The sequence below is a fragment of the Dromaius novaehollandiae genome, chromosome 3 (genome assembly GCF_036370855.1).
Source record: "Dromaius novaehollandiae isolate bDroNov1 chromosome 3, bDroNov1.hap1, whole genome shotgun sequence".
NCBI lineage: Eukaryota > Metazoa > Chordata > Aves > Casuariiformes > Dromaiidae > Dromaius > Dromaius novaehollandiae.
In genome coordinates, this window is record NC_088100.1 from 120,839,142 (window position 1) to 120,911,230 (window position 72,089).

The 72,089-nt window shown below is 42.2% G+C and overlaps 1 long non-coding RNA gene across 1 annotated transcript; it reads right to left on the reverse strand.

Annotated features, from left to right (window-relative positions):
* Nucleotides 1–42,376: 42,376 nt before the first annotated feature.
* LOC135327959 (uncharacterized) lies at nucleotides 42,377–44,651 on the reverse strand. Its single transcript, XR_010388645.1, has 2 exons — nucleotides 44,539–44,651; nucleotides 42,377–44,236 (listed from the first exon to the last, which is right to left on the reverse strand). It is a non-coding gene; the product is annotated as an uncharacterized LOC135327959 (long non-coding RNA).
* Nucleotides 44,652–72,089: the final 27,438 nt, after the last annotated feature.

A 72,089-nucleotide genomic window follows, 5' to 3' on the forward strand; every position in this document is an offset into this window, starting at 1 on the left:
GTGAGTGTGTCATGAATTATCTTTATGTTAATATTGTTTACAAATGATGGGCGTAAATCCAAATCCAATGGAGAACGTTTCCGTTTGCTCACATTTCAGTACGGGGGCAGAATTATCTCCTTGGAAGGAACTGTCTCCTACCATTGGTAGGTGGAAAAAAATTGAAACGTACTAATGTCTGCCACACCACAGCACATAAAGATGCTACTTTTAATTAGTTAAATTGAAGGCTTTTCAGAAGTTCTCTTGCCCTCCTAATGAGGATGACTGTGAGGTGTCTTTGAACTAGTTAGACTTAAAGGTTTCAGTAAACAAGGATTCTTTATACCATTCCTGGTAAGAGCTTGTCCTGATGGATGCCTTCCTCCTCCTGAGGTTTACACCACAGTTTGATTTTTTTTTTTTTTTTTTTTTAATCTCTGAAGCATTTCGTAACATGATGGGTAAGAACCCAGAAGTACTTACCTTGACTGGGCTTTGGAACTGCAGACAGCACAGATTCTTGAAAAAAATCGCTGCTGTTCTCAAAGCCGACACTGCTGGGTCCTTAGGTCTTAATCATTACAGCATACATTTTTAAGAGGCCCTGTCCAACAGCCCTGGTGCATACAGACCTTGACTTCTGTAAGAGCTCCCATCTGGCTACTGAGATATCCATGCAAGCTGCCAGAGCTCTCCCAGGACAAACCAGCTTGCCCATACTGCTGTTTCAGTGAAGGAGTCATGTGCAGAAGTAGGGAGGAAAAGAGAGAAGTAGTGGGGAAAGGAAAGAAGTAGGGGTTAGTATGACAACAGTATATAAAATGCCAGCTGTCACTCACATGTAATGAAGAGGGAACCTATTCCTCAAAAATTTCCATCGAGACATATAAAACACTGAATACTTTCAGATCTGGCAGTGATAGTCCAGCAAGGGACCCTGGGTCACAACTCACATATAGACTTATTTATCTCTTACAGTGCTCTGTTCTCTGCTTTTACAGTTAATTGCCAAAGGTACCTAAGTTGTAACAGCAAGACCTCTGTAACTGTGCTTGCTCTTGTTTAGCTCAGAGCATGGACCCCTGTCCGTTCCTCAGGCTTCAGAAACGATCGCAGCCTTCGTGCTCTCCTGATAACTGCCTACTTCCAGCCCTCTTCACATCTGCTGATTACCTGTCAGATCTTCCAATGTACGTGGCATGGCAGGACAGGGATGTCCAAGAGGCACATTGTCTGTTTGAGATACTGTAGTACCTCTGAGAAAAAGGTTGAGTGATATTGTACCTATGAAGGTGCAAGACTGTTCACCCTGAAGACTTTAAACCCTTTCGATTACATCGAGCCCATTAGCCTCTAGCCAATTTAGCTCACTGTGAAGCTGGAAAGGGCATTTCCATGGGTCAGGAGTTGGTCCAGTCTCCATCAAAGCTGTAAAGAGACACTTGTCTTGGGCTGATACCACTCTCCTGGTCAGTAGAGGCTTGCACATATCCATCCATCAGCAAGGGGTGTCTTTGACACCACACCAACCTGGGACTGATTTGAGTGGACCATTTACACTGTGTTTGCATTGCCGCTGAAGTCCGCAGCTGAATCCCCAATTTTAACACAGCAACTGTACCCAGATGCTGCAGACGGAGGTCTGCTAACAGCAACGTGGTCCAGCCTCTCCGCTCTTCCCCAGGGAGGCAGGCTGCAGACGCGGGCATAGCCACAGAGACCAGCCGGGGCCTGGCCCAAGACCTGCGTTGGTCACACCACGTAAACATACCTTCGGAGGGAGGAGGTTCCCGGACAATTGTTTTAAAGAAACCTCGTTACAGTCTTCCCTGTTCTGGTTAATGCTTGATAGGGTTAAGTTAAAGGGAGGTTTCGTTGGTGCAGAGTAGTGGTTTGCCAGGAAACTTTACAAAACAAAACAAATATCCAAAAAGTCATTCTACAATTTAGGGAAGTTCAGTTTCAAAAAGCCAAAGAAAAATTAAGATATACATATTGATGTGAAAAAGCAAGTAACAGAACACCAATACTTAATAATAAACTTCAGTGGTTTTCTCAATGTTGTATTTCTAGTGGGAGAAGGAAAGAAACATACAGCCGCTCATTCCAAATCAAGCCTGTATGTAGTAATTAAAGAAGAATATATCACATCAGATAGCCTGCACAAAAATATCAGTGTCTTATTTCTCAACATATATCTGATAAAAGCCTTTTGGCCACTAATATCGACATTTTTGTGCCTATTACCTCATCCGAGACTCACCTATGCTAAAAAAAATTGTTGCTTTAAAGCACCAAATCCTCTTGTACTGTGACCAGAGTTCTACTACTATGTATTGAGGCAGACTGAGGCAGCTTATTTTCACTCAGAAAATTGAATAAGCTATGCCAGTACAAGAACCCTCTGCAGCAACAGACCTACAGCTGCGGTAACGTTAGTGCCAGTGTAATTAGAGAGGTCAGGAATCAGGTAACACCACCAACATAACTTCCCTGGTGTTAGATGAAGCAAAGTACATGCCTTTAAAAAGTTAAAGCTGCTAGGGCTGATGCGCTAGTTATTGTTCTTACTGTTTATATTAGTGCTGTGCTCTTCCACCTTCTGCCAGGTGTTGTGTGAACACAGAGGAAACAGTGATTTCTGCCTGAAATTTGTGAATATTTAGTTATGGGCAGCTTTAAGCACCAAACTGAATGGGGACATAATACATGTTGGTATAATTAGTTGGAATAAAGTGGTCTACTGGAGAACAATATTTTGAAAGATTGTAAATGTTTGGGGAAAGAGCTGGCAAAGCCTGCGATCCATCTCACTGTTCCCATCATGGGGTAACCTATCAAATACTGGCTTCTAAAACAAAATCTGGCATATTCGAAGTTTACCACATTATGTCTCCCAATCTGCTTTCTTAGCCTTTTTCTTCCTCAAGTGTTGAGGCTGCATTGCATTTTCTCTACTATTCTAGGAAAACAGAACACTTTGCCAACACACTCCTTACTTTGGGTTATTTTTAAATCTCTGCAAAAGCTCACACTTTCTTCTGTAGCCAATGCCTATTGTTTGTGGAAGCAGTTCCAATTTACTTTCTATAAGAAAAAAATTAATCCACTGCCTCGAAAGCGCTGCGAGTATTTGTATTGTTCTCTCACATTGTTTTGCTTACAAAAAGGAATTCTTTGGAACCACAGAGGCATTGAGCCTCCCGCGCTTGCTCACTCTTTCCCCCCGCTCCCTGGCTTTCAAATAGTGGCTTTCAAGCAGTGACCTTTCTTTGTGGAGGCCAGCGTGTTATTTTGGGTTGTATTTCCCTGCCGATTGTTCTGCGCTTCCTCCGGCGCAGCCCCGCAGCGAGCCCGCTGCCAGCGCCCCAGGCAGGGCGGCCACCCCGCTTTCGCAACCCCACCGGCACGAAGCCCGGGCGCGCTCGCGGATAGCCGCGCGTAGCCACGGGAAGGGTCAAGTCGCCGTCTGCAGCACGGCACGAACGGCCAGGAAAGCGGCAGTTGCTTATGAGAGGCACAAATCATAAGAACCTGGCAAAAACAGTTGTTAGGCACCTTATACAGGGTGCGTAGCTGTCACTCAGATGCTAAGAAATGCAAGACCAGCTTTCCAGAGGTGCTCTCCACTCTCAGAGTGTAGTGAGACCCATACAAAAACCTCATCTTTACTTGTGTGGCCGAACAGCTGATGCACTTTTCTGAAAAATCTACCTGATTGGAATAAATATTTATCATCAGATGCAAGCTCTTTCCCTATTACCAAGACTTTTTCTAAATATTACTCACCTTCTGGAAGGACACACAGCATAAGTCTTTTTTTCTCACAGTATCTCTGCAGGACCTGAGCTAGTTTGTGTCACTGTACAATAATGAACCTTCACAAGCAGCAAAAGCATGAGAGACATCTAGATTCCAGTGCGAGTCTTGCAATTAATCAAAAAATTCTGTCTTTAGAGAAGCAAAGTTATTTGATTTTAAGTGGAAAGGAGCAAAGTCCAGCCACTCTAGGACAGGTGAAGTAGCATTTTCTGAGAAAGCAAAGTTAAACTGCAAACTACTGATTTACATTGCTGAATGAGCCCATCATCTTGAATTCTATGTTGTCACTGAACGTGGCAATGAATTCTATCAAAAAATAAACTGGTACATCTCAAATGCATTTAACAGCAAAACATTTACATTTTGATTCCTTGAGGACTGCAGCAGGCCTAGGAATCTGGAGCTCCCAGGAAACATACTTTGTTTTAGAAGCAACACATTCTGGTGTATCAATAATAAAATATTCTTAGAATTTTCAGTTCACAGGGAACATGAAAGCTATTCATTTTAGCCTGACTCAGGATGTAACCCAACTGTGAAAAGACAAGGTTGCTCGTGAACTTGAAACCCTGCTTTTCAGCCAGAGCCTGACAAGACCCTGCTCTCAACTCGCATGTCCAAGGCACAGAGATAATTAGTGAAGTATTTTAAGGAATCATTGCATTTCGAAGTAGTTTATATTTCAGAGTTCAAACTGGGACGAAGTATATTCTTTTCCCCAAAATATTCCTAAAGTTTGCCACTTTGTGTTTCTTTAGTCATTTCCATCTGCCATTGAACACCAGAGAAAACTCAATGCCCAAATTTTAAGAAATGCCTACCTTTTGTTCATGCTATATTTACATCCATTTTGTAATTTTGCAAGGTTCACAGAATAGGTAAATGAAAGAGGCCAATTCAAATATGACCATTTAATTGCTGCGTACTTACTTCATGGCGAGTTGTGTTAGGAGCATGAGAGCCTCTGTTGGTCAAAGCCTGAACGCAGTCTACTATCTGCATAGGTGAAGCTTTAAATAATTGTGAAGTGCAAAAAGAGAAAATGAAAAACCCCAGAATCCTCCAATTTTGGCATACTTTCTACTGTATTCAGAAGCAGAGTGTAAGACAGAAGGAAGGTGACAAAAAAAGAAGAAAAACAACATCTGAAATTTCAAAACATTTTCTAAAAATTGAAACGCAATGAAAAATTAAATTCAAGGGAAATGTTTTGCAGCAGTAAATACTTTTTATATAAAAGTCTATTTTGCAGGAGAAATGTTTAAGACAAATGTTGGCCATCTGTAACTGCTAGCAGCAGTGAGCTAGGCAGCAAGATGGAAAAGGTGTTGTGGCAAAATGCCTTTTCTCCATCTCTAGAGTATAGCTTTTAAATGAGCTGGCCCATGTCCCAGAAGCAGCAATGCCATATTTGTGTTTTGAAAAATGCAATGTGCTTCGCCTAAGAAAAGTGGCTCCTCAGCACAGCCATCCTGTTTCTTGTGTCCACGCTAGCTGTTCCAGAACTACTTCAATAACATACTTCATTGCGGCTGGAGTGAAAAATTTCCTTGTCTTTTTATTTATGCCTATAGCGAAATCATTTTTTGCTCCTAGCAAGTAATTTGGGCTAGAAATATGGGAAGATGTTAGCTAGGAGTAAAAAGGTAAATGAATACTTGTAAGCTGTTCTCATGCAATTATATACACGCTATTTGTGTGCGCTTGTATACATCTGCATGCAACAGAGTATAAAGACATATTTATGTCTCTAACAAAAGGTATGCCTGTGAACGCTTAGTGGGCTCAATTTCCGCACAGCTATATACTCAGATGTTCATTATATGAAAAACGTATGGTTATTACTTTAAAATTTTCTTTACCAAGTTTCTAAAATCATAAAAGCACCTGCCTCACTTAAGCATCTGTCATGAGAAATCCTCTCTGAACTCGTTTTATCTGGAAGTGTGTATATGCAGAATGTATGTAACACTGTCCACGTGAGACACTGTTATCCAAAAGTACTTCAAAGTTTATTCTAAACTATCTGAAAAAGTATTAACTTCTCCCTTCATCCCCTCTTTCAACCAGTCCTTGACACGTCTTCCCACCCTCTCATTGATCCCTCTCCCTGGCATACTTCTATTCCTCTCACTAATGAAGGGCAAATTGATTTATATCATTTTCCCTTCAGCTGCCTTACTGACGCAGTGGCAGGGAAGCTCGGTTAGACAAAGCCGATTTACGTATCCTTGAGTACTTCATGCTCAGCTGCAGCCTGAGTTGCAGGGAAGTTGAGGCCACGCTGATTTACAGGAGTTGAGCATCTCTCACCTTAATTAAGGGTTTTTTTCTGAGAGCTAAAGCTAGATGGTAAACTGGTCAGAGCTTCATGGCAACAATAAGTTTGGCATTTACTTGTTGTAAAATGGAAGACTGTCTTTTCAAAATGAGATAATATTATCTAATAAGTGATTGCATGACTAAACACATGGCAAAAGATTAGCATCTTGCATACATACCTTTTGTCCAGGGTTATTCTTATCTGCTTAGGCACCTCTGCTGGTCCACTCTGAGACATGAGCTGTGAGAAATGTAGCTGTTGAATCAAAGGAAAAGGTAAGAAAGTGATTTGGAGGGCACATCTTTCCAGCAGCTCTTTGGGTCTTTCAGTTCAAAGATGGTTCAGACAGTTTTAATGCTGTTTTCTATCAGTCTTTGGTGTCTCTTTCTCCTTTCCCAAGAGCACACATTAAAGGAAATTCTACAAGTCATCAGCCTGTCTCCTGTTTTCCATGATAGTCCAGCTTTACTTGAAGAGATGATATACTTGACAAGTTATAGCTTGGCTCTACCACTCTGAATTTCCCCTCTTTGTCTGCACTTATGGCTTGCAGCGGGCAAATCTCAAAAGACTAGAAGTTTGGCTTGGATAAGCAACTGTATGTTTGAAGTTTACTCTTCAATTTTAAGCGATTAGGTTCACTGCAACAAGCACATGAATTGTGCGCCTCGAGTGCATGGGATTTGAAGGAACGAAGGCTTTGGCATTCCTCAGCCATAGGAACAGCTGACAACTGCATTTCCCAGGAGCAACCAACATAATTGCCATGCTCTAAAATTAAATAGGCAAAGGGAGTTCATCAATTTTCAGGAGCATAAAGAGAAGTGAGAGCTGAGGGTGTCAGCAGTTGTTCTCACAGAGCAGGACTCAAATGCTCAGTCCAATGTAAATCGATGTAAAGTCTCAAATGCTTCCTGCTCTGAATGTTTTGGCCAGCCACGTGGTAGGGGTAGGACTGAAGCACGAGTGCTATAGAGATGGTGACCCTGTATGAATGAAAACGTGCATGCTCCCTGAAGGGACTCGTACCTCAAAGCCACGTATAATGTCCTCTGGGCTGCAGGTGCACTCTTAGCCCACCCTCCCGATCAGACAGTGCTGTTGTTGATGCGATTCCTTAACTGTGACTCTTTACTGACACTTGGCAGCACTTTAAAAACAACTTCCCATACAGGTAGATCAGCTCCAGAAACTGGCCTTGGCTGTATTTGTCTCACTGAGAAAGCAGGTAGGAGATGAATATCAAAGTTTAATCCTGTTGCCTGCTCCATAAAGCAAAATACAGTGCGTATCTGGGATCTAGCATCTCTCCTTTTATAAATCTACCTATTGTGTGCTTGTATATAACTCTGAGGAGCACACTGCTGCTCTGTTGCCAGATACAACGGAATCACAGAAAACAGTTCTGATGAACAAAACAAATCTCTACTTTTCATGTAAAATTTAATGCTAGCCAATAACATGGGTTATTTCTCACTCCAAAAGTCTTGTGGTTTTGAGAAAGCTTTGCTTTGTCAGAAAAAATTCTCACTGGGGGCCCCAGAGGGTCCCTCCGGGTTACAAGCAGAAGAGCAGTTTACGGGGGGTTGGGCCTTGAACGTGCACACCAGCAGAAGCTCAGGACGGGCCTGGGCGGGGGCTGTACAGACCTCAGGGTGTCAAAAGTGGCAACCTCGATACCGCAGTTCACGCATGCAAAGAGAGCAAGTTCTTTTGTGCAAGCAGCCGGGGTCCGGAGCTCTTTGGAGCATCTGGGCTGTACGAGTGATACAGCAAAAAATTCCTTCCTCAAGTGGGTGGTACGAGGCTTCGGGAACGAATGTTTGTAGAGCGCTCAGACCCTGGTATGAAAAGGTGCTGTAAGAGTTCAAAGTATTGTTGTTACGGCATACTCACCCGGCGAGGCAGGGAAGCATCAAAGGCTTTCCCCTCCCGGCTGGCTCAGCCTTATCTCGAGGAAGGGCTGGTGGGTGGCGATTGCTCCCGGGGCCTGGTGACGACGGAGACGTGGAGGCACCAACCCCGCCGGCGGAGCCGCGCTCGGGGCACCCTCGGGGAGCAGCCGCGGCCTCGGCTCCTCCTCGGCGCTTTTCCGCGCGCACGTCGTGTTCCCAGTGGGAAGCCCAAAATGAAAACAGCCCCGACACCTGGCTGACGGGGTCACTCGGGAAGGGCTCTGGCTTGCGACTGGTGCGTTGGGAAACGATCGATACGAATTGCCTCAGACGCTCGAGGCTTCCGGTCCTCCTTCCCAGGGGCTATTTTTAGGCCCAATTAGGTAGATAAAATGGCACGGGAATTAATTTTTGTACGCTCTAATGTTTGGTCTGCTGTTTTTCTTCTTTCAAAGGCTTTTTATCTAGATATATGATAAATGACTAAATTACAAAAAGCAGATAAAGGATTTTTTATTTTTTAACCTTTAATGAGAGATGTTCAAGCAGTAGAAGACTTTCTCACTGCAAAACCACTTATGGCTGATTGCAGGGGAATTTTCTCTCACCACATTAAACCCAAAGCAAATAACAGCATATGAAATAACACATTTTCTTGGCATCAGACTACATGAGAGTTCCCCTGGGTCTGCTGCAATGCAAAGGCTGGTAACCCACCCATCAGAAGGAGATAAAATACAATTAACTAATTTATTATATAAATATTTTGGGTGGGGAGATATGAATCAGCTTATCTTTATTATCATTATTATTAGCTGTTTGCTAAAACTGAGTTTTTCAAAGCTGTCTTTCACATTAAGAAGTCCAAATCCCCTTGATAAATCCCACCCTAAATTTCATGTTGATTGCTTTTGCAAGCTACTGGGGAACTAAAGCAGAGAGAGCAGTAAAACTGGCTGTATGATATTATTCATGGCTGTTATTACTAGAATTTATGGACAGCCTATTCCCATGCTATTTGGGCATAATTCATACATTTGGACTAAAGGGGAACCACAAATGTTCTCCAGTAAAACACCCTACCTTTGCAACACTTTCTAAAATAAGTAGCTATTGTGACTGCAATGGAAAATGCAGAAACACTGAAGTGACTGCTGGCCTCCACGGCTATTGCACTGCCACAAAGTCTTGAAAAATCTTCAAGCTCCCAATTTCTCAGGGCTGAGGAAATCAAGCTGCATCTTCTGCAGACATCTGCCCCCAGGCTTGCAGGCTGAGAGGGGCGAAACATTGGCTGTAGCAAAGCCAGCAGGAGTTTTGCCACTGCCTTTGGTGGGGGCAGCGCTTTGCCTTTGCAGTAGATGCCAATGGAAAGCTCTGCTTTGCAATCAGATTCCCATGGCTTAACCAGTAAGTGCAGGCTGGCTGAGCTGTGGGGACTGCTCCTGTGTGTGTATACATAGATATGTATCCTCAGCCTAGAGGACATGCCAGTAATGGCACCTACCTTACCCCAAAAGGAAAAAGAGGTAAATAAGCAGCTATTTTGCACTTACCATTTTAGACATCAGCTGCCACAAGGTGCAATAGCTTGACTGTGACCAGGAGCCTCCAATAACCTGAATCCAAGGCTTCACAGTGGATGGTAACAAAACAGCCTGTCTGTGAAAACCAGGAGACAACCAAGGTTTTGTCCCCTGTGGGTAAATGCTATGACTTTGGAGCTGCCAGGACTTTGGGCTGCACCTGGTGTCCCCCAACGCCCCATCCCTGAGCTGCGACAGCCTGCACGAAGGGCCTGTCCTGGGCAGTGCTTGCCGGGAAAAAAAAGGATTGAACAGGACTTAAAACAAAGGGAGGTTAGGGAGGGCTGGTGGTGCCCAGCATGAGTATCCTAGCACTGTGAAACAAATGCTTCATTTCTGGATGCAAAGACATCACCAGTTCATAGTCAAACACGAGCCACAAGCACTCCTTATTCCAATGCCTTATGTCACAGGCCAAACATTTCACTATGTATCCTCACTTTGAGTCCACTATTTCGAGTCTGACTACAGTACACCTTCAAGTAAACCAAACTTTAAAAAGCCTCTGACACTTAGAAAAAGAATCTGAAATAGGTCAACAGGAATGAAAAGCTTTTCTTTTTCTGTGGTAGCTGTGGTGGTACCTGCTTCTCCCTTAATTCTTCAGTAATGGCAGCACGTACACAAACTTTGGATCTGAATTTCTTCAGCTCATGCACTCCTCTATCTCCTAAGCCTGTCACAACACTAGAAAGGCTGATGGCAGGTCTTCCCAGTAATGAATTACAAATCTGAGGCATAAAAAAAAAAAATCAGAACATCACCAGATGTTCACTATTACTAACACCGAGGTGCATGTATTTTAGACAAGCAGGAATTAATGCTACAAACTTACTTTAAAATATTGGGTCATAACAACTACTTACTTAAGGTCACAATCCACTGAAAAGGTCTGTTAAAGTCTAGTCTTTACACCCAAAGACTTCATGATGTATTTGCAACATTTCCCCTTCAAAAAAGATTCATAGTTATGGTGAACAACTGCCTCACTACCTACTTCTTTGAATTACCTCTAAGCACCACACTGGGTGTTAGGTCTCTGCCTGTATCAAACTCTGCTTTGCAGTAAAACTTACTGAGCCATTTCTTTCTTCATCCCTACTTAAAGGTGCAGTGACCCACTAACACAAAGATCTTATGCTCATAGACTTCTGCCTGAAAAAACAAAAGGACAGAAATAATATTTAGTATAATAATATTATTTCCTACCCAGGGAAATATTGAACTTCCAAGGCAGCCAAAAAGACTCAAAGATAATTTCACAGTCACAACATTGGAGCAGGTCCTTCATCCATTTTCCTAGGATCCATGGGAGGCTACGTCTGGGTGACACTGTAAAGCCATAGTTGTTTGCTAACAGCAAGTATAACAGTAGGCAAAATCAACATTTCACTACTAACATCCCCCAAGCATGTCCTGGTGTAGAAGAAAGATGCTTCAGGGAATGGGTACCTTTAGCAAAAAACGGTATAAATATAATCAATAAGATGACTAAATACTCTGAGGAACTACACAGCTTCCATATTCACATCTGAGAAAGAGAAACAAACAGCTTTGATTATTTTTCCCCATCCTCGCTTTCATCTACAGATACTTATTTCTTTCTTAACTCCTAAAACATAATTAGAGCAGGGACTGTGCATAAGGGACTTTCTTACTAAAAAGCTGCTGAGAAGAAGATTTCACTCCTAAAACATAATTAGAGCAGGGACTGTGCATAAGGGACTTTCTTACTAAAAAGCTGCTGAGAAGAAGATTTCTGCAGAAGACAGTGGCAGGTTGAAGACCCTGCAGCTCGCCGCGTGCCTATGAGTGCCCCAAGCACCCAGCATCTGCCAAGCCCTGATGCGTCTGGCAGTCAAGCAGGACCCAGTCACATCAGGTGCTCAGCATGTTCCCTGCCCATTAAGCCCATCTTCTGAAGGGACGGGGTCTCCTTCAAACACTTGCTGGCCTGGAGAGACAATTGAGGGGAGAGGAAAAAGAACAAACTGCTGTATGCATTTGAAATGCTCAAAAATAAAAGAAAGCACTCATTTTTGTATCTGCAATAGCAATGAGTTGACACTATATATTTATGCATGCAAGTTTCCTTGAATTTTCAAATGGGAACAACTCCAAAGGAGCAACATTTCAGTTAGGTCCAATATTGTAATGCCCATAAACATACCAGAGATGAAAGGTACCTGGCTGAATATGGGTAAAAGTAGATGGGATTTGGAAAAGCAGTAAGAAGTGCCTGGGAAAAATGACCTACATATGGTCTTAATCATGCCAGTGGATAACCCCCACATTACCCTTTAAAAGGTCATCTGATAAACATCAGCTTTGGGCTTTTCTCACAAACCCAACACCTACAATTGCTTCAGGCTACTGTAATATGGCTTGAGAAGTTAAATTAGAAGCATATATTTGGTAATAGCACCTCTGAGAGGGAGTCTTCAAAAGCCCATGCCCCCATTAAAGGATTAGAAGACTAGCATACATATCAGCAACTATACTCCATCCGAAAAGAAACAGAACAGGGGAAAGAAAACAGCACTTTGTTCTGATTAGCTGCTTTGATTGATATAAATTTCTTTATTACTTTTTTACAGCTTGAAAAAAAGAAAAAACAACATTGGGGAATACTATAAAAATACCACTATGAAGTACTACTTCCAAGCCTTCCCCTATCTATCTTGGGTCCAGTGGCGATCTTTCCAGAATACACAATGGTGAGTAAGGCACACAAAACAAGCACTCTCCAAGGAGTTGGTGGCCTGTCCAATTGTTTTCAGGAGTGCCCAGAATGCAAGTTATGGACCTAGAGATAAAACCATTCAAGAATAAGAATGGGGTAGTTACATATTTCTGGAAATTTGATAATTCGGTGTGAAACAATGGAAAACATTTAAAAAAGAAACAGGGTAATTAAAGTTAGTATATTACACAAACACTTTTTTTATTTTAGCATCTTCCCTTCTTGAAGCAAATCCATCTGATTTTCCTGAGTGCTAATATTTTGAGGTTATCTGCCCCAAAGGCAGGCAGAAATAGGTTGGATTGTCTAAGAAATAAGGACGAAGGCAAAGGGCACATCCTAAGGATTAATGACTGCTGAGAAACTGGAGGACTCAAGGTGCAAGAAATTTTCCGTATCAAGGTCATTGTTGAGGTTAAGATACATTAAACTAGGGGGTGGAGGGGATACTAACCAACTGTTTTGCAACTTTTTCTAGTGCCTGATTCAAAACAGGAAAATTCAGCAAGTTTCTCCACTAATCTAAACAGAGGTTGGAATTATGCTAGAGCTCATAGGTTTTATGAGGAGCTAGATGGAAATGGGAAATCATTCTCATTTTGATAGCCTCCTGCAGCTCATTAGAAAATTGTCCACAAAAAGGTTTTCATGGGATTTCCTATATTATTTTATCCCTACCTCATATCTTTCCAGCTCACAGATCAGAAGATGTGATTTCCTCAGTGCTGGCTCTACAAATCCTGCCCGAGCACAGAAGATGAGGCTGTGCTCCTGCTGCCTCAGACCTCACTCCCACCATGGAGGAATCAGGGGTGCAGGCTTAATTACAGAATCTGTTAAAGGTGAGCAGGGCAGAAGCAGCCTTGTTCTTCCATAGACATAGCAGCTCTAACTCCTCCTCTGATGCCCTAAATAACCCTCATGGGTTTTCTTTCATGGCCTCATGAGAGAGGTAGAGTAGTTCAATTAAGTTTTCTCTCCCAGCTTCCAGTGAAAATGAAATGTTTCTGAACTCATTTCTCTCAGTGTCCCTGTATGACGTGGGTCCTGCCCCCACCGACTCCTATCTTAAGAGCGCGCGAGCAGGAGTAGGCTGCTGCAACAAGAATCCAGAAGCTGGAGCTCTCGAACCTAGTCGCATACCAAGGGGGAGGTATAGATACCAAGGGGTCTCACAAAAGAATGGGTGTTTGCTATATTTTTGGCAGGGATGGTTGCTGAAAAGCCTAGAAGGAAGGCTATCAAGACTCAGCTCCCAAGTTTTGATGGATATTTTTCTAGTTGATCAATCTCCATGTCTCTGTGGCTGAACTTACTTCCCACTTCAGGCTTTTGACAGCTGGACAAAGCAAGTTTTGAGCCGTTCCTTACTTTAACTGAGTGTAGAGAGATGTTTTCAGTCTGACCTTGCCAAATTAGTCCCTGGCTTAGGGCGTTTGCTGAGATCCAGGAAAGATTTTCCCACTGAATTCCAAGTGGGAAAAACTAATTCTATCCACAGTGATTTGATGCAGTATTGAGGTGACAAGTATTTAGGGAGATAGGAATCTACCTCATGATCAGCAGAGCCTCTAGCTTTATAAACAAGAATACACATACACATTTTGATTTGGTGGTGGAGCTAGTTAAAAGCTGATTATAAGTATAATTTTCACAGAGACAGAGGGAATGTTTTTTAAACCACACTGTGGTGTGTGCATAGACTTCCAAATTGCATGCACAATTAACCTTCTATCTTAAAAAGATAAGATTTGGCATGAGCAAATGTGGGCTTTGTTTGGCTTCACATTCTTAAGTTCACATATTTTGTCAAAGTACATCAGATAATGAGATGTAAAACTATACACAGGAATATAACATTAGGGAACAGCAGCATAGCCTAGAAGCAGCAAACAGAATATAAATGTATAATCCCAGACAGAAAAAGCAAACCTTCCACACATTGCATTTAAACATTTTTGTGCATTTTTTTCCCTCTTTCATCTATTCATTTATTCTTGCTCTTAAAAATTAAAAAACAATGCAAATCGATAGCAAAAACTCCCATTCAGGAATTTACCCTGGATCTCCATTCTGTATAGCGGTAGGTCCTCTCCCTCGTTTGTTTCTCTGTTCTTTCTTCCCTTTAGACAGACTTTCTGCTGTGCTAAATGTCTAATGTCACTGAACTTTGTAAGATCACTATTGAGAGCTGGGGCTATTCTATGGCATGTATTACTAGGCACATTTTTACTATCATCAGTGTTTTCCTGGGAAAAATTTTTTGTACCAGTATGCTGCATGTTAGGGGTAGCCAAGACTCAACCACCTGCACTCATCTCTCCTCCCAAGCACATCGTATATCCTCCGAGCTGAGCTAAAAGGCATCAGCTAAAAAGCCAGCCATGTAGAGGACAGAGCTAAACATGCCAAAAGACCTGCTCCTGAGCCCCTTTTCACCTAGCAATAACTAATGCTTGGGACTAGAGCAGGGCAAGTATCAGTCATGACCATTCAGTGGGCAAGAAATCATGCAACCTACCATAACCTGCTACTGCTCTGTACCAGTCTGGCTCCGCTTTTCTGTATTTGTTGGTAATGTTCAAGCTGGCGTGACTACAAAGCCTGGAATTAGTAACAGAGGAAAAACAACTCATCCAATGTGCTGTTTAGAGAACTTAATAGAATGTGTAAAGTTAGTTATAGTAGTGATATCCTCACAGATTATTCAGCTTGGGTACCTAAAATGGAAAAAATCTATTAATCAAGTAATTTAATTTTTAAATGCAAGTCTGGCATTAATATAGTAAGGCCCACTTACACTGAATCTGAGTCTGGTCCCTTAGATAAATCCTCAGCTGACATATACCAAAATTTCTCCTAAGTCAGTCAAGCCTTCCTGCTTTACACCAGAGGGAAGTTGCATCCCCCCCCCCGCCCCCATCTCAGCAACTGCACTGCCTGTCAAAGGCCAGGAATCCTGCATTATCACACAGAAGTCAGTTCCCAAACTCCCTAATGGCATGTTAAACAACATCATGTTCAAACAAAACAGCGCAGAACAAAAGCAAAACTACAACTCTTGTTGGCTGAACACACCCTTAAACGCATTTCTACCAGCTCCTGTAAGCAACCTTTTCCAATGCAAGCCTCCCTCATATCTCAGAGAATTGTCTCACACCAACATAACAAACATGGTACTAGGAAGTGTGTTTATTTGCCAGTGTTCTGTTAATCTAGTAAGAAACAGAAGTCATTACCAGGACTTCCTACTACAACAGATAACTGAGATTAATATTCAGTAGCTAGAAACGTGTTCAGAAGAACTGGGTTCTACTCCGAGAGCCGCTGCTGACCTCCCGGGCAACGCTGGGCAAGTCGTTTCATGTCGCCCTATTACAGTTTCTACATCTGTATCGTGGAGATAATGATGTGGAGCTCCTTTTTAAAGTGCTTTGAGATCTACTGCAAGAAAAAGCCTGTAAAAGTCCCAAATACTATTTCATTGATAACTAACTGCAATGATGATAATGCACAAGATATATGCAACTAAAAGCCATCTAAAAAATATGTTTCAGCTTATGGTCACTAGTACTTCCAGAATTAGTGAACTGGAAGCTAAATTCTTACATTTTTCTCTTCTCTAAAAAAACTTCTATGACAACTTTTTGAAGTTAGGACAACTGGAAGTGGGGTAAATAATTGTATCTCACTCCTTCATTTCTAGCAGGGAAGATTAATCACAAGAGCCAGATAATTTGACTGACTTACTCTTCCCTGTGTGGTCAGTAAGCTTAATAGGATGTATTACTGGGAATAACTCACCAATATCAGTTCTGTCTGAATTAGACAAGAAAACAATTCCTTTGTTTCTGGGCTTGATTCTTTTGCTCACTACTTTTAAATATGTAATGGGTTGACCCAGAATCCAGCATGCTGGATTTATTCCTACTGGAGCCAGTTTTCCTACTTGATGACTAATGACTTGGGAGCAGGTCCACCTGGTGCATTGCTCAGCGCAGCTGCTTGGACATTTGGATGGGACAGAGGGAGAACTGTGTGATGGGCTTCTCGGTGGCCTTGAGTTACTCCAGCAAACATGCAGACCTCGACTGTTCTCCATCACTGATTTATATAGAATTTGGCTATGCAGAGGGTGGTTTTCAGCATGCTTTTACGTGTGGCTTGGCGATGTTGAGCATTTCACAGCTTGCTTTTACATGTGGTTTGGCTGTGGTGAGGCTGATTTATTGCGAGTTTTTACATGGAGCTCGGCTATGCTAATACCAGGGTCTGCTTGCTTGGTATGCTGTGCTCCCTGTAGTTAGTGTAGGTCAAGAGACTGAAGGACAGTTTCGATACAGAGCAAGAAGTCAAAAGCAGCCTGGACTTGTTCCCTGCAACACCACAGAAACATACTCAAAGACCACTATGCACCAGCTTCCTCCACAGTGACTAGGGAGCAGCTGCCCCAAGTCCCCATCTGAAGTCATGTTTTCTGCTTTGAATGCAGGGGATTAGATACAGATCCTTATCCTAGCTCCAGAGGTGGGATCCAAATGGCTTCCAGCCATGTCAGCCATTCTACTCTTGCGTGCTTAATGTATAGTAAGTATATTACAAAGAGAATGTGAATTAAACCTTTTCTTAACCAGCCCAAATCACCAAATATAGCTATCTATGGCTAATAATTTCTCCAGACATTTTCAGTTGTGTAAGTCTAAAAATGACAAAACTCACCTTAGAAGCACTATTTTTTCCCAGCTGGACTATAAGTCTTGCAAAAATTATTCTCAACCCATGCAAAACACATTGGCAAACGTTAATGAAAAACTCTTAAGTATAAACATGGAAGTGTTATTTTAATGCTTAGATTTATGTATGCCTTTTGTATAAGATTAGCTCCTTTTGAAGCTTTGTCTATAGATTGACCCATGCTGGCCATAATAACTTTTGTCTCTATTACGTTAATCAAGTTAATCTCCTTTCAAAGCAGTAAAATTATTCACCAGTTGCAGTCTGGCTCTTCTCTCCAGAGCTGTACGTTACCAATTCTCATTGCAGGTGATGAGGATCTCGATACTGGCAATTTTCTCATTCCATGCTTCAAATACAAGAAGGAACAGAAACCTTCCAGACTTCCCATCATTTAACTCCTAGTACTGTTCCAATTGTTTTTTTCTGCCTTTCATATGCAGTAACCTTGATCTGCATGTTCACAGGTTTTGTATCAATTATACCTCACCTTGTCTTTATTTTTCCCTGTTAACTTTGGGGAGAAAGGACAAAAGCCTGTGAAGGAAGGTGAAGGGGGAGTTGCAGCTAAAAATTTTCTTCCAAGAGTCTATCTAGAGACATATTGCTTCCAGATGCCACTGCAGGACATAAGTGACACCTAATGCTCTGTTAAGTTAAAACTTTTAAATCACTTTCCAGTGGCTGAGCTGAAAAAATGATGACCAACAAGAATATAGTAATAAAGTACGGTAAACGCTATTCAGTGTGCAAATTGTCTAGAAACAAACATGTTTAGCAGATGAATGAGAAAAGGCAGAACAAACCCTTTCACCTTGGCTCTCGGTTCTTGAGACGCTAATGTCAGAGTGAGTCACCACAAGAAACAAATACTTTATCTGTGAAAACGCAAAGGAAATACTCCACCCACTGATGCTTCAATACAAAGAGAACATTTCACATTGGCAGTTTTTAAAATGCTCTCCTGTAAAAGTTCCTGGTAATTGCTGCTCTTTGGCCCAAGAGCTGTGCATCCAGTTACGCTGCTGTGACCTGGAGGAGTGCTGAGCTTTCAGAGGAGCTTCTCCAGTGTGACTGAGGGCAGCATCTTCTGGATGATGCTACATTTTGCCTTTTGTGTCTTCCTTTGGCACAGCAAGTTTGCTAATACCTCCCTCTCCTGATCTGGAATTTGATTTGCTGAGTTTCCTTTTCCAGAACTGGGGGACAGATACTAAAAAAATTTTAGAGAAGTTTTTTTTTTTTTTTACTTTAATTCTCAATCTCTTGAAATAAAACTTTTGATGATCTGAAATCCAACAAGACAGAAACCATAAATGTTAAGAACTGAGCCATCTTGTTTCAGTTAGCATTTATAGAGTGATTCACCATTTCAGTTCAGTTTTCATAAATTGATGCAGTGCCATAAGCTGGAAAATGTGTCGTGAAATTGTGATATTCCCTTATTAGAATGGATGCATTTTAGATAACTTCTCTTTCCAAATTTATTTCCTTCAGTAGAGTTCATGACTTACTGTGCAAGAGGGGATACAGGAATTCAACAGCATTAACCGTATTCCATTTATCTTTGCAATCATGCTGTAAACAGCCCATATGAAGACAAACAGGTCATCACATGCACTCGTAAAATAGAGCAAATAAAGCTGGCAAGGAAACCTGCAGTCGTCTTAAACCAAATTCCTGATTAAGCCTCTGAAGATAAGGCCTGAAATAAGCTTCCTCTTATGTTTAAAAAAAACCACATAGCACCACTGAAAGTAAGAAGGCTAGATATTATTCAGGGTCTCAAGCTACGAACTAATGCTCTGCAAACCCTTCCACATTGACTGAAGTGGACTGCGTTTCTTTACCAGAATTACTGTATCAGTTCATATCAGAGCCCAACATCCAAAGAGCAAGGATTCATTTTCAAGTTATGCACATCGTGCATGTTTTTGATCTGAAAGTTTTACTGACACTCCATGTGCTGATCCCTCATAAGACAGGCAGGGAAGTTGTAAGATTTCAAAATAATTTGGAAATTCTCTCCCAGAACTTAGAAGCTTAGAATTGGCTTGTTCAGGTTTCTCTCCCAAACAAGAAACACTAGAAATCTTTTCAGTTTGCTTGTACGCAAACGTTGCAAATTGCTCCTCAAACATAACAGCTACCTACACTTGCAGAAAAAGTGCTGGTTGTTGCAAATTTGTCATAGTCTGGAGAACTGCTAAAAACACCGAGGCTAGGCTTCTTCAGCTTTGCCTGTTTTGTGGGTTCTGGTGTTATCCCTGTGGGTCCTTGAAGATAATGACTAAAAATGTAGATCCTTGCCCACAACGGCAACATGAGCTCAGCTATACTTCTTGACATACCATCTTTGGAGGCTTGCACGTGGCAGAGCAGAGGACATTTTTGCCTTCAAATCCAGTAGGGTCTGATCTTGCCTGCAGTATGCTTGTGTCAGTATTTCCCTGTTACTGCGAGCACCAGGACGTCCCATGCACAGGATGGTGCTGTGCAAACGCCTCGCAGGTACCTGGCGCAAACGGCTTCTCCCCCCAGGATGCTAGTGCTGAGCATTGCTCTTCTGAGGCTGGTTCCCACCCAGCTGGGTGAGCTGTGCTGGAGCAGCAGGCTTCACCACACAGCTGGCTGGGGCTGCTCAAATTATTTAAATTACACCTTCTCCTACCCCTCCCTCCCCAACGCAGCATCACCTGCACAGTCACATTGGCAGTCCTCAGGAGAACGCTAGCACACACTGGCTGCCAGCATTTCTGCTCAGGGCAAATATAGGCAGCTATATAAAAAAAGGCACTGGCAGGTTATGCTGTTTCCCACATCTGCTGTGAGCAGACACCTCTGCAGAATTGCGCAGGCAGGACTGAAACAGAGATTTCCAGACATCTCAGAGGAGGGCAAGACGATGAAAGGTGGAAAGGTCTGAGAATGTTCTGTTGAGAATAATGTTTTCTTCTTGCTTTTTTTCCTTCCCCTCTTTTTCCCTGAAACAAAAAGCTCTAGCTGTCCACTCAGTTACATCATGGAAGACCTCAGGCTGGTGCCAGGGCTCTGCCATCCCCTACCTTTGCTAACAAGACGCAGCAAATGAGTGTACCCCATGCGGTCCTGAATGTCTCAAGAGAAAGCAAGGAAAGAGGAGGATAAAGTGCTTCTAATGCCATATAGATATAGCTTTAGAAATATGTAGCAACTCTGGGAGAGTGGATGCTGCCAACCCCCCCCCCCCAACAGTAATATATGAGGCTAATGCATTTTCCACCCACTGCTGCAATTAATAAAGGCTGCTGGTAGACACACAGGCTACGCTCCCTGCTACAGCATTTCTCCAGGCAGCCACTGCTCTACAAATAACAAGTCTTACCCAGAGTGAGCCAGTTATGGAAGTTTGCCAGAGGCATTAAAAAAACCTTCTGCTGAGCAGTGTCACAACACATTCACATACAAATAGTTATTATTACTAATATAATGTATCACTGAATTTCAGTAAGCTTTCCTAGCATCCACAGTATCAGAAAGGCTTTCAGTTAAAGATTAGCTTGTGCCTGAATGCTGTGAAGGTACCAAGTCTGATGAGCTCCGACACAATACGCAGGAAAGCCATGTCAGTAGGTGGACTCTCCTATTTCTCTACTCATGGGTGACTTTTTTCTCATTGGAAATGACTTCCTTCCTAAGTGCCAAACTCTGCACTGGACCCTGCTGATGAATAACTATGGAAATCTGTCAATAGTCATGTTTTTCACAACTGTTGCTTTGTCTACAGATGCTGGATTTGGTCCCAAGACTACAGCCGCTGTTGAAATGAAGGTCATTACTGTTCTAGGAACTGAATGAGAGTGAAGAAGGCATGTAAAGAGGGTATGTCAGGTCCAGAGACATGCAGCCCAGCACAAATTTCCAAACTACAGCCAGTTGGCCACCAAATAAGATACAACTATTTGAAAAGAGGAAAGAATCAAGGTAGGAGACCCAATATCTTGAGATTCTGGAATAATAATTCCTTCTTTGCTTGAGGTAAGCCACAAACAAGGTCCCTATATCTGTAAAATTTGAATAATAATTCTAAAATTCTCTAGAAAAGATCTGGAGGTCATATTCATACATATCATTAATATTAAAGAAACAGTGACACAAAGACTACATACATAGTTTTCAGGACTGAGTAGGACCCATGCCAGTACAGGTTCATACACACTAAAAAAGGCTCCTGAGCTACAGGGGCAACCACTCACTCTGCCCTTTCCCTTGCTACCTTCAGGCTAATGAGCACTATAAATGGGCAGTTAATGGGATTGTTACTCAAGACTGCAACACCTGGAGAACATTCAATGCGCCATTGGTCAGAGTTTCCAAATGAAATGATGCATCTTGGCTTTATTAGCAAAGAAATTTCACAGGCTCTTGCAGTGCACAGCCCCACTTACCATCAAGGGTGCTTGCAAACCAGCTTGCTTTGTGGGCCTGAAAAAACAAAATGAGTGATTTTAGTGTTCCTGAGATACAAATCAACCAGAACCAAATTCTTTGGTCCCAGACCTGCCTTGGTTCCCTCTAGCAGAATTAGAATGGCAACAATTTGCCACCTTGCCATCCTCACATCTTATCTGGTTTCTCATGTCAGAAATCCAGCAGCATGAATAGAGAGCTTTTTGATTGCTGAAGAAGCTTCTTTCCCAGGACTTATGCTCGTGCACATTCAAATGAGAATGCTGAACACAGTCCATGTTTGAGGTAAAGAGAAAAATGTAAGTGCTTTAAATCAAAGCACAAGTATTCTGTGCTTTGATTTAAAATTCATATATAAATAGATTTTTAATTTGTGAAAGCCCTTGACAAGATGCAACATGACCCTTTGCAAAATTGTTCCTAGACTTCAGTGGTGAAGTTCTGATTATAATAATTCCCATGCCGCATTAAATTTCGGTGCAATTTTGACTGTGGTCTTTCAACAAAATCAGCATCTCAGCACATTATCCAGGAAGTGTAGCTTAGTAAGTCACAGTCAGTACTGACATTAGAGGAAAAAAGGGAAAATTCCTCTCACCAAATAGCAATCGGTGGCCCTTGAAAATGAAATATTCTTCATAAAAATTCCACCAGTTTCTCCTGCGAGTACATTATATTGAGTCTTGCAGATAATTGGATGATTGCTTTAAATAGACTAAGTATTTTTAAAGTTCAATTGAAATTTTAGAGAGCTAAACAGGCTTAGTTTTGATTAACCATAAAATGAAAGAATATATTGCCGACTCCTCCCTTACCTACCCTCCTAGCTCCTTCAGGATATAGTCTTAATACATTGTCCCTCCTACTACTAACACTATTCATGATTAAATTGATTAACAATTGATTAATTTCAAACATTAATCATGCACATAATCCCTATATGGGGAGAACCATCTCCCAAAAAGATTAGGGCTTTACCCTTGTCCTGAAGTGTGGGATTTTCTCACAAGAAGCAGGATAGCTTCTGTGAATAATTCCTGGTTTTGGGAGAGGTGAAGTTGAACAAACATGTAGAGGTTTTAAAATGATTTTTTTGGGGCCATATTTAAGACAGTGAGCCTAGAGCTTTCTGCACACTGCTTCAAGCTATTCTCCAACCATTCCTCATTTCTGACCCATAGGTGGCTGTAACAATCAAGGGTTGAGCAGAAAATACATCTGCATAAATTAGTTTTTGGGTTTTTTTTTTTTTTTTAAACGTTGCTAAGTGTTAGTGCAAAATCCTCTTCACAGCTGAAAAGGCTGCTTCCCTTGGTTAGGCCAAACTCAAAGAAAGTTGGCACTGTAGCCCTTCATGACAAGAGGTTTGGTTTGTGTGACCAAAAATACTGACATGTGGCAAATGGGCTACATGACAGAGAACAGCAAAAAAGTCCAGACACAGGCTAGGTCAAGTGCTAGCCCTCACCACAGAAAAATGGCTTAAAGGAACATGGCAGTAGAAGAAGAAGAAGAGAAGAAATTATTGTAACTTTACAAAAAAGCCCTTATGATTAGTTGCTGCCCTCCAGTCCTTCATTTGGACTTTCTGTTCCCTTTCCCTCAAATGAAAAATATTGATGATCCTTCCCAAGTCCCCACCATGGGTTTCCCTTCAGTAGTGGTGGAAAGCAGGTCATGATACCCTTCTTACACCCTGTGGCCACCTCCCTCCAGGCCTAGAAGCATACATAGAAACCACATGCTCCCCTTTTCCATTTCCATCCTTGAAAAGGCACCAAATTCCCAGCATACCTCAGCATTTAAACATTACTTCTCCTGTAAAATTAAAGCCCCCATCCTTTGACAATTAAAACTGTACAACAGCAGCAGGAAGCTGATATTGCTACTAGGGGTCTCTCCTGCACCCAAGTGGAGTAATATAATTGGGGTTTTTTTGTTTGTTTATTTTTAACAATTTCAAGATAACATGATAAGAGGGGAGGGGGGTTTGCTGGCCTTCAGCCAACCCTGATGTGGCCTACCTCCTCAATGTGGACCAATATCCTTCTGAGCAATGGGGCCAATATCAAGGCTGGAGACAAACAGATGTTCAGAGCAGCTTCAGCACTGCCTGCCAAGGCTTGAGCTTAAATGCATCCCCAGACCAATGGGGAGAGGGTGCACAGGTGGAGGCTCTCAGGCATGGTGAGGATCCCAGGTGGAGGTGCTCAGGGCCATCAAGGCCGTTAATGTACTCAGGGCCCAGATAAGCATTCCCTGTTCCTATGCATTGCCTTGGAAAGGAGGGTGTGTTTGTTGTTGGCAGATAATGCTGCCCAAGTTGTGTCACCAGGAGTGCAGTTTGCTTCTCTTGGAGCCTGACCTGCAGTCCATAGAAGGGCTTCCATAAGCGGAGTTTGGGGCTGGGATCAGGAAACTAATGCTTAAATAAAAATGAGTTTGTTCCACATCTGTCAGAAAATCCATCACGATCCACACACTGATGGGGGGAAAGGATGGCTCATATGTAACTTGTTCTTAGAAAAAGCCTAGGCCTGCATTCACAGGAAGGTGGAAGTAACACTTTTTTTTCTTTCCTCCACTTTTATTCACTGCATATATCCCCCTCTAGATTTATATACACTGTCCATATGTCCTAGAGACCACCTTGGTCTGAGTTACAAGTTCATAATTACTGTTACGGCAAGTATGGGATGAAGTACAAACAGGATCATTACTTACATTGTATGTTCCCAATACACTAAATAAATAAGGCGCTCTTGTTCCCAGCTGAACCAGTCTTATTAATGGGCCCCTTTATATTTACTCTTGTTTTATTAATCAGATAGATCAAGCCACACCAACATAAAGTCACACGTTAAGCACACCCTTTCATCAAATGAATATCTAAAGTCTTTACACACAGCCAACTTCACCTCATTTTACGCATGCCTGATAGGTACAGTCTAACAAGATCTATGATCAGCCAGGTCCATACCATATAAAGCCAGGCGAGGTCTGCGTGTGAGGTCTGTGACCCTTCTCATCGGTTGAGGAGCAGTGCGTGCTTCATAGTCCCCTCTTCTTCCTGGTTATGGCACCATGCATCTCCCTCCTTCCAGTGAGGTGACGGGAAGTGGTGCCATCAGAGCAGTGGCCTTGTCTTCTTCCCACAGCAAGCTAGGCAGACACTTTAGGTCCATGTTCTGGGTTTAGGAAGATTATTATTTCTCCAGAAATTAAATCGCAACTCTGGCTTTGGAAAAAATATTTTAAATGTTGTTATCATGCAAATTACATTTATTAGCACACAAATGTTGTCAAGCATGTTTTTAAAAGGCAGGAGAGCATACTTAGTGCTTATAAATGCATCTGTTCAAACATGAATAGCTCTGGCTTCACCAGGCTGCCTGGCATAGCCACAAGCGGGAATGTTCAACAAAGCCACAACTCCAAAATACCATCTCTTCAGCGTCAACCTCGAAGCAAGCATTTACAGAAAGGCACGACCTTTCTGACATATGTATCTTCATTGGAAGACCTGATAAATTTTGCAAGTCTTTTGCAAGTGGTTTTTGATTGATAATCCCTGCTATCCTGCTCAGAAAGAACAAAGATGTCAGAGAAGACTCACAAATACAGTTGCATACACTTCAGCTGAGACATGGCTGCTCATGTTCTTGCTCACAGGCAAAGGGAATCTTGTTACAATCCACACATTCACAAAGGATGTGTCTTGAAATTGAGATAGTCGGCAACAATGCAGAAAGAAGTTACTGAAACCAGTTCCAGGACACACAAAGCCAGTGTTCAGTACGTATCAAGGCAACTGATACTGGCAGTACTGGTATCAAGGCAAACTACTTTAAAACAAATACAAGTTTGCATTCAGCTGGATCATGTTAGAGAAAAGCAGTTTCCAGCTAAGAGAGATTTTGCCGTCCTGGCAGTTTTCCTGTAAAAAGCAAAGAAAAAGATACTTATTATTTTTTTGTGTCACTAAAATTTTAAATGAAGGTCCATTGTGTGAGCAATTATCATATCTTTCAGGATCTTTCATTTGTAATTTCCTGGAGGAAATAAATTAGGAAAAGAAAAAGGTTGCTCTTCACAAGCAAAGACTAGAAGACACAAAAAGAACAAACAGTGCTAACAAAGTACCGAGGCAAGACTGCCTAACGCCGATGTCCGCAGGCCTGACACTGCGAGTAGGTCTCTATTCTTCCACCACAGAGTTAAAAAGCTGCATTGATAAAGAATTCCAAATACTTGCAGTCAGAGTACAAATGCCAAAAATAAACCCTGGAAACTCCAGGCTCTGGACCTCTATAGAGTCTGGGCCACTGAAAAGATTCACTGCTCATCCCAGATTACATGTAACAGCCACAAACTGGGTCTATTAGCTTGGATCCAGAGCCAACGGTAGAGGCCAGAATTTGTAGGTGGCCTGTTTTGAAGGAAACATTTTCCCCAGCACTGCCACGTTAGCAGTCTGCTGTTGAGTCAGATAGAAAGAAGCCTCCCTCCCTCCCTCCCTGCCTCATCCCATCTCCTGGGCTGAATTTTCTCTCCTGGCATGGTCACTGCATCCTGCATGCCCTGACTTCAGAAATGACTGGCCGCTTCATTCATGCTATAGTTTTGAATTCTCAAAACTGTCTGAAATTAAGTCAAACACTGAAAAGGAGACAATTTTGCTGACTATATGAAGCTTTTATAACTTCAAAAACAACTTAAGTTAGTTTTTTTTTCGTTTCTCCCTCCCTGAACACATGAGCCATTCCAGAACTTGTATCTGAATATTTGGTTCTCACATATATTTATTTAGCCAGCAGTGGCATTCCTATTTTTATAGCTTTGAGTTTTTAACTTTCTTGTTAGCAACATTAACAAGGTTTACGGCATATAAAGTGAGCTGTGGCATTTAAAAAATGTTGGCCTAATGTAACACCAGCTTTTTTTATATACATGTTCAATGGCAAACTCCTACTGACAGGCAGAATGCATTTCTGTGTCTGGGCAAGTTTATAGATGGTGTTCCCACCTCTGGGCCACAAGGTCACAAATTTGTTTCTGATTCTATTAAAGAAACACTCAACAATGGTAAGTTTGTGTGCTTTTTTTTTTTTTTTTTTTTTTTTTTTTTTTTTTTATGAGAGGGGACTGTTTTATGTGATCCAAGATCTTAAAGATACTCCAAGGAATCTCCGTTGAATGCTGGGCTTTTCACCCCCATGCCCTGACCAAATAACACTGGCTGCAGATTTAAGAAGCTTTGTCTGGCGGTTAGATAAAGCAGAAGAGTTCAGGGAAATCTGACATGACTGAAAAAAGTACAGGCAGCATCTCTCTCATTTGCCCATGTGTAGTTACGCTACCTTCAGTGGGGTTTCTCAGGAGTATGATTTGGCTCCACATCAGAAGACGTACAGCAAATAAAGATTCACGAGGCCTGTGCTCAGTTCCTATTTCCATAGCAGATCCTCTGTGTGACCCTGAACACCTCGCCCGGCCCCCTGTGCCTCCGCGTTGGAGGAACAACCTTCCTTCCTTGCCTACATTCGTCTCTTTTGCAGAATTTTAGAGGCAAGACACTGACAAAGCAAGGTACCTACCTCAGTGAAGGCCTTTCTACTCCACACGTTAATAGACTGAATTCATGGCAAGGACAAATAAAAGGATGAATATTCCAGAGATGACACCTATTTGCTTATGAGATACCACCCTTACTCTTTCTCAGGATTAATTTAGCTAGCGATTTTCTCCTTTATGCCCTATGGTGGCTCCAGCTGCAGCTTCCCCGCTGTAACAGCTGACTGGATCATCCCTGGCCCCATTTGAAAGAGGGGAGGCAGCCTCTGGGCTGGCCCCAACCATCACTGACCTGAAATGACTTCATCCTGGAGGACGATGTGCTCTGGGACATCGTGGCTACAAACGTATAGACTATTGGCTTGAGAAACAGGTGAGGGCCAGCAGAAAGACTGAGCTGATGGGGTAAAATTAAGGGTTCAGTTGGGAGAGAACCGGCACTTAACGGAGGAAGTGAGGGAGGGATGGAGGACAAGCTCATCTCTCTGTTGAAGGAGTTTCAGAATCACGTATTACTGTCTGTAAAGCAATCATGAAAACACAGATGGGCAAGGAGCACAGCTCTTTATTTTGTGAGACACTTGGTTACTGTGGGTAGGAGGATTAAGGGTAGGTATCACAGGTCTCTCTACTGAAGGGAAAACAGCCAGAATAAAGCAAGGAGCCAGAATTTCTAGGCTAGGGAAAAAACTGATCATGTTGCAACAAAACACAGGAAAGAGAAGTTGGCTGCAGAGTCTGACAGGAGGCCTTTTAGCTGCACTGGAGGTGCAGGTCTATTCTTTTTCTAATTTCCTTATGCCCCCAAGGAAGCTCTTGGTGGAAATTTGCTTCCTTTATGGGAGGACTGGAAGAACGAGGGCCAGACTGTGACTGAGCATCTGGCGATGAGAAAGAGGGTTCAAAGGAGAGGAAACGGCTCGTGCAAGATTTGAAGTGCTGCTCTGCACTGAAAATTGGCCTGTGCAGTGAGTGTTATTACTGCCACTGCCAGTCGTTACAAGGAGATATTTTTGAGAAGTGCCAGTCCAAGGAACTCTCTCAGGCTCAGGTCCAATACGATGCTCTCTGAAAACCGTCACTGTCACACAGATCCTTGTGGATAAATGAGGTACTAAGTGATCCATTGTGCAGTGCCACCTGCTTCAGATGCTCTCCTCTGTGATACGAATGGGTTTGGACGTCTGCGACTGACTGAGAAGCGACAGCAACTCTGACAACACAAAAAAGGGAGAGGAATCACTCTTGTCTGGACATGCCATAGTCCTGATGGTCAACAGGGCAAGGCCTGTGCAAGGGTCACCCTCAGGTCCAGCTCAGCCCTCTGCATGGAGCAGCCCCGCTCTTGCTGCTCCCTGACACTGTCTACAGGAAATACAACATGTTAATAAGTACCATAGTATGGAAGAGCTTTCTGAAGCGACAACATAATTTAAACCTTACTACAGTATCCATAAATATTATTATAAGCAGGTATTTAAACTTTGTAAATAGCAGCAAGCTTACTGAAAGATCAAATAAAAATGATAATAATTTTGCTGTCTTTTTATGGGGCTTTGGCTACTTAAAGGTAGTATGGCAATAACACATAAAACTATTACTAAATATTGCTGCTCAGAGGAGGCACTTCTTCCTAATATGTTTTTTTGTTTTTCTGTGCTGTATTTGATTACCTCACAGATAATGGTTTATGATCATCATGCAATACCTCTTCTAAAACAGGTTGCAGCCTGTCTTGCTCCTCCTAAGAATGGGAAGTTTTCTTTTAGCTTTGAAAAAGTTTGCAATCAGCTACAGTTTAAGAAAAAATCCTTATATAAACTCATTTAAAATACCATCTACAGGTTATCAGTAGGTATCTCCCTACAAAGCACAGGTAGTTCTCCCCTAAAGCAGTCTACCAACTTACTGTTGTCTCTGTCCATTTGGTTGTTGTTACGCATCACTTGGGCAGTCTACAGCATCAATTCTGTAGGAACAAATGTATTTTTAATGTGTTTGCATATTTATCAGAAAAGAATCCAAAAGGGTCAGGGCAGCTTGTTCACAAGAGACATGATTAATAAACACAGCATGATCAATTGCTTTGCACTATTCTCAAGCTTTCTGCTCTGTTAAATAATACAGATACTTTGATTGTTCTGGAATTGTTGATGATATATGCTCAAGGAAATGGGGAGTCTTTAACTTTTTCAGTATTTGTTGGCATCATGATGCCACAAAAGAAGTTGATCAGAATTTTCTGTATAGAAAGATAGCGGATATTTACTTTCACATTTACCCCTAACTACAAGAGCCTTTTGTGACATGGTTTTCCATAGCTCCTCTATCACATTAGACATGTAGAAGAAAACACTTTAAAACACTTTTGCTCATACTTATCCACTGAGGGGTTTTCCCTCCTGGAATATCATACATGTGTGAAATTACTGCTGAAATAACAAAGGTACAGCAGCAAATAATGAAACTCATTTTGCTTAGCAGGACTCCCTGCAAAGCAGTATTTACGCAACAGCGCTAAAAGACAAGAGCCTGTTCCTGGGAGAGAGAGGGGACAGTACCCCAAACTGCTGTGCACGTCTGGTTTGGTTTGGAGCCGTCCGCCTCCTCAGCACACACTGCAAACACCAGAGAAGTGTCTCTGTTTTCCAAAAGTACAGTAGCAGATCTTGAGCGCATCTTGAGCTAGATCCTTGGTGGGTATAAATCAAAGTAACAGCACTGAAATCAATCCAGCTGCTGCTACTTACACCAGATGAGCCTGTTTCCCTTTGCGCATGTATCATGTCAATATGAGACTCCTGGAGTACCACAATCCTGACTCCAGCATCTTCCTGTGCCTGGCCACCACCGTGCCCCGGTTCATCCAGCCCTCCCCAGAGCTGCCGCTGCCCCTGCCCTTTGGGCCATCCTCTCCCCTCCCTCTGTCCCTCCTTCCCTTCTTTCTTCCCCCAGAACTGGCGTTGTTCAACATTTTGGCTAGGAGACCAGCTCTCCACGCTGAAAACATCAAAGCATATCTCTGGTTAGATCTCATCCCAACCCTCCAAGTTTGTTGACTTGGAAAGTGAATAACTAATAAGGCAGCACACCATTGTTTTCTGTTTATTATAATGGAAATAAATTGTTGGCTCCAAATCAGGCACTGATTGTTCCTTTGATATCACTGCCAGGAAGGAAAATAAAATGACTTTAAAAATCACCTTTCACTGGGAGTGCCACGGGCATTTGAAAGATGAACCTTTTTCCTTGTCAAAGGCTCTACCAGAAGTGCCAAACACACCAGAACAAAACTTCAAATCTTCCCCTATTAAAAAAAAAAGAAAGAAAAAAGAAAAGAAAAAGAAGAAAGCTAGTGAGAGCACGAGAGCAGGATTGCTTGGGCAGGCTGGCTGGCATGACACAGATGTCTCAGGAGCACACGAGCACTTGTGCAGCAGAGCTGGCTCCTCTTTGAGGAGCCCTTCCTGAAGATGACAGAACCCAACCTTTATTTTTGTGTTTTCCAGAAAGCACAGGTGGGCTGAATGAATTACTCTGCCTGCCTGGTAGGTCTGAAGCTGATAATAGGAGACTTTTTTTAAACAAAATGGCAGAGGGGATGCTTTGCCTCAGAGCGTTAACCTCCCATAAATCTTACTTGTGTGTGTTTGTTTTTCTTAAGCTTCATGGAGCAGCAATTTCATATCACCCACTAACGCCTTCTCAGCATTTCAATGTCTTCCCTACAGAAGCGCAGACTTTCAGCTGCTTGAATTTCTCCCAGACTGCTACCACCCCGAGCTAATGAAGGAGTATGTCGCACATCAGCACTGCTGTTACACGTACAGACAGGAGCTTCCTCATTAGGATTTGCAGTTGGATCCAGATCTTAAGCAACCCAGAGCGCAGCGGTGTTTGGATTTCATGACTTGCTGCAGTTTGATTTGGCTCGGAGCAGGGGATGAAGCCGAGTGCCAGATTCAGACCTCAGTCCAAACCCGGATTCTGCATTTCAGCTACCAAACTTCATCACGGTTTGGCATGGTCGTGCTCTCACCTGCTCAAGCCATGTGGAGAACACCTGTGATTTCATGGAAACACAGTAGATTGTGCTGTGAGAAACTCCCGGTTGGAAAGCCAACCTATGAGACACCACTTCAGCTGCCTCCAAATGCTATAGATGATTTTGCACACTACAAGCCCAGAACCACTGAAACATGCTGATGCTAACCAATGGCAAAAAAGGAAAGGAAAGGGAAAGGAAGGAAAGAGAAAGGAAGGAAAGAGAAAAAGCTCTCAAGAGCAGGCTGCAGCTTTATGCCTTTCTTTGTGGTCAGTACTGTTGGAAACAATACAGCCTTTTTATTTGTAAGACTGGGACTCCGGTGCACAGCAGCAGCATGACCTGAGAGTAAATTGGGACAACTACATAACTATATTTCTTTCTACAACAGCCTGCTTTTCAGTCTGTCGTGCTGCCTATAGAGAGAGTTCTTCTATATCCTTTATGGAAGAGCTTGCTTGAAGACCCTTGTTCCAAAAATCAAAACACTACCCCTAGGATGACTGGCAAAAGGTCTGTGTGGCAAACAGCTTGGTCATGCTAAATATTAAAGATGTGTTTGACACAGATCTTATGCTTTTGCTTGGCTCTAAGTGCATCCTTATTCTGCAAAGCAGTTAAGCATATTATTAACTTGAAGGATGTAGCTATGTCCCACTGAAATTAAAATGGGGCAATATAACTGAGACCTCGTAAAGTGCTTATGACATAGGTGCTTTTCTGAATTGAACGGGTTGAAGAGCTCACACCAAAGTGCCCTGAGGTTAAGTAGAGACTTCCCATTGGCTTCAGTGAGCACTCAGTCAGTGTCTAATTATTTTGTACTTATTAAGAGCTTATAATGGGATACTTAGAAAAGGAAGGATTTTTTTCCCCCAGATAATGCCACCTCTTCTAAACTATTTCTGAAAATTAAGAGTGTGATTACTGACTTGTAAGCACTTGATGATCACCCTTTGGTTTGAACTTTTATGAGCATATGTAGGTTTGCTAACTCTAGCACTGCCTAGTCATTTATTTCCCAGCTGGGCTGTGAAAGTCTTCTGGAAGAAGGAAAATAGTGTCTAAAGGCTTGCTGTGCAAACCGATGATTATGCTAGCTGGACTTGTGCATGTACATTTTTGGAAACTGGCAGCTTTTAGAGGAGAGGTAGAATTTACTTTCCTAATGAAAGTAAATCTTTTTCTTTAGCCCAGAAGTAGCGCTTGCTTGCAAACAAGGGTCTACCGTGAAGCTCACCTTAGCAATCTGGCGTGTGCTATGGGACCAGACAGGCTGACTCTTTTGTGCTGTTTGAATCCTAAAGCAGTGTCTTTTGGCTGAGAATTACTGGTGCAGCTGTGAATTGCTTGATGCACATTGATCTGTCCTGTCTAAAGAGACAAAAGTAAACGTCAGACCTGAAAATCCGCAGTCAGGGCTGGTATTCTGGTGTGTAAACTGTTACGTGATATTTACAGGTCCTCCTTGGAGAGCATGGAAATGTTATACTGTGGCTTGCAAAACTAATATTAAACAAAATTTCTGCTTCTACAGCTGATGTGGCCTGTATGCATTCCACCTAGCAAGTTACTGGGAACACATAAATGCAAAGAAAGGTCTTTATCGTTAAGTCTGCTTCTGTTCTTTTTTAAAAACTCGCTCGGGCAATTTCTATGAAACTTTAAGAAACTGATTACCAAGGAATCACTTCCTGGACACAGCACAGTTGAGATCAGTAACTCATGTTAAAGTTATCTTGGTTTAACTTTAGAGCAGCATTTCCCTGAGGATCTCTAGATGCTGGAATGAGCAATGTGTCTCTGCATTCTGTGAGAGTCTGGATTATTTTTAATCTTCTGGACATGTTACAAAGATCAATTTATAGTCTCCTAGAGATGGTAAGGACAAGGTTTTGGGAGCAGGCAAGAAGCGGGTTGGCTGTTGTTGATTAGTGAATGTTGTTACTTCTGAAAAGAAAGAACTTTCCAGGGCAAATTCTTCTATTTTCTGGCCCTGCTTGCTTTATTTTGAAGAAAATGTTGCACTAGCATAAATTGGCACAGATCCACAAACTGCAGTCAACCCTTGTTCCTTTAGACCAGTAGAGATTTTTGATCAGTACATTATGAATTATGCAAATCCTCACAACTCTCTACAGATGCTTTGTATTAAAAAATGCAGAAGATGATGTAAAAAAGCTTCTTTTACTTTCTCCATTTGACAGCTTTAAAGGTATTACGATGAATTATCCCAGTGGCTTTATTCCCAAACTACATTACTGTAAGCTAGAACAGAGCCTGGCCTGTAATCTGGAGAGATACAATTAATTTTCACTTCCAGTATTATGTCAGGGATTTTAAATGACTCCCATTGAAAATAGCAGGAGGACTAGAGTTTGAGCAAAGCCATAGCATGCCCATATGTGCATCCCATAATATCCAGCAATATAAATTTAAAACTCTCTGTTTGTTCAGGTTGCAAACTCATCAGTTAGAATATTTACCAGAAGTCACCACAAAAATATAGCAGTGACATTCACACTGAATCTGTATAAATTTCAAAAGTCAAAAAAAACAGTACGTAGAATTTTTTCTACCGCTACTTAAATCCTACTTAAGCCTTACTTAGGAAAGCACAATTCCTAACACTTACAAGGAACTCAGTACGATTGTTTCCTTAATTCTGGCAGTCGAAAAGCAAAAACCACAGAGTTCTGTATGATTTCCAACCTAAAGAGTCAAATGGCCTACATTTGCCCAAAGTGTCACAAACCCTTTTGCATAATGCCAGTAATATCCAGAATTTAATACTCTTGAATTTAATGCTTTTCCAGGTCTTTGTCTGTTTTATAGAGCCTTTGCCCTGATTACTCTCTTACCTCTGTAAGTTCTGCTGTGATTGATTTTTTTTTTTAGACTAGATTGCTTTCTGGAAATTACAAAGAATTTTAACCATTGGAGCAGAGAAGCTGCCTTTGCTTTGGAAAACATCATCACTGGAAGCCCCTTTCTCTGACCTGCTGCATCTGGTGAGGCACACAGGCTGGGGAGGCGATGGCTGGCATGGGAGATGCTCGACAGGTGGGATGGGAGATGCTCGGCAGCCGGCTCCTGAGGCAGGTCCGCTGCTGCCGTTTCACCCTGCGCAGTACGAAAAGGACTGCATGCACACGCTTTGGTCACGTCCACATTGGCACATACCAAAGCCAAGTAGGAGCAGACTTATAATGCCAAAGAGCCACTGCTGAGGAACCAACTAAACGCATATTTCTGGGGGATTCACTCCGAGGCAGCCCTAGCCCAGGCCTGTGCACCGAGTCCCCATCAGCTGGAGCACGCTGGGCGTGTGTCTGGAGCTGATCTCGCAGCTGAGCTCAGCTGAAAGGAAGCTGGCTCACGCGCTTTGAGAGTGCGCTGCAACGTGAACCCGAATGCAGCAAGCAGGGATGATGGATGAGGAGGTTCACTTCAGAAGATCACACCTCATCTGAACTAAACCTCTTCCACAATCCCATGGAAATGCTAATGGAGGAATGCTTCCTGCTAATCCTTAGCAGGAAGATCTACTGCAAATGCAAGACATGCTAAAGACTTGAGAAAACATATACAAAGAAGAAAAGTGACACATTCGAAACCACAGGAAGAGGCAGGAGCAGAATCAAGATTTACAAACTTCCTCTCCATAGTCTTATCTATACTGCTGCTTCGTGAATTTAATCTTAAATCTTAACAAGTCATAGCCTTTCCCAGACATCTTTTATCCCATGGTTAGCACTCTTTAATGCTAAAGGTTTGGGTATTAAAATAAACATCCACGTTACAGACTGTTATCTGACATCAGGGAAATGGTGAAGTTCCTATTCCCTGAACACCTGTAAAGCCTTCATTTTGCCTCTCCAACAAAACCAACATGACCTTCTCTTCCCCTTCCCCTGGCATTTCTCTTTGTGGGGCCCATGTGGCTTTCTTGGCCTGCCTTAGGCTACTGCTCTCAAATCATAGGACAGATGGATTTTCAATATGAGTTTTATGGTTAGTAGTACCCCCTTCCCAGTAAAATTCTGCAGATTTCTGTGGTAATTTTACTTCCAGAGTTGTCAGAAATATGCAAAAGTCAGGGTTGTTACATTGGGACACAATTTAAATGGATAACAATTCAACAGGGAGTAATTTCTCATAAAGGCAGAGTTTTACTGAGATATGGGTCCAGAATGGGAAAGTCCTACAGATATGTGGGTATTCTCTTGTGGAGGTCAGCATAGTCTTAAGCCACTAAAAGTAATAACCCTCAATCTCCCAGCTCTCTTCAGCTACCACTAGTCACTTTTTAATTCCTTCTCTGCCACCTCCAACAAGAGCACTCAGTGGCTTTGACAGCAATCTGCTCCAGAAAGCTGTTTAAAAAGTTTCTTTATACCTTTCACAGAATGGACACTCCATGGATCTGTGGCAGCAGCCAACAAACAGGTGCCAGCTTGATGTAATCTAACTACTAAGTGAAAAACCTTCTCCATGAGCTGACACATCAGGTCAGAAGCATGCTGTTCCCTGCTGAACAAATCCTTTTCTCCTCCCATTCATCAGAAAAGATGACCATCTTCTACAAGCACAGATGCAGATAGACCCAAACTCCTCTGCCTGCCCTCCAAGTTATGCAGGTGCAAGTCAGTGCCAGCACGCAAATCCCACAGCTGTTTTAGCTCTGTCCTGCACCTGACACCATGGCATATATATTTTGGTACTGTAGGATACAACCCCTAGCTATGTGGTTCCCACAGCAAAACCAACCTGCCACTGGGGGAGCTGGTTGGGAGGAATTTGTCCAAGCAGCATCCTCCTGTCCAGAGGCTTTGCATCAAAGTAGGATGTCCAAGAGGTCAGAGATGATGGCTGGAGCCCAGCCAAACTCAGAAGAGCTGAAGAAACAGATGCAGCCCTTTTGGGGACTGCACAAGAGGAGAATGAGGGTGCTAATAGACCTTTAGTTCCCTGAGCAGCCTCAGCTGAGCCCTCCAGGACATCCAGGGCCATGACTCCATTTCAGCTCAGCCCCAAGCCCATGGGCATCCCCCGGGCTGTGCTCTGAGGGTGCTGCCTGAAACCCTGTCTCCTGTGTGAACCTCAGATCCATGCTGTAGACGTGCTTTTGGCTGCTCCCAGCTGGACCCTGCACCTGCTTTGTCCCTTCACCGTGCCTGGGACTGCTGTGCTCAGATACACTGGGGACCACCTCGGGTCCCAGCTTGGCCCCTGTTACGGGGCAGCCTCTCTGCTGCTGCTCACTGGTAGTGAGGCTCAAGTAGATCATTCCCAAAGGATGTTTCAGATCCTAGTTAAAACAATAACCCTTTTGCCTTCAGTCCTGGCAATGTTGTTGTTGTTGTTCATCACTCTACATGTATGAGTAGCAAAGATGACAGTTTTGTGATTTTCTTTTAAAGCAAACAGGCTTAATTTTACCTCTGACAGCAAGCAATGCAGGGCCAGTAAATAACTGGCAAATGCTTTCTGTATTCATCTCTTCAAGTATTTTGGCTTTTCTTTGCTTTTAATTTGCTGGGAGGCAGACATTTGAGATAATGGCTGTTATGATGATATTATCAGTCATCTGCATATCAGAGGATGCCAGGAAAATGTCTGTGGAGTAGACCTCTTGGGTTTTTGGTTTTCTTTTAACTCTTCTGGGGAGAATTCACTCCTTGGTCAGAGCTCTGTTCAAAACAAGAGAAGAAAATATAATGGAAGTAGTTTCTACCCTCTGCCTATGAATCTGTCCTGCTGGTAAAAAGCACGAGTTTCCCTATTTCATCTTTGATGGTCCTCAAGGATAAGTGTACTAGGGCAGTTCTTTGCCAGACTCTGTCACATCTTTTTTTGCTGGTAAGAAACATCAGGTGCAAGCCAGAACGCATTTACCACCAGGAAATGTCCCTGTGGTTCCCTGGGGAGAGATGGGATTTGCTCCCTGTTGCATAACTGGGGACGTTAGGCCCTGTTAAAACCAATCTTTATCTTCCCATAAAAGACACCACCTAGCTTTCTTGGGTTCAGTTATAAAGCTTGCGGGGAGTTGTTTGCTTACTGAGGTGGAGGGCCCAATGTCACAGCTGATGAATGAGATGATCTAGAACTTTATCTCACAAGGCTGAACCATCTGCAAGAGGGCCAAGTAGATTTATTGATTCCTTAGAGACGATGTCACCAGGAATGCCTTGGATTTAGAATTATTACTCTGTATTCATTTGTTTTTCCAGAAAACCAAGCTGGAAAAACAAAATGTAGCTTTGGAAGCAAATTGGGATGTGCCCCTATTTAATGCTACTTATTGTTGATGATGTAACAGTTCGTCCACAGTTAGTTTAATGAAGCCTAATACCCTTTGCACTAGAGAAACCATAAGCTTATACTTTGATCTAAAACGACCTTTATCTGAGTATCTTGGACTACTTTGCTGGCATTGGGCCTGTGGGAAAATAAGATCAGTTATGCCTATGAGGGAGCCAAAACTGAGAGGAGTGGCTGATACAGCAGAGGGCTGTGCTACCATTCAGAGGGACCCCAACAGGCTGGAGAGACGGGAACCTCATGAAGTTCAGCTTCAACAAAGGGAAGTGCAAAGTCCTGTCCTGGGGAGGGATACCCCCATGCACCAGTATAGGCTGGGGGATGACCAGCTGGACCAGCTGGACCAGCTTCAGAGAAACTGACCAGCTTCTCTGCAGAGAAGGACCTGGGAGTCCTGCTGGACGAGTTGACCACGAGCCAGCAATGTGCCCTTGCAGCAAAGAAGGCCAGTGGTATGCTGGGCTGCATTGGGAAGAGCACTGCCAGCAGGTCAAGGGTTTTTCAGGGTTTTTTAATTAACAGTAACAAGATCACCTCGATCCTTCCCTTCTCCTTAGAACTGGGAAAGCCACACCTGGAGGGCTGTATCCAGCTCTGGGCTCCCCACTGCAAGAAAGACATGGACTTACTAGAGCGACTACTGCAAAGGGCCAAAAAGATGACTGGAGCATTTCTCATTTGAGGAGAGCCTGACGGAGCTAGGACTGTTTAGCCTGGAGAAGAAAAGGCTCAGGAGGAACTTATCAATATATAAATATATAAATATGTGAAAGGCAGGTATAAAGAAGATGGAGCCAGAGTTTTCTCAGTGGTGCCCAGTGACAGGGCAAGAGGCAATGGGCACAAACCAAAACACAGGAAATTCCACTTGAACACAAGAAAACCCCTCTTTACTGTAAGAGTGGTTGAACACTGGAGCAGGTTGCCCAGAGAGGTTGTGGAGTCGCCATCCTCAGAGATATTCAAAACCCATCTGGACACGGTTCTGGGCAACCTGGTCTAGCTGGCCCTGCCTGAGCAAGCAAGTAGGATCAGATGTTCTCCAGAGGTGCCTGTCAACCTCAACTATTCTGTGATTCTGTGAACCATTACTCCAAAGGAGTAATGCAGATATAGGTATTGTGTGTCTACAGTCCTGGTGCACATGAGCACAGAAAATTAAGGATTCTGCATATATATATGTACTGATTTCTAGTAATTTTCTAACATATCTTTTAATCATGCAATAGCAAAGGCTTTTCTCTTCCATTACCTTGCCACTACAGGAAGGTATTTTACTAGAAAATGCACTACTTACTTAAGAAATTAAGAGCTCAATTCTTGGCTGCACCATACATATTCTATGTAACCTTGGGCAAGTCATCCAGCCTACTGTGGTCTATTCCCCACGTGGAAAATGAAAATACTTCCTATGAATGTTGTTAATCATTCAGATACCACAGAGATGGGAGCTCATGCCAATATCTGTGCAGTCGAAGAAATAAACGTGAAAGAGAAAGCTGACCTTGAAGGCAATCCTTGAGCAGAGATCACAAAGGTTAACCATCCAAATAAACTGTTACCAAGCAAACCTTGTGGTTAGTTTCCCAAAGGTAGCTTCAGCTTTGACACACCTCTTTCTAAGTATAGTCGACACATGTAAAAGAGGCAAACATGGAGCCTTTGAAGATGCACAAATTACTCCTTCTACCAGTGCAAACAGCATGTCTTTATCCCTGCTTCCAGTAGGTGTGTGAAACTGATTTTTGTCCATGGTTTTCAAGTGCAGCTGCTTGGAACAATTTAAATTACTAACCGGGAGAATGTTGTTCAGATTCTGAAAAATTTCACTGAGCTCAAAGAAAGTGTTAACAGGGAAGTAAAGCCCCTTCAGAGACAAGAACAACACGCTGCCTGATTAAACAAAGTGGAGGCACCCAGAAAGGTAACCTGCACAACAGACAAGGCTTCTCACTACTTCTGGGTGTTATTAACTTGCTGAGAGCAGCTTTGCCTACATGCTTTCATCACTGCTGATGTGGTAACATAAAGGATTTGTTCAGCAGAGGTGAACTCCCTCTTCCAAATGTCTCCAGGCCTTTGAGCAATTTCAGTCTCAGGAGTTCTGGTGTGTCTGTCTCTCAGTGAGTAAGCTTTGGGAGCTGGAAATATATTTGTGTATTTTGTATGGTGGTGTTGTAGTATTGTTGGGGTAAAATAAGCTGGTTGAGAATTTTTTTTTTTTATTGTTAATGTTTTTATTGTGAATGGCTTTTTCTAGGGAGGCTGAACCAACAACAAAAGCTGAAATACGTCCCGTATTTAAACTGTGGAAGATTGTATTTCCTGTGAAAATCCACAGAGAGGTTTGGTCCATTGGACAAAGTTACATTTCAGAACCATTTTTTAACTAAAATGAACTCTAATTGAAGATTTTATTTCCACTTTTCATGCAAAATCAGAAAATATGTTAAAACTCAGTTTTGATAAGAAGCAATTTTTCATGTAGAAAAGGTAATCTCAAAAATTGTCCAACTCTAGTGCTAAGCAGAAAGAGCAAAAAGACAGCTTTGGGCTGTAAACCGCCGCAGTGGGAAGAAAGTTTTCTTTTGCCCTGCTGAGATTCACAGTATCACCTAGATATATGTTATCAATTGGGTAGGGATGTACCCTCCAGCAAAGCATCAGATACTGACCATTGCTGAGACAAGAGCTCAGTGTTAAGGAACTAATCATCTGATAAGGACATGGTATTCTTGGAGCTGAGCTGCTGGAAAGGTAAAAAGAAATTCACGGTTTCATTACTGTAAAGCTACTGGTTATTGCTTATGGCTTCCTTTGGACACTTTCTCTTTGATATTATAGTATCAAATACCCTCAAAACAATCTTTCGCTATGATGTGGTTAGTCAGGTAGCAAACAGGGCCCTTCTCCAGACTTCTCACCTGCAACAGAGAAAAAGGCCTATGCAAAGTTGCAATGAGGAAGAATGAAACAGACAAACAAGGAAATGTCAATTAAGATTAATAAGATAGTAATTGGAGTGACTGGCCTGGCAGACGTGTTTCCTTTTATATTTTCTGTGTAGTTCGTTTTTGTGAAATCCATATAGTGAGGCTGGTCAAAATGTTTTCTTTGATGGGAGTTGGGGAGGGGGGGAACTGATGAAATGGAATTTTTCATAGAAACTGTCTCTTTCATGTTTTTCAGGTTTTTTTTTTTTAATCAAGAGTAATTTTTTCTTTGTTCATCACAATGTCAGACGCAAGTATCCCACACCCAGCAAAACAAGTTGGCATGAAAATTCAAGCATCTGAGAGGGTCCCTGTTGGCTATGTAGAAGGATTTTCTTGGGGATGGCACCCAGACTCTTTCTCCTGAAGTTTTTGGGCTGTACAGGAGGACAGGGGGGTTCACAGTGACGTGAAAGGAATTGGGGAATGACTCTGGCCACTTGGAGAGGAAAGGCCCTTTCTCCAGAAAAAGGTTACAAATTGCAAACATAACCGTCTTCGGACAAAACCCAGAAACAGTGTGAGAGAAGGAACTGAAACGAGGTCTCTCCTGTATCTCCTTCCCCAGACAGCATCCCTTCTCACCCACGATTACCCTTTGGCTCTGCGCACCTCTTCCAGCAGAGCGGCACAGCTCAGAGGGACCTGGGACAGGTCCTCGCCCACCCACAACCTGGTATGAGATGTGGGGTTGGACCCCTGCGGCAAGGAAGCCACAGGTCCGGCGTTTGCTAACTGCTGGGTTAGTACATATCAAAGGCAGGACTTGTTCCACCACTTTTTCCATAGAAAAAGCAACCCGTCGGAAGAGCTACCTGGGAGACTTGACGAGCACACCCCAACACACAGGCGGGTGGGGGCTAAGCCTTAGCAGCGTAAGACATGTGACGGGTGCCTAAATTCTCCATATGAAAAAGGAAACCGCAGTTTTCTCTCTCATCTGATCTATGATGTGCAACACATCATTTCAATGGGGGTTAGGAAAAACACATTTTAAAGATTGGGCAGCTAGATGCCACTGTTCTGCACACTTAGTTTAGAGCAGATGAGGCACCTCATTTTAATTCTGTGCTAAGCAGTGTGGCAAGTAAGGTGAAAATTGGCTGTTTCAGCTCCTCTTTTCTCTTGTCACTAATTTATATTTAAACTGTGCGGGGGCAGGGGGGGGGGTCCTGCTGTGTGTGGGAAGAGACACAACTGTTTACAGGAGTACAGCTACAAATGTTAAAGAAATAAATCCTCGAGGATCTAGAAGACGGTGAGGGAGCTATGCAGCAGGCCAGTAGCACTAACCAAGAGATCTTACCAGTAGGACAGCAGCCAGAGGAGAGGTTGGCCAAGTGAAATGAAGGGCTTACCATTCAATTAAGTCATGGAGCCAGACATACTACAGCTTTGTTCTGGAAACCTGAGGCAGGGACTGGGAGACAAATGGAGACTATTAATGCCCCACAGACATCAACAGCCTTTCTCAATGAAGGCTAGAGCACCATGACTTTTAACATAGTCCTACAAAATTTAAGTTTGGAGAGCCCTCCTGTACGGGAGGCAGACACCTCAGGTCATTTATCCCAGACACTGGCGCAGATTTTTCCCTTGCGGAGGCGGTGGGGCCCATTCTGGTCCCTTCGAAGGGTGTGTGCTTTGTATATCACTGGCGTGGTGGACCTACACCGGGTAGTCAGAAACAGGTTCAAGAGCTCATGGTGTTACTGGTGCTCACCTTGGGGTCTTGTCAGCCTTGGGGGCAGGATCTGTCAAGGAAGGAATACGTAGCCACTGAGCACTGGTGAATCAAGATGGGGAGAGAGGGAACCTCACTGGGAAAGGTCTTGGCAACACTGTGCTGAGATTTCTGAGGGAAGCTATGGGATGGCTTTCTTTACTTTTTAATTCAGCCTAATTGTCTTTTTTTTTTTTTTTTTTTTTTTTTTTTTTTTTTGCACAGAGAACAGGTAATGCTGGAAAGCCAGGTCACAGGAAGAAGGAGATGCATGCTGGAGCAGCTATCAGCAAGCGATGGAGCCCTGCTACTTGCACCTTGCTGCGAAGAGGCCCTGTGCCTGGCACACTACCCTGCGGTAGTGCTCTGTCCTTCTCACTGCAGTGCAGTACTCAGAGGAAATCCATGTAACCTGTGACCTCTTGTTTTCATTGCCAGAGACCATGTTTTTCAGTCTTACATCTTCTAAAACAGCCCATTATGTTTCAGCCCCTCTTTCTGGAGGCATTGCCTGCAGCGAGCGACCCCACTGCTTGTTTTTGTAGAACACCATGGGGAAGAGGGCCAAGGCTACCTCAGTGTTTACATACCAGGATGCAATGGGCTCATGCTGCCTGCAGATATATTCAAATCGGTGTAAGCCCAAGGTCAGATCTTGTTGATGCGTGGTATTTGAGAGCTCTTGATACACACGCGCACAGACATACTTCCAAACTGTGCAAGACTTGCTGCAAGCTGTTTGCAAGAGATCCAAACCATGGTGAATCAGCACTGACATGCAAGCCCCGCTCTGCTCCCCCTCTTTTTGGCTGATCCTGCTTGGCTGCCTATTCTGTGTGTGGCAGAAACACCACTGGACACAAGGGGTTTCTCTTCAGGGCACTGCTTACTTAGCAAAGCACTTCATGCACATACTCAGTGACAGTGACCTGCGGAGATCCACTCATGCTAGTAGGCTTGAAGACAAACATGTGCTTAAGTGATTTGTTGGAATAGGATCTGCAAGGTTCATCTTGCAAGTTACTATCCATGACTTCATATTGATCTTAATAGTAGGAACACTTGAATAATTAAAAACATAAGGGTACAGTCTGGCATTTTAAACATGTATTTTTTTCTTAAAGTATTTGCTCTGTGAGTGGTAAAATCAGAGCCTCAACACTTGACTTGGAACATATGCCTGAGGCATACAGTGAGGGGCAAAATAAAGAAACTATGCAATGCATGTATTAATTTAAATAAATCAATGTGATAATTTGGGATCAGGTGGGATTCTGTAGCTCAAAGAAAAGGACAAAGGGAGGTCATTAGTTACACTTTTAATAAATCAATTTGTTAATTAGGGATCAGGTGGGATTTTCCAGCAGGAGAGAGAGGACAAAGAAAGCTTATTAGTTATATTTTAAATAAATCAGTGTTTTAATTGGTGTGGAATTCTGCTGCAAATTTAGAGGAGAGCAAAACAGAACAGATATTTAAAATTATCACTTGAAAATAGGCTTGCTGTAGAAATAAGAAATGTTTAATACTTGCTTAATGCTTTTACATTTTCTAGGCACCCCTTAGCACAAAACCAGTGTGGTCAGGCTGGGACTGAAGGCGCAAGTAAATAAAGTGAGAAGACCCATAACCTATTCAAGTAAATAAAGACAAAAGCTTTTTTCAGCTTTTTGTGGCTCACTAGGTGTGGCAAAATGATTTCAAAACATTAAGGCATTCAGAACCACTGACGACTTGGGTCCCAGTCTTTTACCTGATCCTGCCACAGGAGTATAAGTCAACTAAAGTATATGGCAACTTCTGTCAGATCTCCACTACAACAATATTCACTAGGCGCTGAGCTCTTTTCACTTGTGGCATATCAGGACAGCATTTGCATTGTGCAGATCTCCTTGCACAGAGTCCACTTCTCACTCATGCAAGGTCTTGCAACCGTGGTGGTCACACCTGGCTCACAACTGACTCCATGCGGATCCTGATGAGACTGATGTGAATCTAGAGCAAGCGTCATTTGCTGGTGGACTTGCGCTGGTGCACCATCTGAAAGCAAAACATTATCCTAATCAGAAAGGGAGACGGGCTGGTTAAAAAGGGGGATGTTTGAATGACCAAGTCTGGTAACAGTCAGTCTATTTACATACACTTTGATGCTACAATGAATGACAGCAATTCAGAGCCATCAATACATATCAAGGAATGCCAAGCATCATAGGAAGCAGAAGACTTAATAATAATAATCGGTGCTCAGTTGTTCCCTGCTCTGCTGTGCATTAAAAGTAGCTCTTATCAGACAGCTTGAATAAGTAGCTGCTTCTTTTCGCCTTGTTTCAATTTTGCCCTACCTGCACTCCACAGAGTAGACAGGGCTTGCTGCTGATGGAGATCCACCCATCTTGCATGGCTACCGTTTCCTGAGGGCGCATCGCCTTTCCTTTCTCGCGTCGCCTGCCACCTGCACAACGAGATGCACATGATAATTATGTCCCAGGAATGCAATGGCTCATCTGTGTCACTGCCACATCTGCCCGTGGCTAATAGGTGTGCAATATTTGCTCTGCATTTAAAAACTGCCCCCTTTCAAAGGTCAGAAGATCAAAAGTTCAACTCTCATTGGGAATTGCCAAAAGAGCCCATACTGCTGTTCGCTGCCCAGCAAGCTGCTTCTGTGAGACAGCAAGGAAGCAGCAGCAGCTCACTTGCTGCTGCTGTTGTTTCAACAGACATATAAAACCTGAGACCCAGTCAGCTGCAGCAAGAAATAATAAAGATATTAAGTTTACATGCAGTCTTCAAAAAATTTCCTCAAAGGGTCTTCAGTTTATTTTCTCACCTCAGTGTGAGGCTCAGTTTTAACAATATGGCTGCCAAAAGGGTCATTTACCCTATGGATTAGGTGGACCATTGTGGTGGATACTATTTCAGCAAAGAAACAGAGCCTAGAGTTTTAATCAGCTATGTAAACTAATATAACTTTGCTCAAAATATTTTTGACCCTTCCCTTGCAAGCAGATTCTCAATAAAAAATAGAAAAACACATCGCAGGTATGACTTATAATGCTATTCTTCTTATAAAAGAGGAGCCATGTGGAGTCCAAACACAGCAGCATCTTCAGAGGTACAAAAGCCAGTAGTAACATTCAGCCTGTACTGAAATCTGACCCATAAGGTCTCAGACAAAGAACAGTAAGTTTCCAGGTTTTTCAATAAAAACATTAAAGTCATTTTAAGTTTCAAGAATGCAAATAAAGAGTGAAAGATTGGTATTTTGGGATAGTTTTTTTCCTTGCAGCAGTAACTTAAATATCACTTCATTTTTTCAACTGAAGATCCACAGTCTGTTGCCCAGTCATAAAGGCTTAAAAAAAAAAATCAATGGTTTATTTAAAAATTGTTTTCTGTACATGACATTTTAAAAAAGAAAAGAAGAGGAAAAGAGGGACCCTTGGATCTCAGCAGAAGGCCTGTTTCTTGAAAGTACCAAGCAAGATTTAACAAATGTAAACGGTCTTGCAGTTCCTATTCAGCCACTTCAGGGATTGCTCTGCTCCTCAAGGGGAAATACAGCATCCCTGGAAACGGGAGACACAGCAGTGGCAGCTCCGAAAAACAACATTAACCAGCAAAACGCTCAAGTATGCGCTTGAGTGCCATTAGCGTAATTGGGACACAAGTACATGATTGAAGTTAAGTATGATTAAAGTTAAGTTTCTTGAAGGGGAATGGATTAATGCAGATGTTTAGACAATTTCCAGCATCAAGGACAGAAAGTTTAGAGCAATTTGTCTAAATTTACTTGTAAGTTTTATAGAAAACCACCATTTCTGGTCTCCCAAGTCCCAGCCTGATCCCTTCAAGTGCCTAAACGCTTCTCATTACTTTCATCCCACTTCTGACATTCTGCCAATTTTCTGCATACCCCCGTGATGCCATTGGGAGGCCAAATGGGGGAACAATCAGGCGGTTAAGGCTCAGCCTTGGGAGAGGGCTGGGATGAACGTGCTGAAAAATCTCCGCTGCTGAGAGCAGCTGGCCGGCGCTGCTGCCTGACATGAGACCTCTTGGTCCGGGCGTACCAACTGCGACAGGAGCCAGAGGGGCAGGTTTCGGGAGACATGAGGCTTGGTATGGTGGGAAGGGCTCAGGAAAACCGCGTGGGCCTGGGACGAGGGCGCGGGAGCAGAGCATATGGCCGTGCGGCTCAGAGAGCCCCTTGGTACAGCGCTGCCTGACAGGTCGCTCGCCGCTAAGGAGAGATGCACTCTGCAACCTCCTTCCTCTTGTCGCAGCTTTAGCCATAGGGCACCTTCTGGACACTGCCAGGCTTAGAAACGACGGTTGTGTGCCTGGCTGTAACACAAAGTCACAGGAGAAACAAGGGTGAGCTGCCGTACCTCTTATCCTGTACGCACGGTGCCTAAGCCAAGGCTGCCTGCAAACAACAGGCAAACTCCTGCAACTCCTACTCCTTTACAATAATTTCCACTTCTTTGCAGTCTGCGATTAGGGTTTGAAAATCAAAGCTGTTACTCTTCCAAACGCTAAAATAACAGACACCCTAAGAGCCAATATCTACTCTCAGTCCCTTCAAAATCTATAAGAGAGAGATAAACATGCTCTGGGTCCCAGCTACCTTTATCCCAGACTTCAACTTGATATCCACTTTAATGATGGGAAGCTCTGCTGGATGGCTTCAAATTGGCTTCCAGACTATTGCTAATTGTGAGGCCTGGAAGACTGTTTTTTTATTCTTTCTGCAATGCTAGCAGAGGCACACTGGCAGCTTGCTGGCAGTGGAAGCTGCCACTTTGGGAAGAGTTTTGATTAAAATATACGTTGCTTTGATCAGTAGCTTCCCTGTAGTGTAAGACAAACATGATCAGCAGTTTTGGTTGGTGCTCATTCTTCAGGCACACGCTGTGAAGTTAATGCACTACGTTAAGCAAAAGCTTAAAAGGAAATTACTGTAGCCAACTGAGACCGGGAATTATCATGAAACTAGGAAACCTCACAATCTTCTAAAATGAAAAGAAACCAGCACCACCTTTCCCCCTTCATCAGTACGCTCCTCCACAAATCTCAGGTCCAAGAGATTAGGCCTGAGATCTTTTGACACATGGTGTATCCGTCTGAGGAGGAAAAGGTGTGACTAGCATGATCCACAACTAATCTCATGCTTTGTTTCTTTTCATTCAACACCAGAAATTTTGCAGAAGTATGCTTCCCTTCGGCTGGCCGAACCTTGTTTGAATCTAACAGCTGAGGCCTGGAGTGTAACTGTGTGCTTCATGTCAAAAAATACTAAGGCTACTTTTTCTTCAATTTTTTTCCTTGTGAAATCAGAGTGGTGTCTATTACAGGAAACTAATATAGCCTTTAGTACAAATAGCATACATGGAAATTGTTTGTTTTCTATACTACAGTTTTGTGTGCAAAATTAAACTTTGCGAATTTGTTTTTAAATTTCTCACGCTTAAGGCTTTACATTTCTAGGAAATAGAATGCAAAAAATATTACACAATTAAATAAAGATGTTTTCACAAATTGGGATATAGCTTAATGATGTTACTTATAAGCTCATAAAAGAAACAGGGATGAGAGCTCATGAGAGGAAAACTTAGTATTATGTTTTGTTTTTTCAAGCCAGACTTTTAATGACATCTTACTATCTCCTTGGAAAAGAGTAAGTGCTCTGACTGACCTAAGTACCAGCTTTCCCTGCCTTCTGCCATCCCCAGGACTGGGCTAGACCCTGAGTAAGTAGAAAGACCAAGCACCACAGAAATCAGGAAAGCTGCCCAAAATGAGATCTGGGTCACTGCCTCATCCACTGCCTGCAAGGCCAAAGGGGATCAGGGGGTGCCAATTTTGAGTATATACGCATATATATAAACACATACAAACACACACACACACATATATATATGGCCTCCTGGCACAGACAACTCTGACTTGTCATGCGATACTTCTCTCTGTCTGTTTGAAGGCCTTTTCTGATAAAGTAATAAACATATCATAAAACTGGTTTACAAGCCAGGTCTCACTCTGCTCTCCAGCTTTTTCTCATTAAGGGCATTGCTGCTTCAAGGAAGTTCAAGCTGCAGCACACTTAACATCTGCATTCCTTTGACATGTTTTGAAATTATTTTAAAACAATTGGGAGGGGAGGGCTAGGTCTGGGGGGGCTGCATGCTTCAAAGAGAAAGCAGATGAACGTCTAAGCCCCAAATTACATAACCAGCCCCACCAAGGAAATAAATTAATTTGTTTCCCAATGGCTTATTTATATAACCCTTTAATTATAGCTAACCATATCACCAGTATTATACCATGGGAAAATGTAGAACTGTTAAGCAACTCACCACTCCGCCCTCTTCAGCCCGACAACACAACCATTAAGCAACAGCGGCATGTTAGGACATCACCCGCTCTTTTGTCTTCCAAAGGTAGAGTTCAATAATGTGGGTATGAAAATGTGACCTCAACAATAACTCTTTCTGGGGGCTTTTGTATGCTCCTATACTCCATCCCCCTGTTGGATCATAAAAATAGGACAGCATTTGACCTGCTTGCAACACAAAAAGGATGTTGTTTAGAAATTCCCTGTTTTCCCAGTCTGCACATGAGTCATAATCAGCAGTTGAGCCCTGTTAACTGCAAGTGCTGCACAATCAACACTGGGTTTTCATATGTGGTAAGTCAAGGTAGCTCTGCTGACTTCAATTAAATCATTTCTAATTGTTTCTAATTCAGTACACACCAGCTGAGCCCCTAGCTTTTGCTCTATAAAAGGCACAGTGTGTGAAACCAACTTGCTGCAGCTCCTTGAGGCCCAATGAATGCTACATATTGGGAGTTATTAGACCAAACCACTGTGCAGAAATGGATGGCGACAGTAACAGGAAAGATTTTGTAGATGAGAAGTACCAGAATTTTCTAAAACTAAAGTTGTCAAAGCAGCTATTCCAACACATGTTTAACCCACTATAGAAGACAATGTGTAACGATTTCTAAGGAAAGTAATCTCTTGATGATATAAAACTGATGGTGGCCATGTGGAGAAACATGTAACTATGGGTTGCAAGAAGAGTTTCATTATAAACTATGGGAATTCTTCCCAATGCTTTTATGTACAGATCTGCTTTAATATTCAGATGAGTAGAATCTTCCAGGTGCAATAACTTTCTTCTCTGTGAAGGAGGAAGCCTTGGTAGCTTAGCAGCACTGTAACATCAACACCTTTATTTAGGTACAATGATAATGCATCTTAATGCTCAAAGAGCCAATTTAGCTGGATGTTAACAGCTCTGTATATAAGCAAATGAGAACAGACCATGAGGGATGCTTTTCAATCTGCATCAGTTGGATCCTACCTGTCAAGCTGGATCTCTTCCTAAAAGATAGGCATCACTTCCACCACAAAGCAATGGGTCCAGTGCAACAGTTGTGGTAAATGTTATGTGTGGGCCTTGAAACCAGCCCCATGGACTAGGAGAGAGAGTCATTCCAGGCTTTTTTGCCTCAACATTTAAGAATTTCTAAAACCCTGTCTAAAGTTCAAAAAGAGCTCAAGAGAAAGCACAGCATACACAGGAATTGCCCCAAATAAATTCCTTAATGAGCTTGCTAAATAGTCAGTTCTTTGCATTTATTTTTAATTTAAAGATGACATAAAGTGAGTTTTAGCAAACCATTCCTGCATAACTCAGTGTACAGAGAGATGAAGCAATGCTATAATTTTATCTTTTACACCCTTTGAAGCAGTATTTCATTGGTCATGTCTGCAATGCCTGAGGATGGCCTTTAGACCAAGCTCTGTACTCTTAAAACAGATCAAAAGAAATTTGGTCATCTCCTTCAAAATGCAACCTTTCTCCTCCTGTTTTTCACAGAGCTGCCACATGAAACAGGGCTTAGTGTTGAGGTGTATCTTCTGTAATTCAGTATAAATGGTTTGGCTCACAGCCTCAGCATCTTTAGATAGGAATAGCAAGTCAGCTATTTTCAAAGGGGCTACATTAATTTAATCTCAGTTCTGAACTAAGGGGAAAAAATGACGTTTTCAAGAAAAAAATGAGTTTGTAGTAACCAAAAATGAAAATGTTAATCCTTCTGTTAGCCTTTAATATATCAATGGCATTATGTCTCAGGATTTTATTATGACTCCCAATAGCTGCTGTTGTACATATATCTGACCTGACAGAGGCACATGAGTGGTTAAAAATCTTAGCTATGATTGCAATAAATATCCAATAAATATGCAATAAATACGTAAATACATTTCCAGCCCTCGCAATCATACAAAAATGTTTGCAAACATGACGAGTGTCCAAGTATCCTACAAGCTTGAAAACAGGAAACAATAAAAAGACAGCAATGCTTTTGAATAGTGTATTATAATTTTGTGATTTGGCATTCAGACCTGATTTTTAACCAAAAAACTAAGGATTGCAGTGGTGAGGTCTGTACAGACACATACACCTCTTGCTCCCATTTGGCTGACATTTCAGATGACAGTCTGAATTACACAAAATAGAGAATAATTGTGCTGAGATGCAGAGGATAAGATTGTCTCATAGAAAACAAGAACTGGTCATAACCCGAAAGTCAAATTCCTGAATCTTTAAAAAAGTTTAGTTAATATATGTTTATATATTTTTCCCACAGAGTATCATTTCCTCATTTTGGCTGGTGGTAGTTAAGTACCTTGAAAAAGACTATTCCTATGCTGTGTTGAAACCAGGCAAAGACAAGCCTTAGAAGACACCTCCAGGGCAAACAGACCTTTAAATTACCGTTTTCCTCCTTTAACTGGTTGTTTGACTGTCAATCTCCTCCAGGATTCCCTGATCACATTCGGCAAGGAGTTAAGAGTTCAAAGTCTTTCTCAACTGTTTTTCTCACGCAGAGAGCCAAAAAATGAAAGCTGGCCCTTCGAGAAGTCTGGAGAGTGATAGCATTAAAAAAAACTTCATAAAATGAGTTTCTGCTGCTGAGCCTCAGAGCAGTAATGCTGTAATAGAGGCTCTTGAACCTCCTCTCGTCCCTACAGGACCCTCCAGCCGCCAGCGGCTTGAATGCTGCTTTCCAAAGAGGAGGGGAGGCCAAGGCTGCTGGAGCCAGGCATCCGCACAGACGGCCCCGACGTCAGCCTTGGTCTGTGCTAGCCTTTATTTCTGCTCTGGGACACCGTTGTTTCATCGTTCGTTCTTTGCAATAACCGTCGTTACATTCATTTTGGCAGGAGTTATGATCGTGTAACTGGCGGGCAGATTTGTCGTCTAATAATCTGCTTGTCTTTTGGGAAAGGCCAGGAAAATACCTGGTAGCCAAAAAAAGGTCTTCTGGCTACCCAGATTTGTTCCATAAATGGTATCCTATTAGTGGCCTATCAGCAGATGTGGACAGACGTTATCACCTAAAAACCAGGGATATGATCTGCAATGCACTTCTCATCTTCCTAATTTTCCTAGGCAGAACAAAACATCTGTCAGTCAGATAGCTGCACACAGCTGGTCCTGGAGAAAGCCTGGAATTTACCTGGCCAAGGCATGAGCTTCCGTAATGGGAATAACGAACTAGCCGTACCTCCACAGAGCACAGACACAGCAAACCTGATTCTTCACTGTCGGCCACGCTGATGTGAAAGAGCAGTCCTTGCAATGGACTGCAGTTCAGGAACTCAGTCTACTGCACTGCTATTTGTATCCAACCTAATTTTATCTCTGCTCTGTGCCCACTTTCTGTTAATGCAGCACAGTCACATTGCTGACAAAAATGCAGCAGAATTGAGATTTATAGTCCCCAACGCTGTAGCTAATGAAGTTAGTAGGGAAAAACAAAACCAAAATGCTTGGATTATGTGGCTGCATAAAGGATACATAAAAGAATGGAATATTTTAACTTTTGCTAAGAAGAAAAAAGTGGAAGAATGTTATCATTGACTAAAAATATTCAGTTAAAATATGCCAGAAGGAGACCATTTTCAGTGGAGGAATGCCAGATTCAGATCCTTTTGGACTAAAGGTACCAATAAATGGCTTTTTTTTCAGTTTTCAGAGAAAACTTTCTGAGGTTTTCACCCACCTCATGAAAAGTTTAAGAAAAGGGTGTTCAAGGAGCTCGGGCTTTTTCCTGTGAACATCTTTGTCGAAAAGCCAGTTACCCAACAACAGCAAATGTTGACAAAGAAGTTTTGATCAGCCTGGGAAACACTGACACCCTGTGCGTTCTGCTGCACAGAAGCAGATCGAAAAAACACACGCGTGTGTGTACCAGCTCTCCCTGCATCAGCTGGCGAGGAGCCCCCGCGAGCACACCAGCCGGGCACCACCGTGGCCAGCCTGGGCCTTCCTTATGCAGGTCAGTCTCCAAAGGCAGAGACAGCAGCAGCTCCCGGGAGGCCAGCGGGACATGTCCACCCACCGTCCAGCAAGGCTGTCCTTGGGGGAGCATTTGCTAAAATGCTGAAGTTTGCTTTGGCTCCCAAATCTTCACTGATCCTGTATCAGAAGTGTTTACACTCAGGATCTGGCCCTATTTTAGCCTTCTTGACTTATTTCTTGGGATGTGGCTGCAAGTTGCTTGGGATGGTGCCAGGGCAGGGATGAACAGAATAGCATTCCCGGGCTTTTAGTAGTGTTGACCATTGTATTGTTGTGAATACATAACAGCCTTCAAAGGCAGAAAGGTGACCCCCCCGTCACACACAACGCTCCTTCTAGTCCTTTCAAGCCACAGATCATCAGCATAGTCTGTACTTGAACCCAAGACGTGCTGGTTTCTCCAGTGAACGAGTGATGGAGATTATTGTAGTGAATAGTAACAGTAGATGAGGTGCTATCTTCCCCTTTAAATTGAGCCATTCAATTTGTCATGAATGGCTGAGTATTTTTTGCTTGCATTTGGGACTTAGGTTTCAGCACTGGGAATAGAGTGAATAGGATCAATGATGAAGCTGAAGTACAAAAAGAAGGAGAAAAAAGGGCAAAGGACTAAAACCAACAGAGACAAGCAATTACAAGGTGTATTAATGTACACTGGGCTAGGCTGGAAAGAGGGAAGAACTTATTGTTATTCTGGGGGATTTTTTTCTCTGAAAGATAAAGGGGAGGGAAGTGAATATTTGTTATTCGGGTAGTTGCAAAGCTGTGGCTGCAAAGAATAAAGAGACCTTTTAGAACATGGCAGCTGCCTCTGAGCCTCAAGCGTGGTACTTGATACTGCAGTCTACCCTCCTAGTGCTCTCTGGCCAGCTTTTGAGAACAGCAAGGAAGGCATTCACAAGGAAGACAATGACAAATGTCAAGAAAGAGAGAGGAAAGCTGGTGTTTAAAAGACTATTGAGTGACAGGCAGGCTAGATCAAAGGGAGACATTTACCAGGTATTTGTAATTGCAATGCTAATAGAGGTTAATCATGGAAAGCAGAGCAGAATGGTTGATGTCTTCCCAATTATAAGATACATGTGTGTATGTGTATATATATGTATAAAATATATATATTATAAAATACATGTGTGTATGTTATATAAAAATATAACATATATGTGTGTGTGTATATACATATGTATGTGTATCTTTTATAACTGGGAAGACATCAACCATTCTGCTCTGCTTTCCATGATTAACCTCTATTAGCATTGCAATTACAAATACCTGGTAAATGTCTCCCTTTGATCTAGCCTGCCTGTTACTCAATAGTATATACACAAATATATATATATATATATGAGCACGCACACAAACACACACACATACACAAACACACAAATATTTATATATATTGTAGTTCACAAATATTTATGTATATCGTAGTTCAAAAGCCGGCTGGTCATTCAGCCAGTCATAGTCACCCATTTTGGTCGTAGATGAAGATTACACAGTCAGAACATTTGGAAAACTCCTTTGCTGTCAGAGACAGTGAGATGTTTTGGAGGGAATGCACGAGATGGGGCTCATGTATAAATCACTGGAAAAGCAGGGTTAGACATTGTTTCTTTATAAAACAGAAAAAAAAATCCGTAGCCAGGAAGGCTGTATTTCTTTTCAAGCTTTTAACACAGGGAAAGGAGAATTGTTATTAAGGGATTTTTAAAAACTGAGCTTATATTTCCATTTTAATAATTTTGAGGGCTGGATTTTCCAGGAGCTCCATCCCCAGTCACACAACTAAACAAGCACTGCCTTTTCTAAAGGCTGCACAGTTTTGCAGACACGGACTCAACTTTGAGCACTTTTGCTTACCAGCCCTTTTCAATCTTATCTCTCTCACAGACATGCTCTCTCTTGTTATCATTCTTCCACATATTCCCTTCCTATGCCATACACATGTTCAAAAAAACAAAACAAAGACATTTCCTATGGGAGTCTCTCCATGCTCACTTTAAGGAAAAGCCATTCTTGGTTGTTTGCCCTCTGTGGCATGTAGCAGTCACAGATGTGTATTGCAGTAAGCGAGTACTACTACAACAAGATTTAACTACGTCTAGAATAATTCCTAATACCACAACTATGTCTGATTTTACCAGCAAAACCATTTTGATGTCTATGCTCCCAAACCTAGAAAAAGAAATGTTACATGCAACAAAATACCACACACCAAGTATTAATGATAGGCCCCAGCAACACTGAGTGAATAACTTTCTGTACATATCTAAACCTCTTTTCTTCACCCAAAGGCTGCCACTGGTGGTTCTTTTGCCCATAAATCACCCCTAGAAGGATTACCCCTTATTATGTGTCTGGACTAATTCCCGAAACAATAGGGTCTCTGTCAGGAGTTTTAGGAACATGTAATACAAATAATAGCAACTTTCAAAAAATGCATTATTTACCCAGAAGCTATCTAGCCTATACGGAAAGGTGCTTCAGCTCACGGACAATATACTGCCTGGTTAACTGCCATCAGATAGCAGTTTTCTCTATAAACTATTACTGCATTTTTTTCTTTAATAATATGAAGAACACAATTACAGACTTTTGCCTCCTTTGTACTAGGTGTCCGGGGAGGAAAAAGATGGTAAGAGTGAGAAAGGAGTAGGGTGTCAGTGTATCCTCCTTTATTGTATACATGCATCTTGTGGGCAAAGGATGCTCACATATCCCGCGAAGGCTGGAGCCCAGGGCTCTGCCAGGCTGACGGGTTGTCCCAGCCGGGCAGGGGCTCTGTGCCACGAGGGAGCTCGGGGCTGCTGCTGGATGGAAATCTACTCCATAATATTGAAATACTGGGGCAAGGTGATGGGGGCTGCACGTGAGAGAAAGGCTAAGTGGAGAGGCACGCAAGGGAGCCCATGCCCCGATGGCTGTGTGGGCAGGAGTGTGCCACCGCACAGCTCAGGCAAGTCTGAACAACCGCTGGAAAAACGCTCATCTTGATGCTTTAGCAAAATTGGTAGGAAGGAGAATAATGAAGGGGGGAAGGCACAGAAAGAAGCACACCCAAGCACAAACCAAAATTCATTGCTGGCTTTGACTGTGAAATCACTGCAAGAGTCCTGTTGATCCCTTCACCTCTAGCAGAGGACAAATATAAGGTATCATTTTCTATTTTGCTGTCATCTTCATACCCTATTCTTTTCACAGGTGTCTTAGCATGAACATAGATGAGAAAGCACAAACGCCAAAACCTGGATGTAAAGGGACGCTTAAAAGGATTAATTAATGCAACTACGACACATGTCTATAAGTCGCTGCTAAATGAAGGCCTGTGGCATAGTTTTGTTGAAAATGAAGTAAGATTTTAAAATGTTAAAAATTGGCCAAAAGCATTACATACCAATTTCTGTCTAGAATTGCATCAGGTTAAAATTTAGGGGCTCAGGTCTCAGTCTGGAGCCAGACTAAGGACTGGGTCAGTCAGCACAAGCATCCTATGAACAACTGTGCCAACATTCAGCCCTAACAGTGGAAATCTTGTAAGCTCATTTGGAGGCAGTCTGGTCTTGCAAAAGCTCTGCCATTTTGGACTACATCCAAAAAAACAAGCAAAAAGAGGCCCCTGGATGTTTTTTTTTATTATTATTTGAATAAGCCCATTGTGAGTTCTAAACAAGTTCAAATCTGGGCAGACATGCCAAAACAAATCCACCCTTAATTCTGGGAGTTAAGAAGATACAAAACTCCAGTTTGGTCCCATGTCTATTTTAGAGATATCTATCTTAAAGCATGTTGCTTTTGAAAATGAATTAAGAATTAGAGCAGCACCTTACCAAGGCTCCTCCCAGCAAACACAAGGGTTGCTGGCAATAAGCAAAAATATTGACTGGATTCTTTATAATAGGAAATTGATTGGATTCTTTCTAATGGAAAATTTCCTTGGAAATGCAGCATTCACTGGGAGTATGAATCTCTTCCATTGCAAATGCTTATCCTTCAGCCCTATTCTTGGTCCTGACACACCTTCTTTGCTGTTTAAGGGGACACTACCATGCACCTCCAGGACACCCAGCAGACCCCGGGAGACATAGGTGTGCTCATGGTTTCTATAAGGTGGCTCTGAGAGCTTCCGGCAAGAGGTTTGTTGCACAGGGACAAGAGGCCTTCTCCTAGATGTTACCTTCCTGGACTCCTACATATCAAATATCTCCCTGGCGTCTACAGATGTACAATGGAGAGCCTTGGGGGTTATTTTCACCTCTACCTGCCATGACAGATGCAGCAATGGCTTCTTGTGTTGTCTAGTCTCCTTTTACTTCAAATTAATCTGACTTTTAGAGGTTCTTCTGGTCATTTTCAAGAATTTGTATTAAAAAACAGTGAGAATGTGGTTTATAAGCTCCCCTCTTTCATCTTACATCACTCTGAAAGGGAAAAAAGGTCTGTTCTGGCTTAAGGCTGTAGAATATAGGAAAAAAATTCTAGAGTAAAGCAGATGCAACCTTATTTCCCATCTCATCCACAAGGTAGCAGAGACATATATTCCTACCTTCCTGTACATTCACATATTGAAATGGGCTCGTGCATTATTCTGGTAGAAATTTGCCTAAATTCCAAACAACTTCTAGAAATTAGCCACTGCTCAGCTGGGTGGAGGTGAAGGACCACTGAAACCTCGAGCAATAATTGCTATCAGCTCCCTTTTGTTTCTGTAATAGGTTTTATATGGAACAGAGCTATATCCACTGGGCAGAGAACCAAACCTAATAAAGAGCAGCGCAGTGAAAACTTACAGCAACACTTTCCCCCCAACAAAATCTGCATTCAGTGTAAGGACTAGACGGGAAAATTTTCTCTGTGCTTGAATGCACTTGCACAGGACAGTCCTCCGGGAGAGGTGATACCCTGCAGTGCTGGTGTAACAGGAACCCGGAGAGGGAAGGTAACTCTGGGAGCTGTTCTTTCCCCCCAGTTCCCACTGCCTAAGGGGATAACATTACCACTGGCCTAGCAGCATCTCCTGAAATCACTGTAAAGTCAGTCACGATTGTGTCTATCCTCCTTTCATAATTCCTCACTCCTGCTCATGCAGACAAGAAAAATCATGTGACTTCAAGTACCTTCAAATAACATAGAACTAAGTGCCTAATTTATACAAGTTTTCTGTATATTAACCAGCTCCTTGCAATTGAAAATTTAGTCTCTGGAGAAACACAGAGCTGCCGTTCCCCGCTATGGCTGTTTTTTCCATCTCCACCTATTTATTACCACCTCAGTAATTCTTTCCTCATTGCAAAGAGGGAAATGAGGTGTCCCAATGGGTAGGACACCAGTCAGCTTTTCTGTTGAGATGCCAACTCTGTGAACTCTGCAGATCACTGCCACTCAAAGGCATGACTGCACATCAGACAGATACCCCTGCTGCAGCTGGTTTGGGGCTGACCATGTCAGTGTGGATCTCTCTGCAAGGGTGAACGGTACTTAGCCAGAAGGCTCTGCAGCTCCCAGCGAACCTCTTGCCAAGCCTCAATTCGCCTGTCACTGCATCCAAGCAAGGCAATTTAAAACCAGTGCAGGCATACCGGGACTTGCCAACCTCTTGAATGTAGTGCAAGCATCACCAAACAGAGTCCATCCTCTCTGATATTAACAAAGCTTTAACTTTCCTGAGATCTGAATACGACCAAACAGTCCCTTCAGTGTTTTTGACAAAACAGAAGATCCATTTGGTGAGGAAAGAGGAAATTACTTAAGTCTGAGGTATTTCAAATCTAGAAGAAATTTCTGAGTTTAGTCAAGGTCAAGACTGCCCAATTTTGACAGCTGAGCAAATTCTTCAATTCTTTATGTTCCAAAGGAGATATTTCACTCAGTATCTGGTTATCTTGCTCTACCTTCCCCATAATCATCATCACCATCACTACAGATGCAAGTTGTTTCAACAGAAGCTGCAGGAGATAGGTGTAAGAACCTGCGGGATCAAACAGCTGAACGAAGGAGACGGTAGTCAAGGAAGCAAAAGAAGGAGGACAAGCATGAAAGCACAGGAAAGGGGAGGAAGAGCAAAAAGTGGAAGTGGTGGAGTGAGCCATAGCTGTGAGTGAGACTAGACACCGAGCTATCCAGATAGCTGCTCTCTGACTGAGGGCCGCTGACCCTCGGAAACTTCCTTTATCTAAACCAGTGGTAAACACTGACTGTCTGATTTAATTAACTTTTGTATCATTACTATGCAGCAGTCAGGGAGAAAGGAGAATACACACTCTGCTACATAACAGACTGTCATTGTGCCCTTTGCTACACGGTATGCACAAACATAAAGCATTTGGCTCCCTGAGAGGTAGGACAGAAAAATCCCATCATACCCACACAATTTTAAAAGTGGGAAAGACAAATCCTATTTTTTATTTGCTTTTTACTTTTTATTTATTTGCTTTTGCTTCTTTCCCAGGCACTTTCTTCCTTCTGGGTCAGCCAGTTTAAACTGGAGCTTGTAGCAAGAGATCCATTTCTCACCAAACAAACTGCTCTACAGGAACGCTAATGTCTTTAAATATATTTTTGAGCAAGTTTCCCCTCTCCTCCCCCATTTTGAGTTTGGTTGTTTTATTTTTCAGCTGATAATATAGACAAAATAGGGCCTTTCCCACCACACGGGAAAGTCAGTAAAAGAACTTCTCAGGAGTGATTGGAACAGCTTGGGAATTCATCTACCTTGGCAGGAAAGTACCAATTCCTCCACTTTTCTAGGCTTAATAAATTCCTGCTCTCTTCAGCAATAATAAAACAAAATCAGTCTCCTGGGGAAAACTTCACTCCAACACACTGTGCTATTTCAGTCATTCTGAACTTTCATTGGTGGGAGATATAAAAAATGGGATGATAAAGTCTTCCAAAAAAGATAAAAATAAACCCATCCTAAAAGCGGGCTTCGCCATTCTCCCCAATCCTTGTATGGAGTTTCTTTAACTGATGCTTTGTGTGTGGATGGAAACCAGCTTTCAGTTAAGAGCACTTAGCGTCTTCTGTCTCCAAGCCTCTCCAAGGTTTTCCAACTACAAAACACAGATTATATAAGAGTATTGTATATCCACTTTAATAGAAGATACACACCTGATTTATGCCTCCTGTGCATCATTCGTACTACTTTTTAAACAGCTTTTTGTTCCACTGAGGGAAAAGCAGGTTCAGGGCTCTGCTCTTCTAACCTCCCACAGCCCAGGTGACTTTTGGCAGGAAACGGAAGGAGGGTGCTACACCATACACAGACCAAGGACATTTTTATATCTAAAAGCACATATTGTTTTCATCTGAGCTAGTGACAAATCTCCATTAGCTGGAAAAAATCAGTAGGTCTTTCATCACAGAAACACAGGCGTTTTGTAAAGGCCTCCACACTCATTATGTTATCGAAGCGCTTTACGGAATAGGCAATTACCATTGCTGGGCAAATAACTGATTCTTTTCATGCAGGGACAACTTACAAACTGTCTTCAGTTAACCTTAAGTAGACATATAGAATATTTCTGAAATTTGAGGCAAAAAAGGAAATGGACGAAAACAGGAGATAATCTCAGAGCAAATTCAATGTTTCAATCAAACCAAAGTGAAATACTACATTTCAGAGGTAAGCATTTTTAAATATTTTTTCAAATCTAATTGAAAGAGCTCTGGTACAATAAAATTGTTTTCTGGAAAATAAATTTTAGTTAAATATATTAGCCAGGTTTAGTCACTCCTTACATTCAAATGGAGACGTGTGAAACTACTTCCTCAGGCAGGAAGAAGTACCCAGCACCAGAACAAGAAGCCACCTTGCATGCAACTATGGGCATAGGCAACGTAAGCCACCCCCATATCCAAGAGACTGTGAAGCAGCTGAGCTACAGACCGTTCATTATAAATGCACCTTTAGAGCTACACTAAGTTTGAATCTAAGTTGCAAAAAGCAAAAGGGAAGTAAAGTCTCAAAAACTGTCATCTGTCTGTATGAATAAGAAGTTTACAAACCAGAAAACTTCCCTGCTCATAAATTCCACTATATAAATTTATTGGAACCAAACTTTGAATTCTACAGTCAATGCTTAAATGAATTGAAGGATTTTAAAGAGCACTACCTAATCGCAATTTGGCTGTGCAGTTTTCTGAATTTTGCATAGTTTTTTATGAAAAACTGGTGTGTTTAAAAATAATTGATTGTATCTTAAGAAGGAGGAATACAACTTCCTTAATATTAAGTGAGGCCAGCATTATGCACGTGCTGGTAACAAAAGACTGAAGCTAATGTTCCTAACAATTGTTTCAAATCCGGACAAAATCCTAAAATAATAAAGGAAGCAAAGATCTCCATCATAAACACATTTATTATTTCCACATGGTGTTTGTGTGTGTGTGTTTGTACAGTATGTGCAATTGAGCTTGCTTTTACAAATTAGAAATGTTTCACATTCCATACATACAATGATTGCTCACACAAGAGGCCTCAAGGTTTGTTTTCTGACACACTAGAGAAACTAGGAACCTTGAGAAAATCAGTGTGATCTGTTTAACATTCACTCCTTGGAGCTGAGTGACTAGTCCAGTCTGTTTTCTGCAAATGTTCATAAGACTGAGCCAAAGCACACTGAAGGTAGTGAGGTCAGGACCCTATAAAAGTATATGCAGGTCACTGTTCTCATCCATTTTTGTCAACATCTGCAGGATAGGTATTATGAACATCTACGGAAGTTGAGCACTTAAGTTGCACAGAAAACAGTGAAAGCAAAAGTTTAAATGCCAACATTATTAATCCATGTGGGTCAAGACAGATATTTAAATCCAGAAGTTGACTTCTAATGCCATGAAAGGATCCAGGCAAAGATTTTATCTGCTCTCAGGCAATAATCTCCCACTGGTTTCACTTCAACTTTAGCAGCCTAAATCCCTTTGAACAATCTAGACTCACTACAAGGAAAGAGTATGGACTACCCCAGCCCATTTACATGGAATAGTCATCAGTGAGTAATGTTGCTTTTGGTGATGAAGGACCTACTTTCTGTTTATAATGGGATGTCTTAATAGTGGTTAAGCAATATAAAACATAACTCGCTTTATTATTATACCCATCTGGGTTGTAGCCCCTTGTATTTTTGAATCTGCCTTGGCAGCATGGCTTTACACGTTATCTCTCCTCAGTTCTCCCAGTAGGCACAAGTGGAATAACAATATCGATCTATTTGGCAAAGTGCTCTGAGGTCAGCTTATGCCTAAAAAGGGCTGCAGAACAACAGCAGATGTTTTTAAAGTAGATATTTAACCTGTCATGCAGAACCAGCAAACAGCAGTGTGATGCCATCCCTTCCGATCCTCATGGCAGAATGCAACATGATGATACTCCTCTTCAAATCAATTCTGGGGCCCAATAAAATATTTTGGGGCTAATAAAATTTAGCCTGGTTACTTCCTAAAATTTACACAGTCCTTAATACAGACTGATAGTTTTGAATGCAAAGCAATCAACCTTCTTTCTGAATGTGTAAACAAGCAAAGTAGTTTTGAAGGACTTTATTGTAACTCTTCTCTTCACTTGCTTCTGGATCCTTTCTCCTTTATTACCTGAACATCCCTCTAGGGCAGAACTTTGCAATTGCCAGTTATTCCTGGGGAAGGAAGGCTTTAATGAATCAGGAAATGAACCATTTAACTCCAAGGCCTAACACATCATTTCTTTTATACAGTTAGCCTTCTATTTTAATGATTTGGTTGTTTTTTTCAACAACTAATTTTACTGTTTCTTTTTCTTTTTGTTATTTTTTCTCCTACCAGTCACACTGTTCACTTTTAAACACTTACTTAAATTTAAAACTAAGCAATAAGGTCCTTCAGAATCTTTCTAGCTTTAAAAGACTCTTTTAACCCTTTCACCACGGCTCGTACCCTGCACCTGCTGCCTGACCAATGTTTTACTATACTGGAACCAATGGAAATTTAGAAGGTGCCTGACATGTTCAGCACCATAGCAGGCAATGACATCTTTCTGAATACATTCAATAATCTAGAAACAGTCTTGTGGCCAGTAAAAACAAACATTCCCAGTAGTGCCACCATAAGAAACACACTTGGAAATCAAAAGCAAGGGCATCACTCAAGGATTACTGACCACACTCTCTTGATTCTCTAATAGCAACCAGCAAGAAAAAAAAATGGGAGTTCAATTAATGTCTCTGTCACCATTTCCTATGTGACCTTCAATAACTCTGTAAACACTCCACTTTTTCAGAAGGGTTTCAGATGAACAAATTCACAGAAAATAGCACCTTTGATGACTATTAAGATGTAATCTCTGGCACAGCAATTCCTTAACTTGCTGAGTGGAAGAGGCTACAAGAAGATTTGTTCTGTATTTGTTGGCCATGACTGTAGAAAAGACTTCAGGTGAGACTGACCATTATGGCAGCTCTTCCAAGCCTTGCAGGAGTATAGCAAATCTATTACTGTTTATGAGGTGCCTCCAAATACAATGATGGAGCTCATGTGAGCATCCAAAAAAAAAATCTAATGAAGTCAGTGGAGAGAAGTTAGGAAAATTCTTTTTCCTAATGAGATCTTAGAGAAAGAGGATGCTTGCAAAGAAAGTATAGAGCATGCAGGTCCACCTTGAGATAAACTGCTAACTTTTTCTGAAAAGTGTCAGGGTAAATTTCACAGCTCCTAATCCTTGGGGAAGTTTCTTGAAACATGCTCACTTGTCACCTCTGTCTTAGACAGATATGACTGTTTTAGATAAGAGGTTGCAATTCTGAGGCCATATATTCATGACTTCTGATGGCACGACCATGTCAGCTGGGGAGAAGACAAGAGTGATGCCTATGCATAAGCAGAGTAGAGAAGTAGGGTCACAGTCGTTCTGCCTAAACCATTTCCTATCAGTATAGGTTGCTACATTTCAGAAGCAGTGAGTGAAGCTGGAAGACAGGTCTACACTACATGGGTTTACATAAGGAGCTGTCATGGACAGGAGCGTGGAATAAAAAGATCAGACCTCTAAACACTGTCTCTGTGTGAGCAGCTCTCAACAGAGATGCAACTTACACCAGTAAAATAGCTCCTTTGTCAAAACAGGTTCAGGTACATGGTCTAAGTTATGCCATCCACAGAACTCCTCTTGCCATACAGACTCTATCTTCATTAGTTCTGCTTGCAAGAGTAACCAAAAGGATCACTCAAAACCTACTCTTTAATGCCCCCCAAAGTTATGAGGGATAATATTACGCTTTTTACTTTTCTACAGGTAGGAATGTAGAAAGGTCCATTTAGTACTTTCACAAATTAGAGAAGTTTCAATTCGCTCTCATTTACACTAGTCATTGAACCAGCATAAATTTTTGAACAGTTTCTTAGGGTACATGTTAGCTCAAACACTTATGAAGCCAGTCCTTATCCACTGAAGACATCATTCTCAATTCTTTCGAAAGTATGGCTGGAAGTTTGATATTTTGGCAATTTTAGGGCAGAGTCTTTTTAGTTAAATGAGCACTGCCCTGGTTTTACTTAGACCATGCTGACAGAGAAAAAAAAATACTTAAAGATGTACACCTTCTTTTTGCACACCTTCTTTCCAGCCCATGAGGTACCCATGCCTTTATCCTGCACTAAGGTTTGATACAAAAAGTTGGGACTCATTTTCAAATGAGACTATGGAGTCAGGCATTCAATTTGCACCAAGTTGGAAATAATTTGTAAATCTTGTAGTGCCCCTGAAAAATCACACCCAGAAATCCCCAACCTGATCCCCGTTTGGCATCAACTAGCATAACGCCGGTGGCATCCGAAGGGCCCTGCCCTGTACAGCTAGCATTAACATACTGATGCTCACCTCCTTCTCTGGCTGGACCCAGAAGGTGCAGCTCTGCCAACAGGAATGGTTGACATGTGATTGTTACTTGTGTCTTCAAAACAGTGCTGATCCCTACCTATGTCATTCAGCAGTGATAGCCACATCTCCTTAAGGTCTTCCTATGTTGACCTTGTCGGTAAAAGTGATCAGCTACAGCCTAATGCACGCAAGTCAGTGCAGTATGAAATTTTCAATTCTGACATCCTTATCTCAAGAAGTATCTTATTCCAAAAGCAGTCCCTGAAATCAAGAGATGTGCCTACATTGTGAAGTGGCAAGCCATTCACTCTGTTTATTCAAGGGTTTAATCTAGCTCTTACTGTAGGCTCAAGGAGTTTTCCTTAGATAGATTTGAAGGGGGTAGAGGCAAACGAAGCATTTGAGTCTCATCCTTCTGAGCAATGCAACAGGGTTAGGTGTTAATTAGGAACTCGGCCTTTATGGATGTCCCTCTATGTCTTTCTTTTGGTTGCCTTGGAAGTTACTTGCATGCTCCAGAGAGCAAAATCTGTCCTAGAGATTTCCCCACCTAAAAGACAAAGCTTTTACACTAGCAGCTGATAAGAAGCTTCCTTACCTGTGCAGCTGCCCACACTAAAGATCACTGAGCCTTCGGAAATGGACACCAGGGATGAAGTTCATGAAAGTCAGGGACTTCCTTCAAAACACTTTTAAAAAACATAACTGTAAATCAGGTGCCATTGCCCAGAGATGTACTAGCAAGAAAGGCTGCTAGATACTAACACTGTACTGCAAGCACAGTGCCAGCTTGTAGAAAGAAATTCATAAAATTAGACAGATCCTTGGAACAAAGTCTCCCTGCTAAATTGGTGCCCTAGTATCAAGCACATTGCAAGTAAAGAGGGAAATTTCATTTGGCATTGGCCAGGCTTTTGAGGAAAAAATTAAACACTGACACCAGAGGAAGAGGTGCCAATTGTATGTGAAGGAGTTTCCCTCAGAAGTAAAAATTAAGTGATTATCCTCCACCTTTGCTAATTAACCAGAGTGGATCATTGCTCCAACTTTTATTTTACAGAATTTGCTGACTAAGATAACGTGTGCGCTGTGTGGGCAGATAAGTGCATGCAGAAGTTACAAACATTCAGCAAAGCAGCTGCGAAGAGCCATGAGCGTGGTCCCGTCTGGTCTGGACTGTAAGTGTAGGGGACAGGTATGTGCATCGCTGCACAGAGAAGCAGGGGCTGGGAGAGTTGCTGAAACACGCTGTAAGATATAAATACGTGTGAGGTTGTACAGGTCTGACTTAAACGTCTTGGGCGATGGATGTGGTGTACACGTGTATGGACTATAGGAGAAGGTGCTATTGAAAGGACAAGGACTTGTGAGGCTGTAAAATACATGTGCTGAGGTGATGAGGTTACTGTTTGATGAATCAGATTTCATTACCAACAGCTGTAGTGCTTAGAAATTGATGTCTATAAAGGGGTGATTGTATAAGAGAGCAAGTTATGTTTCCTATTTGATGCAGTTTCAGCACAGTAGATGTATATTAGCTCTTGTGCCAATGAAGTTCAGGACAATTAAGATGCATGCCTAGCCCAGTTATACAGCAAATCTACACTCGCCCTTTATTTTTGTTCTTTGATTCTTATGATTTGATTTCTTCAGCGTGAAATACAGTATACTGCTGGGGGGAGTCAAAAGACAAAACAGTGCCTGCATTTCAAAAGGACAGATCTGTTTTGGCTAGCACCTGACACCGGTGCTTGCAACTAATACCAGCTGGCTGTTCAGGCACATGCATCAGCTTTGCAGTTTGGCTGGCTCAAAAGCTTCGCTCACTTGGTAACACCACATTTTCCTGACTGATGACTGAATTAGCGCCTGAGTGACACTGTCCCCATCAGTCGCAAATCCCACAGTCAGTGGCTGGAAGCATCAAATACAGGCGAATGAATGTGCGTGCTTAGCTCCAGAACAAAAGAAATATGAACTAACTCTGACCTTTTCTTTCCTGTACTTCTGACCCACAAGCAGCCACCCAGCTTCTGCTGATCGTAGCCAATTTCTCACTAACTAGAGACTCTGTTTTTCAGGCAGCCCTGTGCTACATGCAGTAAGTAAAACCAAAAAATCTCAGGCCCTGCCCCAGAATGCTTCTCCTGCGGCAATTTAGAAACACTGGCTCGACACCTTAAAATTCTTGCCATCATGCAAGGCATTTTTTGTTCTGAAGGGTGACTCCCTCTAGATAACGTGCAGAACTGGAGAGTGGAAGCATCAGGCAAAGATTTTAGACTTTCTGTGTGTTTATTATCAGAATGAGTAAATAACAGTCTCATGCTTCTGCACATGAGTAAACCTAACACAGCGATGGGGTTGACGTAGCCTGCCAGCCAGCAAGTCACAGGACTTGCAGAGCTCATGAGGAACCTGATTCATTTCTGAGGGTGGAGATGAAGAGCAGGAGAGATACTAATTTCTTTTTCCTTATTTGCATCTAAATATTGATGAAAAGAGATGCCTGTACTATTATTAAGACAAGAAATAGCAACAGCCGTGAAGCAATGTCTGGGCCAGAACTCAGCCAGACGCAGATCTAGAGAAACTCCTTATCGCACCCAGGAAGCATACCCTCAGCGCTCACCAAAAGCCCTATTAAAATTCCTATCTTTGCAGTATTCCCAGAAGATCAGCAAATTCATATTTATTTTGAGCAAACACAGAGCCCAAATTCCAGCAGTGAAGCTGTGGAGTTTGCGAGTGTGGGTCAGTGTTAAGGTTGTTCTCATACAGAAGCAGATTTTCACATGTGATTATGGGACACAAATTGCTGAGAAAGAAGGCGTGAAGACACAGAACAACTGAAGTAATAAAGTAGGCTCTTGTGAACGGTCTGGACTTTAGGACCTCTCCTTGGCAGCGGGGGCTACACAAGCTGAACTAAGCTGCGTAAACTTTTATGGTTTTAATGGTAAAATAGCTGAGACCTCAGCCAGTTTAAAACTTCCGCCCCTAAAGCTTTACATTCATAAAATTTTAAGGACTGAAAGGCTAAACTGGAATACATCGTGGCTGCTTTACAAGCATAACACCTAAAGGGCTCAGCAGAGTCAGGGTCCACTGACTTCCACTGCCCTGCAGAGCTGCTAAGCTCCAGAGGGTTTCTGGGCTCCCTGGCTGGACCACACAGCTTTCGCCATCGCACGTGGCTGCCAGGCTCAGCGGGGTCCCCATGTCCTGACAACGCAGCGAGAGGAACGGTCCGTCCTGAAAAATCCAGGACGATGTCCACGTGAAGGAAATTTGCACCGGAGCAGCTATACTGGGGCAATGAAGTATGCGCTGGCATTCCTAGATTAATAATTTTGATAAAACTATAGCAGAGTTAATTTCCTTCATGTAGACAGGGTCTCACTCTTTCCACAGCAGCTTTGGCACTTGAAATTTGGTCTGAAGTGGTGAAAAGTGCTAATACTTTTGTGGTTTAGGGTGGAAAAAAAAGTCAGAAGTACTGTATGCTTACGCACATGTATTTCTATGTGAATGCTGAAGTTCCCACTGCACTTCCTTTCTGAACGAAAAGGGTGCCAAAGAATCACGAAATGCTTCTTTTTCATGTAAGAAAACTCCTGTAATTTGAAAAGTGCAGATGAAATGATTTTGGAGGGAAATCCAGTTTTTCTCCCACAGTGCAGTTAGTTTCAGAGGAAAATCTTACTGCTTTGAAAAAACTGGACGAGTGAAAAGATGACTGTGGATAGAGCAGTTTGCAGACTTCTCTCTGGACACATTATTGATGCTCCATCACAGAATTTCTTATCAGGCTTGCTGGGTGAATGTGCAGTACGGACGGCCAGCCTGTCTGTCTTAACTTTATTATGCAGAGTGCTCCCAAAGTGCTAACTAGGGCCTATTATTCACTCCATTCAGCTCACACCTGCTTCTTAGGGAGATATTACACTGCTTTAACACAATGAACTATTGCTTTATTGCTCTCTGCTATTTCCTCCTCCCTCCAGCTTGAAAAACCACACTTCAGTCGATGGCTAATGTCAGCGTGGGAGTAATAACCTTCATTTATAGCAGCAAGCAGGGACATCTGGATAGGCCAGGGAAAAAGGCAGGGAGTAAAGCCATCAGGATGTGCAGACTGCAGTGTTATCATAAGAGTGCCTGGTTTCAGAACAGCTTTTAGTGTGGAGACATCTCAGACATTCATTCCTTCAGCTGAGGGTTTTTCCCCTGAAGGACAAAGAAAGGTCAAGAGAACCAGGTCTGACAGGATAACAGGGGTAGGTGGTATGTTTACAATTTGCAGGAAAAAAAAAAATACAAAGCATATTTTAGCTTTTCAGGACACCCCTTGAAGAAGATGAACTGATGGTACTAGAAAATCCAGAGTCAAGTACAAGGATTTTGACCTCAAAGCCAGCCACCACCTCGGTAACTCCTGGTTCTGAGGCCAGTTTGCCTTTGGGACAAATCAATAAACCTTTCGGGGCTTTCCTTCCCTTCCCACCTGCGCACTGATAACAGCAGTTTTTCTGTTATTTGTCTGCCTTGTTAGCCTGCCAGGATTTTAGAGAGCAAGGACCATTTCTATGTTACCTATTACTACTATATGATTTTTATCTCGTGGAGCCTTCAGGGCCAGCTGTGAAAGTATTAATAACTGGTAGATGAAGGGTACGTCCTCCTGGTACTGGAGCCCCACGTAGGATCCCTGCACATTCCCATCAGTAGGTTGTTTGTTAGCCTATGGAATGAGGATACTTGCTCACTTTTGCCTTTCTTTTCCAAGTTCTGTAAGAATTAGACCACCAAAGAATTCATTACATAGATTGATATGAACGAGCACTTAAATCCTCCTTGAACTGAAACTGATGTAAAATTCACTCCGAAAGAGTTGGTTTTAGGTCAGAAACAACCCCGAGTTTTAATCAGGGTTCTGTTCAGCTTTCTGTGGTGAAGACTATTAATGCCAAAAAGCTTTTTGCATGGAAGGTAGTATAATTCTAGCCACTGGACAAAACTATGATTTTTCTTTGCTAAATTACTTCTGAGGGGAAATTCCACTTTCATGGAGAAACTTAAGCATTTCCACAGCAAAGATAACATTTCCTGGCAAAAATAATGTATTTTTCCCTTACCATGCCTGCTGCTCATGTAGAAGCAGAAAAAAAAAATTGATTCTTCCATAAGACAAAAAAAAAAAAAAGAGAGAGAGAGAGAGGACAGCACCTTTTGTTGTTAGTTGATCTGAATTAAAAAGAAAATTAGTTTGCAAAATTCTAGATTACTATGTAATTTCTCATGACCCCAAGATACTCAGTTTTTTTGCTGTTACCAACCAGGTTTTTCATCCATGAAAAAAGGAACCTTCCCTTGGTTAAATACCTACCCCTTTAGGCACTTGGATCCCTTCTCTAATATGTCAGAAATCAATTATCTGGTTATCCTCTAATTTATTAAGCCTCATGTCTCGGATTCTGGAAATATTTTGATGTTGCTGTAATGCGTTTTGTATTGGCAGAGCGATTTGCTCTAATACATTTCGCACGACTCAGCCCAGGCATCTTGGCATTCTGAATCAATCTGAACAGTATTGAATACAGTTTAATTAGTGTCCAATGTACCGTGCCTTGGTGAAGCCGACAGCTGGCAGCTTATCTTGAATGACCTTGGGTGACAGACACAATCTGGGATAATGCTAATGTGTGTCTTTTGTCAATTGACACTGGGCGAGCCAAAAAGTCAGGGCTTCAACAACCAAACAATTAGTATATATCCATGGGGATAAAGATTGGAGAGAAGATACGTCTACCATGAAATATCTCAGGGCCTTGTGATTCGTAGACAAGCTAACACCAGGCACAAGGCAATAAGTTTTAATTTTATAAAGTACCTTGCAATGCTTTCAGCAAAAGAATTATTACCAAGAGGGAATGTAGGCTGGGGCAAAAACATTGGAAACAGAAAGATTTTGAGGAATGGAGCAAACTGCTCACAAGGTTTAGGTGCCATCGTAGCTGGTAGATCTGAGCAGACCTTTCCCTAAAGAGGCACCAGGCAGCAGTCGGGTGCCTGGAGGCGGCTGGGGCACCACGGAGGGCTGGCGTGTGGGTTGCAGGAGCCCTGTCTCTCACAGAGGAAGCGAGCGGGGAAAGGATGGACACTTCTGGTCAAAACTCACTGAGACACAGAGTGCAGCTCATGGAGAAAAGGCAGAGGAGGTAGGGAGGATTTGTGAAGCCAAAAAGTAACGAGACAAGCAAAAGAGGACTCTCGGGATCGGCTGCTGATTGCTTGTGTTGTATGTAGGGAAGATATATAACGCTCATAAAAACAGATTAACTTCGTATTCAAAAATTGTAATAATGAAAACCTAGAAGCATTCAAAAAACATTCCAGTGGGACAGACATGGAAGAATTACGATCATTTTTCCAGAAGACAGGGACAATTCTCTAAAATCATTTTTCCTTGTCCAAACATCAGACCCAAACTAGAAGCAAAGACTAGATGACCAGAAACTGAAGATTAAGGTCAATGGAGAACCACTCACATGTCTTTGCACACATGGAGGTATAAAGTTTCAGTTTACTCTTCCCATCAGAGTACAATACCCTCAGCATGGAGAAGCATTTCTGTAGCTTAAGAAATATCACTAGAAATGGAGAAATATTCAAGAATATTCTCTTAAATATGTTCGCAGGTTATTCTTTTTGCATCTAAACATCTTGTAAAGCCATTTCTGACATTCTTCTGGCAATAAGAACAGAGGACAATGGGGAAAATAGTGCAATATCTCACTTAACATAATCACCAGCAATTGCCGATTCCCTAATTTCTCTGGATCACATAATTTTTCTCCACCAACTTTCCAACCAGGCTCACACTGGAAGCTCTGCATTGCTTGTGCTCTAGAGCCACAACCACAAGAGGGCTCCGCTCAAAGCCCCCATTCAGGTTTCCACATGCTGCCGGTATACAAACAAACAATAATAAAACAATTGATCCTTTACTGAAAAATAAATCCGGGTTTGGTTTGCTAAATGTTTTCTCAGTACAAATTATTTTCAAGTTTCTATTTCCTTTCCCTTCACATAGCTATATGCCGGACTACTATCTCATTGCTGCCCATTGTAGCAAGCTTTATAACATGGAAAAGTATAGCATGCTTATTTTTAATGGATGGAAGTTAATAAAAGCTGGTTAGGAGAAAAAGAAAACACCTTTGAAGCATTTCCATTAGGGGATGAAATTCAGTCTATACCGAAACATTTCATTTTAATGAGATTTTGTTCGACACTAAGAATCAGGAGGGATTCTGATAATGTCAAAACACCTTATTTTTCATGCTGAGGTATGAAATAGCATAGGTTAATTTGCAAACAAAACTAGTAAACTGTGTTTTATGTACATAGGAATACACAGGTATATACGAAAAGGCATAGCAACATCAAAGAACATAATGTAAATAGCTGTTTGGGCCCCCTAAGTTTGCCTATTTAACCTTCAAAAACAGGAAGAAAATCATCTTTTCTCCATAATTTTTATCATAAGGCTGCACCATTAATATATTGACCTTTCGTCACAAAAAGGAGCTTGAAACCTGCAATCAAAGAGAACTCCAAATCACTATATACACTCAAAACAATTAGAGAAATCTTCCAA